Source organism: Nicotiana attenuata, unplaced genomic scaffold (genome assembly GCF_001879085.1).
Source record: "Nicotiana attenuata strain UT unplaced genomic scaffold, NIATTr2, whole genome shotgun sequence".
Classification (NCBI taxonomy): domain Eukaryota; kingdom Viridiplantae; phylum Streptophyta; class Magnoliopsida; order Solanales; family Solanaceae; genus Nicotiana; species Nicotiana attenuata.
In genome coordinates this window covers 7,502-79,398 of record NW_017674344.1, presented here as the reverse complement: position 1 = coordinate 79,398, position 71,897 = coordinate 7,502, and the positions used below count along the sequence as shown (strand labels likewise).

At 38.4% G+C, this 71,897-nt stretch overlaps 5 protein-coding genes across 6 annotated transcripts; 4 read left to right on the top strand and 1 right to left on the bottom strand.

Annotated features, from left to right (window-relative positions):
- Positions 1–6,652: 6,652 nt before the first annotated feature.
- Positions 6,653–8,468, top strand: LOC109218467 (berberine bridge enzyme-like 28). The gene has a single exon (XM_019382835.1). The coding sequence runs from the start codon at positions 6,669–6,671 to the stop codon at positions 8,244–8,246; it is 1,578 nt and encodes a 525-aa protein (XP_019238380.1). The 5' UTR covers positions 6,653–6,668; the 3' UTR covers positions 8,247–8,468.
- Positions 8,469–15,929: 7,461 nt separating this feature from the next.
- On the top strand, positions 15,930–17,731 carry LOC109218466. The gene is made up of 4 exons (XM_019382834.1): positions 15,930–16,065; positions 16,185–16,764; positions 16,863–16,941; positions 17,036–17,731. Exons 1-4 carry the CDS (start codon positions 15,930–15,932, stop codon positions 17,729–17,731), a joined length of 1,491 nt encoding a protein of 496 aa, XP_019238379.1.
- Positions 17,732–28,135: 10,404 nt separating this feature from the next.
- On the top strand, positions 28,136–36,614 carry LOC109218469. Of its 2 annotated transcripts, XM_019382837.1 has the most exons (14): positions 28,136–28,845; positions 30,004–30,156; positions 30,242–30,454; positions 30,537–30,626; positions 30,832–30,948; positions 31,565–31,834; positions 33,038–33,194; positions 33,616–33,693; positions 34,304–34,404; positions 34,672–34,842; positions 35,272–35,346; positions 35,447–35,554; positions 35,857–35,946; positions 36,031–36,614. In XM_019382837.1, exons 1-14 carry the CDS (start codon positions 28,453–28,455, stop codon positions 36,364–36,366), a joined length of 2,352 nt encoding a protein of 783 aa, XP_019238382.1. In that variant the 5' UTR covers positions 28,136–28,452; the 3' UTR covers positions 36,367–36,614. The 2 variants fall into 2 exon arrangements, with proteins under 2 accessions (XP_019238382.1, XP_019238383.1); XM_019382838.1 differs by lacking the exon at positions 35,857–35,946.
- Positions 36,615–36,849: 235 nt separating this feature from the next.
- Positions 36,850–41,569, bottom strand: LOC109218471 (protein LAZ1 homolog 2). The gene is made up of 9 exons (XM_019382839.1): positions 41,426–41,569; positions 39,467–39,672; positions 39,326–39,382; positions 38,990–39,098; positions 38,494–38,675; positions 38,325–38,413; positions 37,870–38,119; positions 37,499–37,726; positions 36,850–37,392 (listed from the first exon to the last, which is right to left on the bottom strand). The coding sequence occupies exons 2-9, from the start codon at positions 39,614–39,616 to the stop codon at positions 37,171–37,173; spliced, it is 1,287 nt and encodes a 428-aa protein (XP_019238384.1). The 5' UTR covers positions 39,617–39,672; positions 41,426–41,569; the 3' UTR covers positions 36,850–37,170.
- Positions 41,570–50,427: 8,858 nt separating this feature from the next.
- Positions 50,428–53,684, top strand: LOC109218468. The gene is made up of 6 exons (XM_019382836.1): positions 50,428–50,602; positions 50,697–50,769; positions 51,517–51,998; positions 52,588–52,756; positions 53,023–53,074; positions 53,266–53,684. The coding sequence occupies exons 1-5, from the start codon at positions 50,597–50,599 to the stop codon at positions 53,040–53,042; spliced, it is 750 nt and encodes a 249-aa protein (XP_019238381.1). The 5' UTR covers positions 50,428–50,596; the 3' UTR covers positions 53,043–53,074; positions 53,266–53,684.
- The last annotated feature ends 18,213 nt before the right edge of the window (positions 53,685–71,897 follow it).

Sequence of the window (71,897 nt, the reverse complement as noted above, 5' to 3'; positions counted from 1 at the left end):
AGAACTCTGTTGCTGCGACTGAGCACTTACTAACCTCAGACAAGCCCTCCAGATATGACCATACTCACCACACTCAAAACATCCATCTGAATATTGCGGTCGGGGAAACTGAGACTGACCCTGGCGGGTCGGCTGACCGCGATAATAACTTTGAAGAGGGGGTGCTCTGATAGGAGCTGGTGGTGCACTATGAGCTGGCTTCCCTGAAGGAGGTACATAGGGACCACGACTCCCTAAAGCTCCGTGAGATGTGTAGAGTGCTGAATGAAACTGCCTGGGATGATGGCCTCTACCAAAAGTACCTCGACCTCGAGATGAGGTCCCACTGAATCCACCAGAATGGCGTGGCCTCTTGCCAGACCCCTGACCACTACCCTGAGCTAGAACCATCTCGACTCGTAGGGCCATATTGGCCACATCTTGGAAGGAAATCTCACTCCATGTCTCCTTGGCCATCTGCAATCTGATAGGCTGAGCAAGTCCCTCAATAAACCTTCTCACCCTCTCTCTCTCTCTCAGTGGGGAGTATAAGGAGAGCATGACGGGCCAAGTCAATAAATCTGGTCTCGTACTGAGTGACGGTCATAGAACCCTACTGAGGTGCTCGAACTGCCTCCGATAGTCCTCTCTCTGAGTAATAGGGAGAAACTTCTCCAGAAATAGCTGAGAAAACTAATCACAAGTGAACCTGACAAGCGAAAAGCAGCAAAGTCGACCCCATTGGTCTCCACTACCCCCATATTCCGTAGAACCTCATGGCAACTGTCCAAATAGTCCTGGGGGTCCTCTGAAGATGTACCGCCATAGGTAGTAGTGAACAGCTTGGTGAACCTGTCAAACCTCCACAAAGCATCTGAGGACATAGCTGATCCATCACCGGTCTGTGCTACAATACCCGGCGGAACTACCCCAACTAGATGAGCTGCTAGAGTTTGAAATTGAGGAGCCATCTTCTCTGGAGTGTGAGTAGTGGGACTCTGTACTCCTCCCCCAGCCCGAAAAACGGCTGGGGCTACGGGAGGTATGCCTGCCTGAGTGACACTCTCCTTTAGGCCCACTAAACGGACCAGAGCATCCTGGAGTACCGGGGTAGCTATGAACCCCTCTGGGACATGGGGTGGTCCCGCTGGAATAGTCTAGGCCAGAACCTCATCATCAAACTCAACCTAAGGCTCCACCGCTGGTGCTGCTACTTTGGGCAGTGCCCTGCCCCTGCCTCGGCATCTAGCACGGCCTCGTCCTCTGTCCCTCGTAGGAGCTGCCACTGGGGGCTCGGGCTGCTGATCAGCTGATGAAGTGGTACGCGTTCTCGCCATCTGCAAAAGGACAGAGTAGAGAGTTCAATTAGCATTGAGAGATCCAACCGCACGATAGAGATGAATAGAAGTGAAACTGTTCCTAACTCTGTAGCCTCTAGGGGATAAGCACAGACGTCTCTGTACCGATCCCTCAGACTCTACCAAGTTTGTCTGTGAATTGTGAGACCTAAGCAACCTAGTGCTCTGATACCAACTTGTCACGACCCGAATTTCTCACCGTCGGGACCGTGATGGCGCCTAATATTGTACTCCCTAGGCAAGCCAACGTTACAAATTATCTCACATTTTCCTTTTATCTTTTAACAGTTTACAAGTTAACATAAGTAAATCAGCAGAATAAATACGAAAGAACAGAATTTAACAGATTATCTCAATATCACTACGAAACCATAATAAAACTCCACCCAGAACTGGTGTCACAATCTCAAAGACCGTCTACGAATACTACAAATAATAGTCTGAACAAAGAAATACACATCTATCTCAAAAATAAATAAAACAGAAAGGAAACAGGATAGAAGGGGACGCCAAGGCCTGCGGACGCCTGCAGGACTACCTCGGGTCTCCACTGGACTGAAGGCAGCAACCTCGAACTACGGTCCGTATGGTCCAGCACCGGGATCTGCACAAAAAGTGCAGAGTGTAGTATTAGTACAACCGACCCCATGTACTGGTACGTGTCGAGCCTAACCTCGACGAAGTAGTGACGAGGCTACGGCGGTTCATAACACTATATATATAACCTGCAACAATTTATAATAAACAGAAAAGAGGTACAAAATGACAAATAACCGGAACTTGCATTAAAGGAACACAGGACTCAGCCATTCTACTAGTATCCAGCTATAACCAATCCTTAGGGAGTTTTCAATATCTCAGCGATGTGCATCCCGATCCCACCATATAACAATAACAATATCAATATTCTCCCATATTCCTCCTTGTTGCGGTGTGCAACCCGATCCCACATGTCCTCCCTTATTACTCCTCAACACATATCACCCTTTTCCTCCTGTTGCGGCGCGCAACCCGATCCCACATGTCCACCCTTATTACTCCTTGTTGTCGCGTGCAACCGGATCCCACCAGATAATCATATTTCTCCCTTATTCCTCCTATTGCGGCGTGCAACCCGATCCCAACATATGTATATACCAACACCAATCATAAAGAATAAATACAAGGTGTTTCACAAGTTAACTCCATTTTCACATTTCTTATACTTCAATCCATACAATGGAATATCGCTACGATTATGAAACTTCACCCATGAAAACAATTCAGCGAGACCAACCAAGGTGCACCATAAGGCACCAATAAATCAATATAAGCCAACGGGGTAAAAAATAAAGCTACGAAACCAATAATACTTCAACGGGAACATCAACAATTAACATGAAGCAATTAAATAATTCCAATAAAGAACACAACAGTTAACAGGAAGCAATTAGACATGGAAACATTTATGATCAAGTAGCAATTAAGGCAGGAAAGCAAGATATAGGACACGGGGAAAGGAAACGGGCCAAACAAGAAATTTGGTGACGCATAGGTACTCGTCACCACACCTATACGCCACACACATGATATTTCACATAGCAAGCAAGTCAGGGATCCCTAGTCCCTCAAGTCAAGGTTAGACCGAACACTTACCTCAAGCCAACGGGTAATTCAACACTCAACCACCGCTTTACCTCTCGATTCCACCACCAATTCACTTGTATCTAGCCATAATTAATTTAATAACATCAATAAATGCTAATAAACCAATTCTAATGCATGAATATAAATTTCCCAATGTTTTCCCCAAAAAGTCAAAAATCGACCCCGTGCCCGCTTGGTCAAAACTCGAATTTCGAACCAAAACCCGATTACACATTCACCCACGAACTCAATTATGCAATTGGTTTTGAAATCCGACCTCAATTTGAGGTCCAAATCCCCAAAATTCAAAAATTCTAATTTCTACCCAAGCACACCCAATTTCCCATGAAAAACCCTAGATTTTGAAGTGAAATCAAATAAAAAGATGAATTAGATTGAAGAAGATGAGTTAGAAATTACTTACCTATGATTTGGAGAAGTTTGAGTCCTTGAAATATTGCCTAGGGATGTTTAGGGTTCGAAATTTTGAAGAATGAAGTTGAAATCCCATCCAAATGATGTTTTCTTCAGGTGCAGATGTCATAATTGTGACTGGAGCTTCGCAATTTGCGAAGCTCGCAATTGCAAACCTGCTGCATGTCTGCTCTTCTCGCAATTGCGAGCATTTTGTCGCAATTGCGATGACTGGCCCCTCCCTGTTGACTTCACAATTGCGAAGGGATGTTCGCAAATGTGAACCAATGCTGGCCTGGGCTTTTTCGCAACTGCGATAATGCCCTCGTAATTGCCAACCCTGTTGGGCTCACAATTGTGAAGCCTGACCTCGCAATTGCGAGATCAGAGCCTGCAACACATACCAGATGCAACAGCAATTTTCTCTATGTTCCAAAACACTCTGTGGCCTATCCAAAACTCACCCGAGCCCTCGGGGCTCCAAACCAAGCATGCACACAAGTCTGAAAACATCATACGGGCTTGCTTGTGCGATCAAATCGCCAAAATAACATTTTAAACAACGAATTTGACACCAAAACTCATGAAAGTCATAAAATAGTCCAAATCTCTAACTTTTCAACCAAAGGTCCGATTTATATCAAATCTCTTCTGTTTTTCACCAAATTTCACAGATATGACGTAAATATTATATTGAACCTATACCGGGCTCCGGAACCAAAATACGGTCCCGTTACCATCAAGATTACACACCATTTTATTTCCAAAAGTCCTTATATTTTCCAGCAAATAATTTTCTTTAAAAAATTTTTTCTCGGGCTAGGGACCTCGGAATTCAATTCCGGGCATACGCCCAAGTCCCATATTTTACTACGGATCCTCCGGGACCGTCGGAACACGGGTCCAGGTCCGTTTACCTAAAATGTTGACTGAAGTCAACTAATATCATACTTTTAAGCCAAAATCATTATTTCTTAAAAAATTTCACACAAAAGTTTTCCGGTATCGCGCCGAGACTGTGCACGCAAATCGAGGAGGGATACAAGGAGGTTTTCAAGGCCTTAGAACACGGAAACGGACTCTAAAACAAGAGAGGACCTTTTGGGTCTTCACACCTTAACTTCATGAATATTGTGTAAATATTAAGGACAAAGTGTCCTGTATTTGCACCTTCCGTTATTAAACGTTAGGACATCATATCCTTAACTTCATAGGTGCAGTGTAAATATTAAGGACATGGTGTGTTCTTAACTTCATGTGTGCAGTGTAAATGTTAAGGACATAATGTCCTTAACTTGTATTTACACTTTCTGTTGTTAAACTTTAGGACTTCATGTCCTTAACTTCATATGTGCAGTGTTAATGTTAAGGACATGGTGTCCTTAACTTCATGTGTGCAGTGTAAATCTTAAGGACATAGTGTCCTTAACTTTATGAGTGTTGTGTAAATATTAAGGACATGGTATCCTTAACTTCCTGAATGCTGTGTAAAATATTGAGGACAAAGTGTTATGTATTTGCACCTTCCGTTGTTAAACTTTAGGACATCGTGTCCTTAACTTCATATGTGTAGTGTAAATGTTAAGGATGTGACGTCCTTAATTCATGTGTGCAGTGTAAATGTTACGGACACTGTGTCCTTAATATTTACACAGCACTCATGAAGAAAGGGTAAAAATATCTTTTCTTATTAATTTTAATAAAGTAGTGGCTACTTTTGCTCAGCATTAAAAATACTAGGTAAAAATTAAATACCATGTTAAAAAGTGGCTATCCCACACCATTTCTACGCTGAAAGTTAAGATACATTAGTCAATGCAGACTTTTAGTCAAAAATAGCACGGGCTAACCAGTTTTCGGACTGGTAATAGAAAATAGCCTGTGTTTGGAAAGTCATTGAAAAATAGCCATTATTTTGCTGCAGCACAGAAAGTTCCAGGATAATATACTGGAGATTGGAGCACCTGTGTATGAAATTCCAGCATATTATGTTGGAACTCCAGCACACAGAAAGTTCCAGCATAATATACTGGAGATTGGAGCACCTGTGTATGTACTTCCAGCATATTATGTTAGAACTCCAGCACATTATGAAATTCCAGCATGTTATGCTGGAAGTTCATATGTAAATAATTCGAATTCCAGCATATTATGCTGGAATATTTTTCAGATTTTGAACAGTGTTTTTGTTCAGATTTATCTTTTACATGAAAATTGGCTAAATTTCGATACTTTTGAAACTGTGGCTATTTTTCAATTATCACTTGTAAATCTAGCTATTTTTGAATTTCTCCCGGACTTTATCATACAGATATGTAACCTAATATTTGGATTTTAGTCCGTGGATTACAAATTGAATGCTTTCTTAACTTGCTAATTAAGTTGGACTCTTTTTAGTGACTAAGGTTTTTATGCTACTAAAATTTAATTTATATCGTCCTTTACCCTTAACTCTATGTCCGTTAGGATAAAAAGTTACACTACAAAGATCATTAAATGTATACCAAAACATTTGTGATTTTTTCCTTCTTTGTGAATTCATTTAATAGGAAAACAAATATGAGCAAACTAGCAATATCTCCCCTCAAGTTGATGATGTACCATTTTCATATCTAATGGTACCAAAGTTGGATGCTTTGCAACAAATGCTATCTGCATCCAAATGGGAGGGGGTGAAAGATGTTCTAATATCTACATGAAACTCGGTCTAACTTTTGTTGGAAAAGCACTTTTACCTAATTGAAATCAAACCATGAGATTAAAGAATAGTTATTGGTAGTTTAGATTAAACCCAAAAAAAAATAAATGAATAAAATCCTAGCATATATTAAAATTGTTTGGACAAGCTATATCATAGAAAAAAGAGATTTGTGTAGTAATATACAATTTAAACTTGTTTTCGTACTCCTGTTTTTCTTTACAAATACGTAGTTTACATTTAAATCATCCCATCAATTGAAAATTTTCATTTTAAAAATATCATTTTCCTTTTGTTCTACATTTTGTTTCCTAACAATTTCAAAGATTTGAACAACCTTAATCTAGATGGTTGAATAAGTCCATTTATCGGATACAACTTGAAAGAAACAAAAAAAAAACAAAAAAAGTCAACCATAACATTACTCTTTCATGAGCCTAAAATTAAACAAAAACAAAGATTTGTTGCATTACTCTTTTATGAGCCTAAAATTAAACAAACAAAAAAAAGTGAACCATGACATTAGGTCCTACTAGCACTATAAATAGTAATTCTTGCAATATTTTTTCTCAAAGTAATTAACATCAAAGAAAATGACGATCTATTGGCTTTCCTGTCTTTCACTTCTTGTTTTATCGTCATCTTTATGCACAGCTTGTGCTGATACTCATGAAAAATTCCTTCAATGCTTATCTGTTGGTAATAACCAAAAGATCTCCTTTTACACTCGAAACAATAAATCTTACTCATCCATTTTGCAGTTCTCTATACAGAACCTAAGGTTCAATTTTACGAAAACCCCTAAACCTCGTTTAATTGTGACACCAGTAAGTAAACATGAAATCCAACAAGTCATTCTATGTGCTAAGAAAACTAGCATGCACGTTAGGGTTCGTAGTGGAGGACATGACCCTGAAGGCCTTTCTTATGTATCTAACGTTCCATTCGTCTTAATTGATCTCATCAAATTCCGAAAAATCACTATCAATGTTAAGGAAAAAAGTGCATGGGTTGACACGGGATCCAGTATTGGCGAACTATATTATAAAATCGCGAAAAAAAGTAAAACCTTAGGGTTTTCTGCAGCAGTCTATCCGATAGTTGGTGCAGGTGGTGCATTCAGTGGAGGTGGCACTGGGGTTATGATTAGAAAATATGGTCTCGCAGCAGATAATATTATAGATGCACGTTTAATGGACGTGAATGGAAAAATTCTTGATAGGAAGTCAATGGGGGAAGATCTCTTTTGGGCTATAAGAGGAGGTGGAGGCAATACCTTTGGAATTGTTCTTGCATGGAAAATCAAATTGGCAGATGTTCCTGAAAAGGTAATAGTCTTCACCATTGACAAAACCTTGAAACAAAATGCAACAAAACTTATTCATAAATGGCAATATGTCTCACCAAAGTTCCATCAAGATTTGTTCATTAGAGTTGTGATCCGCAAAAACAAACAAAATGCCCTTGTAGCTTCATTCTACTCAATATTCCTAGGTGGAAATGGGATTGACCAATTACTTGGTATAATGCATGAAAGCTTCCCTGAATTAGGGTTAAAAAGAGAAGATTGCATGGAGATGAGCTGGATTGAGTCTACTTTATATTTTGCAGGATACTCAAGAGGAGAATCCCTTGATGTTTTACTAAAAAGGGGTAAATCTTTTGGACATTACTTTAAGGTAAAATCAGACTTCGTACAAAAGCCAATCTCAAAAAGAGAACTAGAAGGGATATGGGACTTATTCAAAGAAGATGAAGATGCATTAAGACTAATGTTCCTAACTCCATATGGTGGAAAAATGGATGAAATTTCAGAGAATGAAATTCCATACCCACATAGAGCTGGAAATTTATATGAAATCCAATATGGTGTGAGTTGGTTTGACAAAGTAGAAGAAGAAGCAGAAAGGCACATAAATTGGATAAGAAAGCTTTATGAATATATGACTCCTTTAGTTTCGAAATCTCCAAGAGCTGCTTATGTGAATTATAGGGATCTTGATATTGGGGCCAACAACATGAACGAAAAGACAAGCTATGAACAAGCTAAAGCTTGGGGTTATAAGTATTTTAAAAATAATTTTGATAGATTGGTTCAAGTGAAGACTAAGGTGGATCCTTCAAACTTCTTTAGAAATGAACAAAGCATTCCACCCTTTGAAGAGAAGTGAATGAAGTTTTTGGTGGAAGGAAATATCAAATAAAAGACAATAGTCTTATTAAATAATTTGGTATTATTATACTGTTTTTACTTGGCATATTGTTTGTGGTATAAGTAAAAACAGTATAATATTTATGTTGCAATTTTCGGTGTTATGCATACCGGATTCAACATGCAATAATTTATAGGAGAATCATGTTTACAGAAATAAAATGTTTAAATTCCAAATTTACCTTGATTTCATCTTTTTATTTTTATTTTCATTGTGAAAACAAGGGTAAACTTACAAAATATTTATATTATACATCTATATCTCAATCTTTATGCAATAAACCTTCCACCTGCTAAAAAGATATTCTCCAAATCATAACATCTCCGAAAAATATATTCACCAAATATACTGACTATTATTCCTTATATTAGAATCTATGTTCTATAATCATTGCATAACTTTAGTTATGAGTTAAATGGTTAATGTATCCTTTTCCTGGTTATATGCATAATAAATGGCCACAAGATTATAGTCTTATAAATTAACTAGATGTCTCGTAGCTCGTAACATAGGCCCAACTATCTTTCTAAGCATTGTGTTGTCAATTTTTCCGTCTCAATTGCTTTGTCGGTAAAGATGATAATGCTCTAAAATAAAAATGAATGGTAACTTTTATAGTTGCGGTAGTGAAGGTTTAAACTTTCATTTCACAATAAGTTCTCTTTGTTAACTCATAAAGTGCGTAAAAGCAAACTTAAAAGTTAAAAACATACAATCCAATCATTGCTAAAGTAGAAAAAACTTTTCCTAGGTATGGAAGTTGTGTAACCAATTATAAATATGGCCGAGTACCCAATCAATGTAGGCGTTGTGATGTCGGCCAACATCTCAGTGTTCGCACAGCAGGATGAGTCACCCTACTCGTATCCCAACACTAGTACAGAATATCTTCTTGGTGCAAAGGTAGAGCCAAGGGATTATGACACAAAGGTGAAGCCGAAGAAGCCTTTTACTTGGTACTCACTGATGGATGCGAGCAACCCGAAGAAGAAAGTCCAGCCTCCTAGCACCACAGACCAGTCTGATGAGCCAGCAGTGGTAGCTCCTGAGACAGTTGATGTTCCATCCACTTCGGCTAAGCCTTCCTCCAGTGCCGCAGCTATGCCTCCGCCATCATCCACAGCCCCTACTACAGCTCATGCCACAGCCCCCACCACAGCTCTGAGGCTAATGCCCGTGCCCACTCACCCACTATCTGCACTACGAGTCTCCCAGACATTGGCAAGTCTCAACAATTGGATGCAGACAGCTACTGTAAAGCTGTCTGACTTGTCCAGTCTGTTGCAGCGTAGTCTACCTCACAGGCATCACAGGTTCCTTTTGACATTGAGAAGACGTTGAAGAAGATTCTGGAGAATCAGAAGACTATCATGAACACCTTGGTACAACCAAGTCGGTGATCAAAGTGGAAAGGAAGTGAAGAAGATGAGAAAGTCTCAGGTGAGCAAGAAATCAGTAGACAAGCTCTGGAGAGAGATGACCAGGATTGCTACAGCCGGAGATCTCCCCTTTGTATGTTGCTTGACCCACACCATTTCGCCCCAGATCCTTCAGCACCATCTGCACCGGTGGCACCAGCTGGCCAGTCTGACGAGCCAGACCTTGCTACTGACACTGCTGAGGCGACAGTGCATGAGATGTTCGCCAACCCAGACCCACCTAGAGTTGAGGATGATGAGATTCAGTTGGCTGATCCTTAGGGAGATGACATTGCTGGGGACATAGAGATGTCCAAGGAGCCATAGGGAGTTTTCTTCACCCTTTACCTCTTTTACTCTTATGTTGCTATGAATTGGGACAATGCTTCTTTTTATTTGGGGGGAGGGGGGGTGGAGTTTATTTGACACATGTGGTACTTTGATACATTTGACTTGTAATAATTTGATGAGATTCTCTCTTTTCTTATTTGTATGTATATATCTTCTCTCTCTCGTGTTATATATTCATTCTATCTTCAGTAGTTTGCTTATTAGCTTTTTCATTTTTGTTTCCATATTAGTTCTTGTTTTATTAAGTAGCTTCTTTTTATGTTTTAGTAGATAATAAGTCTTTGGTTATATTAACGCCACGGTTCTTTTCAATAATAGCTGTTGTGTGAACCGGATAACTCGTCCCAACGATAGATGGCATGACAACCTTCTTAAGGGAATGAGTTTGTTTTGTGTTAGGTAATAATATTAGTAGTAATGAATAAAAACACCTAATTAAATCATGCTCGAAAAGTCAATCATGCCTCAATTGGAACCAACACACTAAACTACGTGCTTATGGTTAGATTTCTATCTTTTTAATTTTATTTTCATTGTGAAAACAAGGGTAAGCTTAAAAAATATTTATATTATACATTTATATCTCAATCTTAATGCAACCAACCTTCCATCTGCTAAAAAAGATATTCTCCAAATCATAACATCTGCCAAAAATATTCACCAATAATATACTGACTTTTATATTAGAATCTGCGTGCTATAATCACTACATAATTTTATTTACGAGTTAAATGATTAATGTATCATTTTCCTAGTTATTATATGTATAATAAATGGCCACAAGATTATAGTCTTATATGTTAGCTTCTTTTTTTTTGGGTCAACGTCTTATATATTAGCTAGATGTGTCATAGCTCGTAACAGGGGCCCAACTTTCTTTCTAGGGCAAAGATCAATTTTAGCCCGTGATAGAAATTCTTTATATCCGATAGCCGTAAATTAAAAATGTATAAAATTTGTATACTTTTTGTATATGAAATATACATTTTTAGGTTATTATTTTGAGCAGAAAAAATAAGTCATTTTTTATTTTTTGCCATATATTCCCTGCTTTCTAAGCATTGTGTTGTCAATTTTCTTTTGAGCAACAAAAATAAGTCATTTTTCTATTGTCGGGGAGAAGCTAAAAATTATACTTCATCTGCTTTCTTGAGGAGGCAGAAAATTACTTCTTTCAAAACAAAAATATTCCGTCTTTAATATTTTCCAACACAAAATACCTGTGTTTTATTTAATTCCATAACCCTAGAAACGAATTAAGTTCCAAGTCTATTTTTTAATATATCTTTCAATCGTAAGTTTTACTCTCTTGTGAATCTTACTATGTACAACCACACAACAGATATGGTTCGTATGCTGTGTTTACATCAAATAAAATAAAATAGTTTAACCTTAAGTAACAGTTAAATATTATCATATAGTCAGAGGCGGATCCAGAATTTGATGGTTGCTGGTGTAACTGTATTTAATATAAACATATCAGTAGTCAAGGAGGTTGAATTTGGGTAAAATGCATGAAGGAATGTAAATATGAGAATAGATTTTGTGAAATTTTCTTTATATCATTATCTGTAGTAACATGTGTATTTATACAAGTATTTGTGTAAAGAAAAAAAAAGAAAAATAAGAAAATTAGAAAACTATCTATACAGCTGTCCACTCCTTATTTGCTATGTAATAACCAATTAACAGAATAATATTCCTCTCTATCTATTTACACGGTTCACATGTGTGGAGATTTAAAGTGGAATCCAAAGTTGTGCAGCTGTACATTTCTTCATCTGAACAGTCCTTATTTAATCCATCATAAATTTGATCAAGGGGCAGGATTAAGCCATGTGTCAATGTTGAGGATGAATTAGACTTTGTCCTACAGATGTCCGAAACATAGTCTAATATCCTTAAACCTAAAGTGTTNATCGATTGCCTTTCTTTCAGTTATTCTTTCCCCTTCCTAGTCTATTAATAACTAAAACGGATTTTTCCAATGTATAAATAAAATTCCAATGGCTTTGGCTACTCTAACCTTCCCGACCACGATTTTTCTTTTTTTTTTAGGTATTTCACTGCGAAATAATTAATATGAACTAGATAAAAACGAAAAATAATTAAAAGTATACTCAAATAAAAAAAAAATTGAGATCTAGAATAAGAACATAACCAAATACACTTCTATAATCTAAAAAAAAACTAATAAAAATGGGATTGTACATAGAGAGAAAATATAAAAATGAAGATAGAAGAAATTAAGAAAAAGAAAAGAAAAGAAAATAAGTTGGAAAGTGGAAAGAAGGAACAAAAAAAAAGTAAAATTTTCTCTACTATATATGAGTGAAAGAAGGATCGATCGGTATTAGGCTGGGCAAGAGCTATTGTGACCATGGCACATACAGATATCTTGTGACATGGGGTGCTGCCACTATTTAGCTATATATATACCTTTTTCACATGAAATACTAGTGAAATACTAGTGCATATACCCGAGCGACCGGGTGGCGTACCACCCCTTCTCCTCCATATAGATCCATCCCTGCAAATAACCATGTTAAATGAATAATGCCTATATGAAGAAAAAAAAACTACACCAGTGTCTCGCAGTTATTAGTTTGACGGAAACACTTGGTGCAAATAAGGTTTTACTGTACAAATATTATTACCAAGTAGCGAAAAAGATGTGCAAGTCAAGAGATTAAATTAAGAAAGCATTCCGTAGGAAAAAGCTAAACATAATATTAGAAGCATAAGTCGAAGATTATTTAAATACTAGATGTGGACGAGCTACGGCTTTGTGTTAAAACTTAAAATTATCTTAGAGATTAGAAGAAGTAAAGCTGTTAGCGTAATGCAATCCAACATCATCCTCCATTAAGGCTTAAACATGGAGTTTAAATTCTATAAATGCATTACAACATAAAATCATAATTTAGCATTTATTTAATTAATAAAATGTGTAGAAATCAAACACGACAATTTTCTTTATAGTTTGTTCTTTTGTTAATTTTTCTTTTAAATTTGTTACATGCAATAGCTTGACAAAACTGTAACTTAATATACTTCTGGGTGACTGGGTCTAATTCTCTTTTTCTTTTTTGTTTCCTTAAATTACTTTAGATGAATTATATTATTGATAAGTCACAATAATTAATAATTCAAATATTTAAAAGACATGAAAAAAAACTGCAATACAAAAGATTTATTTGACGATCACATAAATTGAAACAGAAGAAGTAGCATATAGCAATAATAATCCGCACATATTTATTTAGATTCATTGATATGCTTGAAAACACATCTGCAACAGCTTTGTGTTTTCGCAAATTAAAGCTGATTTTTTTTTTTAGTTAATGACGTTTGTCGAAGAAAAATTCGAAAAGTTACTTCAAATTTCAAAAAGCTAAAAAGAAGTTCGATAATTTTTTGACCTGTTTCTGAAAAAATCTAGTAGATATTTGGAAACTAATTTAAGAAACTAAAATTTAAAGTTATAGTTGAAAAAATTTATTCGAAAGTTGAACGTCAAATCTTATGTGCTGGCAGTGGGGTTTTTTTTTTATTATCTCAAAAGTCAAAACTCCCAAGTCCCAAGTCTGGTAATCTATTGTCTCAATTTATGTGATGGTGTTCAGATTAGATTCCGTGAGTTAAACAAGTTTCTTTTAATTGTAAATTTTATATGCCTTTAAATATTTTGAATTATAAATTAATGTGGCTTATATAAATTTTACGTAATTTTCAAATTATGTAAATTTTATTTCAAGAGATCTAATGATTCTATATCCGAATTTACGATCAAAATTAAAAAATTTAACTTCCGAAATCAGAAATATGACACATAAATTTGGACAGAAAGTGTATCTTTCAGGGAAATAATCCAGAGTTCTAATATGCTTTTATCAATGATTCAAATGATTATACAAGTAGGTTTAAGGAGAAACATGTGTGCAATGTGGATAAGATTTTGTTATAAAATAAGTCCATATGAGGAAATATAATTTCCCAATCTAACAAAACCACTTTATAATATAGGACTATCTGGACCAAAAAAGGAAAAAAGAGAAAGTCAATAGCTAGGTGTTAGCCTATAGTTTCAGTCTTGTATCTTTTCTCTTTTAATATATAAACCAATAATTGAATTCCTGACCAAACTTTCGTACTATTTTACCACTTTGAATTAAATACGAAGCTGAAATTAATGTGATGTGGGGCATTAAGAGATTGATTTGAGATTAGAGTCACATTACAGGTAAAACGAAAATGTTATTATTACTACTTAAGTTGAGTAAATTATTTTGCAAAAGGAGTTAATTATAATATGATTCATGCAGGAATATGCATAATTATTAATAAAGCTAAGGCAATTTTTCCCTTAACTCGCTATGTGATGTTTGTCATAAATATAATCAATGACATGTAACGTGCAATTTGTTTAAGAACAAATAGCTTTTCTTTTCTTTGTTGTTGCTTCTTAGTATCACTTTGCTCCTTCTCAATCTTCTTAATCTTGGTGCTATAATATGTTTTTTAGAAAATATACATAGTTAGTTACTAACAGAGGCGGAGGTAGGATTTGAACCTTATAGGTTCGAGATTATAATCCTTTTAAGTTACTGAGTTCTAAATCAATAATTTGTACATATTCGTTGAATTTCTTAATACAAATACAGGGTCTGAACAAAAGCTACTAGGTTCGGCCGAGCCTGCGAACAGCAGTGTGGCTCCGCCCCTGGTTACTAAGTATTTGTTTCATGACCAAGTTAACAATCAAAATATTACAATAAGTTCGATCCTTTTTCCTGGATTGTTTTGTGAGCAAGCTATGCTCAAAATCATAATTCGATTTTAAAGTTCTTGTCAATCCCAAAATTAAACTAATGGAAAATTTAGTAGTCATCTTAATTCTTAATTATAGAGTGGTTGATAAGTTACGTATCAAGTTGTACATGTATGGGGTCGAATTTGACCAACCACGTTCTACCGTCAACATGACCAACCACCGAATGTTTGCGAGCCGACACGAGAGAACGACCCCAGGGTGAGAGGAGGGACGACCTCGACCCGTTATCGGCTCCCCTATAAAGCACACTGACGTCGTCACTCTAAGGACTCAGCTCGAATCCCCCCATTATATAAAGGGGATCCGAACCTTGTAATAGGCAGACAACTTGTAATAGAAAAACTGATTCTCTCCCTAATTTTTATCTCCATATCACTCTCTCCTTCTCTCTCTCTATCTCTTTTCTTTACTGCTATTATTGTTCCGATTATTGAAACGATCCTGGGAATTATTATCTTCGACTACGATTTACCCCTTCATCTCTTTAATTGATTTGCTTAAAAAAAGGTTTAACTTCTTTTGAGTCAAACAATTTGGCGCCGTCTGTGGGGATTTCGGTAGTTGAAATCGTAGTTCTCACCTGGGATATCAAAATCAACGATCTCTATCCTTCGCACTCCATAGAAACCAGCGATGGCAGAGAAAGAAGCAAGGTTGAAGGCAATAGCAAATGTCTCAAACAACCTCTTAGACTCCCTCAACGAAGCTGGTAGAGAAGATATCGAGAATGTAACGCCAAGAGGTATACCGGAGGGAGAGATCTCACCCTCTATACTCGAGGATCCGATGATCTTGCGCGAAAGAGGAACTTCAACGTTCACGGTGAAAGAAACACCACCAGTAGTCCAAAATCTATTAGAGGAGTGGTTGACAAGCGCTCTAAACACCGTGCTTGAAAAACCCCCTCTAGGAAATACCTGAGATTCGCCGACGGTAGAAGTCGCTGCTGTTACCGACGAGCCGGGCACTGTACAAACAATCAACACTCGCACTACCACCGATGCAAGTGATGGTACACTCGCGATCATCCTAAAGAAAATGGAAGAAATGGAAAACGAGAACAAAATGCTTCGTGACCAAATGAAAGAACACCAGGAAAGGGTTGACAAAATACCCAGCGCCCCTAAGCTGCTGCCAAAACGCGATGTGGGAAGGTTTGTCGAGCAGCCGCACAGTGAGGAAGCTGCTCCCCACCCCATCCCGAAAACCTTTAAAATGCCACCAACTTGAAAATATACGACGGGACCACGGATCCAGAAGATCACCTGATTCATTACGTCACTGCGGTAAAAGGCAACGACTTGTCAAAAGAACAAGTGCCATCTGTGCTGTTGAAAAAGTTTTGTGAGACTTTGACAGGAGGAGCGTTAACCTGGTATTCTCAGCTACCAGCACGGTTGATATCGACGTTCGAGGAAATGGCGGATAAATTTGCTACCGCTCATACAGGAGCAAAGAAGGCTGAAGCCAGGGTCAATGACATCTTCGCTATCAGACAAACGGCGGGCGAAGGGCTCCGAGACTTTCTAGCCCGGTTCAACAGGGTAAGAATGGGACTGCCAAATATGTCGGAAGGAATGGCTGTCGCAGCCTTCCAAAACGGATTAAGCAGAAGCGGATCGAAGGCAACCAAGAAGTTACTCAACAGACTCATGAAGTACACTCCCACCACATGGGAGGAAATCCATAATGCCTACTGCACCGAAGTAAGAGCAGATGAAGACGATCTCAACGGTCCAACCCAGCGACTAGCGTCAGTACAGTCCGAGGTAAGGAGGGATCAACGTAGCGACGGACAAAGGGATCAACTCCCGCGCTTCAACAGAGAAAGGCATCAGCCCTATGTCAGAAATCCAAATCCGCCTCCCCCGAGGCATGCAGATGCCGTGTCGCGACATATCGCGCCCCTTCGAAACGAAAAAGGTATGCCTCCATTATTATCTGCTCACAACTTTTGTGTTTCACCTTCAGAAATAGTGTACGCACTAGAGAAACTGGGCACGAAGGTGCAGTGGCCACCAAAGATGAAATCGGACCCAAGCGCAAGAAGGTCAAATGTCCTCTGCGAATTCCATCAGGAAAGAGGACACAAGACCGAAGACTGCATAGGTTTATGACAGGAGGTGGTCAGAATGCTGAACCAGGGATACCTGAAAGAACTGCTCAGCGATAAGGGAAAGGCCAACTTCGCCAGAGGGCAAGACCCATCTCAAGGACCACCAAGGCCACCGTCGCCGGCACGTACCATACAAATGATTATCGGTGGTGGCGACGACTCGGTGATCAACCACGTAAAGTTCGCCACCATGCATAAGCTGAAACGTACAATCACTCACGAACGATATGATGGCTTCGAAGATAGTATCATCATCGAAAAGTCAAATACCGACGGTTTGTCTTTCCCTCATTACGATGCTTTAGTCATAACATTACGCATCGCTGATACAGATGTGAAGAGAATTATGGTAGACGATGGAAGCAGTGCATGTATTATCCACCCGAGAGTTCTCATGCGAATGAAGCTCGAGGATAAGATAATACCACGTTGCATAACACTAACGGGTTTTAATAATGCAGTAGAGCGGACATCTGGAGAAATAGCATTACCAGTCCTGGCTGGGGGAGTCACGCTGGAAACTACATTCCACGTCATGGACCAGGAAACCGCCTATAATGCCATCATAGGACGCCCATGGATACACGCCATGCGAGCCGTCCCATCAAGCTTCTATCAGGTAATCAAGTTTCCCACCCCGTGGGGAATTTTTAGTATTCGAGGCGAGTTGCGTACCGCCCAAGAATGCTACCAGATTGCCCAAGATTGCACGCATACCAAGTAGTTAAAAGGGGCAAGCGCGGAGGCATAGCAATCAGCCATGTCGGGAGCTAAAACCGACTCGCCAGCAGAAGTCATCATAGAGCCCGACGTTGTAGAAGCTTGCAAAGAAACTATTGAAGATCTCGATGCGGTACACCTGGACGATACCGACGATACAAAAAAGGCTTATATCAGACACAACCTCTCCGAGCCAGGTAAGTATCGTGAACTTTTGACTAACAATGCCGATCTATTTGCCTTTCACACTCAGATATGCCGGGATTCCAAAAGACATCACCACTCATAGGCTGAATGTCGATCCGCTCTATCCGCCCGTGCGGCAGATGAGGAGGAAATTCAGTGCCGCAATTAACGAGGCAGCCAGTGAAGAAGTGGACAAGTTACTGGCCAACGGCTCCATCAGAGAATCGAAATACCCCCAATGGGTCGCTAATGTTGTTATGGTCAAAAAGAAAAACGGCAAGTGGAGAATGTGCGTGGACTTCACCGATCTGAACAAGGCATGTCCAAAAGATTCCTTTCCCTTGCCCCATATCGACCAACTGATCGACGCAAACGCGGGACACGAACTGTTGAGTTTCTTGGACGCCTACTCCGGTTACAACCAAATCCTAATGGCTGAGGAGGATCAAGAGAAAACAACTTTCAACACCCACCAAGGGACTTACTGCTATAAGGTGATGCCATTCGGACTCAAGAATGCGGGGACCACATACCAGAGGTTAGTTACCAAGATGTTCAAGGAACAACTCGGCAAGACAATGGAGGTCTATATCGACGACATGCTGGTGAAATCGGCAAAGAAAGATGACCATATCGGTCATTTGAAAGAAGCCTTCGAGATATTGAAACAGTATGGGATGAAACTGAATCCGGAAAAATGCGCCTTCGGCGTGGCCTCAGGAAAATTTCTAGGTTTCCTTGTGTCACAACGAGGCATCGAGGTCAACCCGGATCAAATCAAGTCCATAGACACGATACCCGAGGTACTGAACAGCAAGAAACAGGTACAGAAGCTGACGGGACGAATAGCCTCCATATCAAGGTTCATTTCGCGATCTTCGGACAGGTGCCACAAGTTCTTCAATGTACTAAAAAAGGATCATGGACTACAATGGAACGAAGAGTGCATCGACGCCCTAAGGAAACTGAAAGCATCTGTCCTCACCACCACTACTCGTCAAGGCGGACCCAGGCGAGAGTCTGCTCGTATACCTAGTAGTATCCGAAGTTGCTGTCAGCGCAGTCCTGGTCCGCGAAAATAAAGTTACACAATCCCCCATTTACTATATCAGCAAGACCCTAATCGATGCCGAAACAAGGTACCCACACCTTGAAAAAACTGGTTATGGCACTAGTCGTAGCTTCACGAAAGCTTAGACTTTACTTTCAATGTCACCCCAGATGGGCCATAGAGCTCAGCGAGCACGACATAACGTATCACCCGCGAACTGCCATTAAGTCGCAGGTGCTCGCCGACTTTGTCACCGATTTCAATACAGAAATTCTGCCGGAAGCGGAACAAGAGGCCCTTCGTGCCTTCACTCTCACCGACATTTGGACCCTCTATACTGACGGATCCTCGAATGCCTCGGGATCGGGACTGGGACTCGTCCTCGAAGTCCCTACAGGCGAAGTAATTCGCCAGTCCATATGATGTCCCGAGATGACTAACAACGAGGCCGAGTACGAGGTTGTGGTTGCAGGTATGAAGTTAGCACTCAAGTACGGAGCCCAGCGACTCATCCTCCACTGCGACTCCCAACTCGTCGTAAATTAAGTCACCGGGACTTTCCAAATTAAAGAACAAAGACTACAAAAGTATCAATCAGAGATCCACAAGCTGATGCCAGAATTCGACGAATGCCGCCTCGAGCAGATACCTAGGGCACAAAACATTGAAGCAGATGGCCTAGCCAAGCTAGCCGCAGCCACCAAGAACATCAACAAAGGAAACGTGGTCACCCTCCTCCATTCAGCCATAGATCACGTCGAGGTATTTTCCTTGAAATTAACCTGGGACTGGCGCAACCGCTTTGTATCCTATCTGCAGAAGGAACACTCCCGCAAGACAAAAAAGAAGCCAAGAAACTCCGAGTGCAAGCTGCCCAATACAGCCTGGTAAATCATGACCTCTACAAAAGAACTTTCGGCGCCCCCCTCGCTAAATTCCTCGGACCCCACCAAACAAGACAAGTATTGGAGGAGGTGCACGAGGGCCATTGCGGCGCCCATACTGGGAATCGCGCCCTCGTCCGATGCCTCATCCGTGCCGGCTATTACTGGCCTACTATGAAAAAAGAAGCAGCAGACTACGTCCAGAGATGCGAGCAGTGCCAAAAATACGCCTCCGTGATACATCAAGCGGGAGAACTCCTCCATTCAGTCACTTCGCCATGGCCCCTCATAAAATGGGGGATGGACATAATCGGCCCCCTGCCGGCTGGGCGAGGAAAGGTACGTTTCCTTTTAGTTTTAACTGACTATTTCTCCAAATGGGTGGAAGCAGGTGCGTACGTGTCGATGCCCCCTTTTTCTCGCAAAATCGGGTTTATGACATTTGGGCGGACAACTCTTTTCCTTTTGGGAATTGGGTTTGCAATTTAGAAGAGTCGTCACCTAATGATTAAGTGCATTAGGACACTAAAAATGAATTTGATTTAGAAAACCAGAAGTTGGGTAAGGGCTTGAAATTATCTCGAGGGGAAGGTGTNAGAGGGAAAGGCACGGAACCGTCGACTACACCATTGATCGACTGGTTTTACCGTAAATATGCCTTTGCCGGATTTAGGGGGTGATAATATCGGAAGGGCGCAACCACTCATTATAAGCGTTGCTATGGTCTTTTGTTTGGCACGAGTGGAATATGATGTTGAATATGCAGTTACAATAATTAAACAAATTGTCATGTATTTGCACGTTCATAGAGTAATAATTACAACAGTTTATCATAATTTACAACAGTATTAAAGGAAAGCGATAAAGGAAAGCATTAAGAAAAGAAACAAAGAGCCAAGTTAGTTTCGTAGTAGAAGAAAGAATAAATACTTAAAGGCATTTAAACAAGTAAAGACATAAAGTCACAAATAGCACGAAATGGTAAAAGCCTTAAAGAACTCCCCAGCAGAGTCGACATGCTGTCGATGCCCCCTTTTTCTCGCGAAATCGGGTTTATGACATTTGGGCGGACAACTCTTTTCCTTTTGGGAATTGGGTTTGCAATTTAGAAGAGTCGCCACCTAATGCTTAAGTGCATTAGGACACTAAAAATGAATTTGATTTAGAAAACCAAAGGTTGGGTAAGGGCTTGAAATCTCGAGGGGGAGGTGTTAGGCACCCCTCAAGATCCACTAGTGTGGTTCCCGGCCATGCTACAATTGTGACTTTAAATACAAACAACAAGTAATCAAGCAAGCATTGTAAATACTAGGTAACTTTCACATAACGATTGCAAATAAAAGAAGTACAAGGGGTTTAAAGAGTGCTGAAATTTGGAAGAAGGTAGTTTTATAATTAAAGAAAGATACACAAGTAAAGGAAAAGGGGTCAAATAACTGATGCAAGTAATTCGAAAAAAAAGTGAAAGAGGCGGAAGTTTGGGGAGAAACAGTACTGAAAATCAGACAATTAAAAGAGAGATTTTTGCATAATAAGTACAAGTGATTGAAGTAAAAGAAGAAGTTAAAGAAACTGAAAACTAAACAGCTTTAAAATTCTGGAAAAAGGAAGTAAACAAGTAGAGAGGGAGGGGGAGTCTTAGGTTTATAAATAACACGGATCCCCCACACAACACCCGGTAACCATTTATACACGTGGTGTTATCGCGTGGTCATCATATCCATGTCTACCCTTATCCACCCCGTTAAGGTATTAAATCGCGGAATGGTCTCGTTACTTATTGCATGCTATTACCCGTCCCAATCTTATCAGCCCCGAAGGTATTAGGGACTACTAGTCCTAAAGGGGAGGGAAAATTGGCTTTTAGAGTTTAAAAAGGACAAAAGTCTAAGGCGACATTCAAAACATACATGACAAGTATGGGGGAGCACATGACAAACAAGGCACAAACAAACCTCCTTAAAACATAAAGAACATATAGTTTTAGCATGTCTTTCAGATACTGATTAGGTCTATAATTAAACTTAAATGCTAAGGCGTGGCTGATTTATCATATATTTTCTGATAAGAAGTCCAAATTAGGCCTGCCCGCTGGTTGTAATTATTAAAGACTGGTGTAGTTAATTAATTACCTAATGGCTTGCCTAGGTGAGACCTATGGGCATGATATCTAGCAATGCGAAGTATACCGATTTTAAAGAAAGCAAACATACACTCTGCAGATGTTGAGTATCGAAATTGTTGATTTTAGGCTTGATTCAGATTCAGTTGATTACCCTTATAGACATGCTTTCTAGGCGTGATTGATTTTAAAACGTTTATAGAAACGCGAGAGTCCTATAGGCATGGTATCTATAATGCGATTTTGTTATTTTAAACCTATAAACCGTTTGCCTAACGATAGATGCAAAATGCAGAATTTAAAAGATCCTATAGGCAGGTTATCTATACGATGCAAGAATGCAGAAGCCTATAGTCATGGTATCTATATGAGTGCAGAACCTCAAAGGCATGGTATTTATATATGCATAAGTGCAAAACTATAAGCAGGATTTCTATATGAAATGCATAAGTGCAGAACTATAGACATGATTTCTATATGACGTGCATAAGTGCAGAACTATAAGCATTTCTATGTGAAATGCATAAGTGCAGAACTTTAGACAGGATTTCTATATGACATGCATAAGTGAAGACCTATAAGAAGGATTTCTATATGATATGCATAGATGAAAAGCAGGATGAGATTGCAGGAATAAACACCTAAGAACATGATGTCTACCCACATGCATACATGAGTGACCCTCCCCTTTTCACTATATACCCCCATAAGTTATTACAAATTATTACAACCCAAAATGAATAAAGGAAAGTAAAATTATATCAGAAATTAAAGTACAACCAAGGAGAGCCTAATTTAGACTCCAAGTCTAAAACATGAAATAAATCAACTCCAAAGATCTGATTTCCAAAGCCTTTCTCATTTTTGGATGTGTCAGAGTTCCCATGAGCTTCATGAACTCCGGGCAGTGCTTACACCCAAATAAATTGCAGAATTGAATTAAAGTGCAGTGTGGAAGGGCCAGTCCTCAGATGTCCAAGTTCAGAAGGAACTCAAGGTCCCAAAGCAAGGCTCATAGGAGGGGGGGCAGAACTTAAAAACTAGGAATGAGTGTAAGTGCAATAGAGGGGATTCTGGGAAGGCCCTGGCAGGCTGGTGGTCATACCCAGCAATTAGGAGTGCTGGCACACCCCTGACCAACATGTTAGCCACATTTGTTTGGGAGTTAGGATCCATTAAGGATCGGATCCAAACATGAGCAGCAATTTGGATACTGCCATGCCTGAACCTTAACTCAAACACATAGAGGGAATAGGGGTATAGGGATTCACAGCAGAAAATAAGTGCAAAGAGAATAATATGCAGATGAATCAATGAGCATGGACAGTAAAGTAAACAGGATTGCAGAAGCTGTAAATAAACATATTGGTGTGATGGCTGAAACTAAATTAGGACATACCAGTTTCAGAAGTAAGCAGAGAAAAAGTAGTAGTAAAGCCCAAATTGCAAGCAAACAGCCAGAAGAAACTCAGATGAGAATGTGAAAGTATTGAAATTGAGAGTGTGAGGTGAGTAGTGTAAGCTGAAGGTGTGTAAAAGTATTGAATTCGAAGTTGTCTTAAAGAGTATTCAATCGTGTGTCCTTGAAAGTGCAGAAGGGTAGTCCCCTTTTATAGTGCAGAAGGCAAGTAAGAAAAGGTAAGAAAATAGTTTTACAATCAATCACATAAAGTCTCCCTTTAGTTAAGGGATTCTGATTTCAAATGGGTAGAAGACAGTTAAGGAAAAAATTTGACTGAAATCTTTTCCAAAGTAACACAAAGAGGGTAAATACATAGGAGTTTATTTAAGGAAAAGAAAGTCCAGTGGTACACGGTTTGTGAAAATAAGGAAAGGAAATCAATTAAACAGTTAGTAAAATCAAAATCGCAGGCTTTGTTCGAATGAACCAAGTCAGGAAAAGAGAGGAAAGGGTTTTACTTAAGGAAAATCAATAACAATCAATCAAACCTTACTAAAAGAAATTCGGAATCAATCATAATTGGCAAAACCTTTTTGAAAGAAAAATTTCTCATATATAAGGCACACAAATATCAAACAAGAAGGAGTTGTCATGCTGATTAGAAAAGACTATCACAGAAACAGTCATAAAAAAGGTTCAGGTCCAATTTATAGACTCAGAATGAGTCTGAGAGTTCAGGGTTTCAAAGTAGAACCCCAGTCCAAACACAAAATCGAACTTGCCAAAGAAACCCCCAAATTCTAGGGTTTTCACTTGAATCAGGCACAGAGATGAGAAGGCAAGCCATTGAAACAGACTCAGAGGTCTCTTTCAGAGACTCATAAGAGACCAACAAACATGATAGCAGGTTTGAAAGCATAAAGAACATGTTTGAGAAAAGCTTCGGAATTTAAGCAAGTTCAGCAGAGAGAGGAAGTGATGTAAACTTAAGAAACAATAAAGGAAGCATGCTTAGAACTCAAACAAATTCAGGTAAAGTAAACAAAATTTAAGAACTCAGTAGGAAACAAGTACAGTAGAAAAATACTGAAAATATAGCAAAGAACAGATAGAAGAACATAACAAAGATTAACATGCGAGCCTAGTCTAAAGGCACAGTAGAATACAAAGATATAGAAGAATCGTGTAGAGTAGGAAGAAAACAGAAGAACAACACATGGGTGGTAGAGAAGGAAAACACACGAGCATAATATAGACAAACACACATAAAGAAAAGAATCAGAAAGATGTTTCGAAAACCTTTCAGAAATCGTAAATCGAAGAGAAATAATTTTGAAAGAAAAGATTGGGGAAAACACTTTAAAAATCCAGTAGAACACAAATATATCACAGATCTAAGAAAACAAACAAAGAAAAACCTCGAATAGCTTAGGATTTCGGAGAAACCCTAGAAATGAGAAATGCTCGGAAGAAACTCCGATCTGGAGTCGGATGAGGTGAGAAATAGGCTCCTAATGCTTGAATACGCCTGAGCATGGCCGGAGAGGCCATAGAACCATAGATCTAAGAAGGTCTAAAAGAGAATCATCGAGGTCAGACCTCAAAGCTTTGAACACTCATGGTCTAATGGTGGAGGGGGGTGAGTACAGACCATCCATGGCCTGAGAAGCCATGGATTCCGGTGAAAGTACGGTGGAAAAGGGTCGTAACGGTTAGGGTTCTTTCGAGAGAATTTTGGGAGTGGAGAGTATTCAAGGGCGGCGGACTAAACGAAATGGGGGGATTAGGGTGGGGTTGGTGAATTAAAACGGAAAGGGGTGATCCTGGCCGTTGATCAAAATGATCAACGGCCTGGATTGAAAGAAAATCCGGGCGGGTTAAACAAATGGGTTAAGGGGTTGGGTAAAATTGAAATTGGGCCGGTCCAATTGGGGTTAGGATTGGGTCAATTTGAGGGCTAAAATTAAAATGTAAATAGGCTGTAATTGCAAAGAAATGAGGCTAAATGTTAAATAGCCAGTTTTCCTTTTTTTAAATAAAAATAGTAAAAATGATTTTAAAAGAAAATTAAAAGTACTGAGTCAGTTAATAACACATAAATATTAATTTAAAAATACTGGAACCAATTTTTATAATTAAAATGCTATTAAACTTAAAATAGGGTAGAATTGCAATTATATGCAATTTAGCTTTAAAATACCAAATAAATTTGTAAAAAATGTATAAAAAATTACCTTAACTATATTTTTGTATAAACATAGAAATGAAATAAATTATTCACCAAAATTGAGGATTTTGGGAATAATTACTGATTTTGTACTGCTAAAATCTTTAAAAAGTTTAGAAAAAATACTAAAATCCTTAGGCATGCTTATATATTTCATATATATGTTATTTTGAAAGTATTTTGTATATGTGAAAATATGCAGGGAAAAATTGGGTATCAACAACTGGCTCTGCCCCGACAACCATGTGAATTGCATGGTCTTGTGGCCTGGACGGTGGTAGCCCCTGTGGTTTTTGGTAAACATCTGCAAAAGAGTCCAGCAAGCAACTAAGTGCTGGACTGAGCGGCTCATTTTCAACTGGTGTAGGTGGTAACATTTGCAAGCAATAGTAAGAGGAAATGGCATCAGTAGCAGTACATCTCCAGAGACTATGTAACTGGATTGGTTGCGCACTTGAAGAAGCCAGCCCCTTCCAGCTAACAGTTGTACCCTGATGGAAAATTCAAATACTCGTTCCGCATAATCAGTAACCACTCGTCCTAATGTGGCGAGCCAAGCTGTCCCCAACACTACATCTGCCTCATGTAAAGGTAGCACATAAAGGTCCATCGGAAGATTACATCCTTGGATTGTGATCGGAACTTGTCGCACAACCCCCTCACACCTGAGTCGTTGGCTGCTTCCCACAACCACTGAAAATGTAGGTATAGTTTCGACTACCAACTGCAAGAAATCTGCCACTCTAGTCTAGATAAAATTGTGGTCGCTCCCTCCATCCACTAAAACTTGTATCGGAGAACCATTCACGTGGCCTAGAAAGCGAAGCGTGGAAGAGGAATTTCCACCAACTAGGGCGTGATAAGAGAAGGCTGAATGTTCCTGTACCTCCAAGCATTGCAATTCTTCTGCTAATATATCGTCCGAAACGAATGTTTTCGGTAAAGTTGGATCTATGCCAGATCCATCAGTGAGAAGAAGTAGGCGTGGAGGGTTCTTACATTTATGACCGGCTGTGTATGTTTCCTCACAATAGTAACATAGCCCACGATCACGGCGGTTCTGGAGTTCCGCATGAGTGAGGCACTTCAAAGGTGGTCGCGGTGCCGGAATGGAAGTGTTGGCAGTACCTGTCGATGAAGAAGGCTTGTGATAGAGAGAAGTTAAATTAGGGCTGGGTAAAAGCGGTGTCCCTCTATTAGCAAGGGCGGGTCGGAGTGGCCCCTTCTCAGCTTGGATCCGCCTCTCATGTATATGGGCCTGATTAAGGGCCTCATCAAACGTTTTGGGCTCATGACTCAAAACTGAATTCTTAATGTCTTCCCGGAGCCCAGAAATAAAGAGTCGGATCATGAGCTTCTCAGAGATCTCATCAGTCTCATTAGCGATGGTTTCAAATCGCCCCTGCAACTCCGAGACGGTGGTGACTTGCCGAAGTTTTTCCAATCTCCCCTCCGCCGACTCGAGACCTTTTTGCTTAAATCGGATCCTCACCTTAGCAGCAAAATGAGGCCAATCCACCAGTTGTTTGTTTCTGAATAACCATCTATACCATTCAAGTGCTTCACCATCAAGATAAAATGAAGCCATAGTGAGCCTCTGGTCCTCTTCGATTTTATAGAAATCGAAATATCGCCCCGCTTGAAATATCCACGCCTCCGGATTATCACCTCGAAATCGACCAAACTCCACTGATGCTGGCTTGTGACGGAGAGTGGTGGTCACTGGTGCATGGTCCTGACGAGTTACGTCCATGGCTGGGTGTCGATGGGGAAGTCCTGCCGGAGCTTTGGTTGATACCACATCCATCAGTATTTCGCGAAATTCAGCGAGGTCCTTGGTGACAGACTCTTTCATCTCCAGAATCGATTCTTCAACGAAGGTCTTGAGTGATTTTTGGTCCTCCATTAGAGACCTCTGGATGAAAGCCCCAATGTAACAACTGAATTGCTAACTCACAAGAATAGGAACTGGCAGATTGTATTGATTCAATCAGTGAATTACAATGAAGCCTTAAGGGAAAATTGCAATAAAACAGTAACCAAAAGTAAGAGAACAGAGAAGGAAGAAGGGATGGGAAACAGAGAAATTAGACTGGGATGAGAGAATAAAAGACTCAACATAACCAATTGCCCCTATTACATTCACTAATCCTTCTTTTATACTATCTGGTATTCTTCTTAAGTTGCGCACTACTGCTCCTCTTCACGCTATCATCACCCTTTCTCCACAATGAAATCAGTTAGTTTCTTGGATGGCACTCTCACGCGTTTACTCCTACGTAGAAAGTCACTCTCTTGCTGATTGTGTTTGTCCACGTCCTCCAAGTCAGCCATATGGGTCACAACATGAAATTTTGCTGGATTTGTTATTGTTATTGTTGGTATAAATCATTTTGGCATTTTCTTAAATGAACTCCCTATTAATTATGTGAAAAATATCTAAAGAAGAATAAGCCAACGCCCAACGGTAACATTGTGGGCCAACGAGGTCTGAATACAAAGTAAAACTCCAGCCTGGAGCCTTGTAACGGGCCGGCATTACTATTTTTATCATTTATTCACCAAAAAAAAAAAAGAAGAAAAAAAAAAACTGTATTAGGAAGAAAACGAAAATGGCGTCTCCTTTTTCGTGCGTATAAAACAGGTAAAGTGATACGTTAACGTGCTTCGCTTTCTTCAATACTCTGTTTATTTATACTAAAAGACAAATCTACCCTCATCAACGGTCGATCACTGTCGGAGAAATTATTTTTCCGATCTACTTATTTCCTACTTTATCTCTACTCCGGAACTATAAAATTCCTATTCTGCCCTTCTCCGCTGCCGAAACTTACATTCACGCATACGCATTCAATGGCGGAGGAATTTGTGAAAGCAGTTGAAGACGGTGTACATCTATCGAAAAGGATATATTTTGGGAAGGACAGGGCGGTGGCGCCGCCGAAGCCGATGACGGCGATGGAGAAGGCGTCACAGTCATACCTGCCGGAATCGCCTATGCTTTACGCTGTGATTAATGATCCTGCTATAGTTGATAATCCGGATATTCCGAGCTACCAGCCTCACGTGCACGGCAGGTGCGATCCTCCTGCTTTGATTCCTCTTCAAATGAACGGAATTTCACTTGAAGCTGATTGTTATTTGGATAATATGGCATTCATTACTGTCACTGGATCATGGCGTGTGCATTGCGTCATGGGTAGCCGTAGCTGCGACTGTCGTATCGCCATTCCCATGGGTGAACAGGTTATTCAACTGCTCCTATGTTTTTCCCTCCTATTTGCCCCCTAAAAGATATGTTCTCTCATTAATTTTCAGTACCTTTTCGTCTGAGTTAACTAGGGAGTATAAAGTTTCTCTTTTTCGAATGAATGTGATAAAATATCTAATGGTAACATGGATAATTGGAATTCTTGTCTAATTAGGCTTTTATGAGCTTTTAACTGCTTAAGAATATCTTTCAAGTGACACCGTCGCGCGTAAGCTGGCCGGACACCACGATTATTAGAAAAAAAGGTATCTTTCAAGTGTTCTCTCTTAGTAAGACAAAGATTACAGATATCAGAAGCTGGTGGTAATATGCTCCATTCTTTGTGAATAATTTATTTCCTTACAAACGATGGGATTTGTAATGTTACCCTCTAATGATGCTGATAAGATAGTTTCTTTTCTTTTTCTAATAATTTTTAAAAGTAGCTTCAGATTTTTGTTAAGGTTGTACTTATATGTTGTTTGTTCTTTCTCCTCATGTGTTCCTTTTTTGGGTTGAACGAGACCCTTTCTGCCTTTTCGTCCTTTTGTTGCAAGGAGATATGAACATTACTTAGTCAGTTTGATGCTTTTATGACATGAAGCAAAGAGGCGACGCAAACTAGTCAGAATTAAGGTTTTGCTTTGTAACACTTACATTAGGCCCGGAGTCAGGTAGAAATTAAGTTGTAAATATGTGTAAGAATAAGCATGAGATTTAGAGAATCTCTAGTGTTAGAGAGCTCCTACCTTGCCTTGAAAGTCGTTATTTGTACTGGAATGAAACGGACATGAGTAGAGCCTAATGGATGTAGACGATTCATATAGCTGACCCGACTAATTTGGGAAAAAGGAGCAGTTAATGATTGATTGGTGCTTGATGACATGGAAGTTGTCAGCATGACACAGATCTGATCAACTGTAGGCTCATTAAATAAGTTGTCAGCATCATATAGGCTCATTAAATAAGTTGTCAGCATCATATTGATCTCATTAACTGTTGTCTCATTAAATATTTTACTTCTTATTCGTTATCGAAAAATATATTTTGCTTCTCATGTTAGATTCTGAATCCTCACCTAATGTTTTTTGTTTCACAAAAGTGAAACACTGCTGATTTTTTTGTTCTCAAGTGATAAATTATTTGGCTAACAGGGTTCAATTCTAGGTGTCGAGGTTGAGTTACCCAGGAAAACTTACTGCACTAAAATAGTTGCCGTGGATGACGAAAGCGGAACAGAAAAGCTAGCCAAAATTGAAGATGGATGCTTTCTGACGCCCCAAATTTTTACCCTTACAATACCACAAGTAAGTTTCTCTCAGTGTCCTACTCCTATATAACCTGCTATCTTCTTCATTATTGTTCATTTTAATGATGGACTTACCTCTTCAGGTGGATGGTGGAACCAATATATCTGTCACGATTAGATGGTCTCAGAAGTTATTGTATAGCAATGGCCAGCTAACCTTGGACGTACCATTTAGTTTTCCAGACTTTGTCACTCCAGCTGGAAAGAAGATCTCTAAAAAAGAAAAGATACAGCTTAATGTTAACTCTGGTCCTGGAACAGAAGTTATGTGCAAGACCACTAGTCACCCTCTGAAGGTGCTGCCTGTTATATATTCAACTGACTTATAATTTAGTGGTTGATGAGCAACCGTGACATCATGGTTGTTTTGTTTTTTAGGAGCGGCAACGTCAAGCAGGAAAGTTGGGCTTCTTATACGAATCTGAAGTCCTTAATTGGTCAAGTTGTAACTTTGTTTTTTCTTACACGGTAGGCCCTACATGAATTTTTCGTGATTGTTATATAACATAGAGCTTGTGATTAGTTCTAAATTCCTGGAAAGTAAGGTCAATTAGCCACTAGGGTACTATGTTGCTATTTTTCAGCTCCAGCAATTTAAAGTGAAATTTTCGATAAATCTGTTTATAATTTGGTCTGTGAGAATCTGTTTCATCCATCATCACTCTGTTTTCAGGTTTCGTCGACTCATATTTCTGGCAGTGTACTTTTGCAATCGCCCCCACTACTTGACACCGACCAGAGAGAGATGTTTTGCTGCTCTCTTTTTCCGGGAGACCAGCAGTGTAGGAAGGTCGGTACTCCTTTTCTTTTGTTGACCTTTGCATTTACAAGTTTCTCTCCAAAAGTAACTTTTAAAAAGTTTTGAAGGTAACCAATGAAAATCTGTTTGTTACCAATGAAAATCTGTTTGTTATTCTTCTACACTCAGCATTCATTGAATCCTAGGATGTTCCATCTTTACTCCAGATTGCTAGTTGCTCTTCCAGGTCACAGATTAAATTATCTTTCTAAAACATAGTTTGACTGTGAGGTCGAGCTAAAAGATATTTACAGTTATTGGTCCATGATCATGCATATTCATGCCCGAGTCACCAGATTAGTTAAGAAGATTACTTGATGAGCGTTTAACTTTAGAAGTTGGAAAAATAAGATATAACAAGTGTTAACATTTGTTATTTTCCATATTTGGTTGGTTTTTTATACTATTTGTGAAGGAAAGATCAATCAATAACGTCTACACCTGGAAGTAGGAAAACTTGTATGACTATCTCGACTTGTTTTTCCATTATATGTTTTCAAAATCCCTCTTATTAATAAAGAAGGGCTGTTATATATGTGGAAGTGTCAATGCCCTTCTGTTACTTACTAAAGGAAATGTTGTCATTGTCACTTGAAATTTTCGACAGGTCTTCAGAAAGGAAGTGGTATTTGTTGTTGATATAAGTGGTAGCATGAAAGGAAAACCAATCGAGGATACCAAACAAGCGCTCTGTACGGCCTTGTCAAAGCTTGATTCTCAAGATCTGTTTAATATAATAGCTTTCAACAGTGAAAAGTACCTATTTTCTTCATCACTGGAATTGGCAACCAAGAAGGCTATTGAAAATGCAACTCAGTGGATTGGCACGAATTTTGTTGCTGGTGGCGGAACAAATATTTTGAATCCGTTGACTCAGGTCATACCCATTTTTGGGCTATTTTAGTTGCATGTCACATTTTTGTAACTAATTAATCATCCTGTCTTCTGAGGTAGTGTCAATCTTCTTCTTTTGATGAAAAGCATGAAGAATGGAAAAAGAAAAGATAAGAGTGTTATATAAGCAAGAAGGTTATATTTACGAACAGAAATATCTAGAGAGAATTTTTTTTTTTAAATCTAATAATAATTGCTATAAACTTACATGTTAATGAAATGCTTATGGTGCTCCAAACTTTTACATGGACTAGGACGTGGAGTCTGTCATATATATCATTTCCAAATTCTTTTTCTTTAATAATAGTGGTGTCGGGTCTGCTTGTGCGCACCTCGACTATTCTAACGGGTACCTGCTAACTTTCACTAGCACATGTACCGGGTAACTCTTACCCTCTACGTTTAGGAAGATTGGAAGAATTCACACCTATCTGGTTTTCACCTTCTTCATCGGCCACTGGCCCCCACCCCTTTGGGGTATCATTTCCAATGGCGAGTTTGTTGGTTTGTGTGGTCTCTTTAGTTGCCTCATGTGCATCTGTGGCTGCATCTTCAGCTAGATACTCGGCAAGGGGTGCAATTTAGGTATCATTCTATTCAAGCCTATACAACAACTACATTTCAGTCCAGACAAGTTGGGGTTGTCTATATGAATCTTCACTGCCATGCTTCTGCAATTAAATTAATCTCCATACCTTTTGGGTGTCATCCAGCATTTCTTGCTTGTGAGGTCTGACGGATTTGTTGTAAGCCTGGACAATCTGGCCTCTACTTATAAATATTTGCAATTTACCATCCCCCTTCGAATGTGTGAGATGCATATTTTATGATATTGAGCTTCATCCCTTAAATATCTTAGGACCCTAAGGGCCTAATTGTTAATTGGATATCATTTGGTAATGAGCTTTTTGAAAGGAGAAACTAATATCCTTTTATTTTTGAAGAGAAAAAACATGTGGTCAATCTCTAATAAGAAGCATCACTTACGCTTATTGCAACCTTGCATGCCGTACTAGTTGGCTGGATTTCCTGCAAGTCTATGGCATATTGAAGCTATATATTCTTTTTCACAGCTTACTGTTTCTAGAATTTTGAGTTCATTATTCATAATACTACTGAAATGATAGAACTTTATTGTTCCTGCATTTGTCTGACAAATCCAAGATAACACTTTTACCTTTATCAGGCCATGGAGATGTTTTCCTATAGCCAGCAACACATTCCTGTTATTTTCTTGGTCACTGACGGAGCTGTTGAAGATGAAAGACACATCTGTGATGTTCTGAAGAGTCATCTGATGCAAAACCAAATGATATGCCCGCGGCTTTGTACATTAGGCATAGGTATGTAAATGGAAGAAACATTGCCTCCGCCAAAGCTCCCCCAACCCAGATAACCCCCCCCCCCCCCCCGTAAAAAAAAAGGAAAGTGTTTTGGTAGAGGAGATGCATGACGTTCTCTGTTTTCTATCTTAGCCCAAATATATGCACAAAATCTTGCTAATCACAAAAATAATATTTTTCATTTCGTCGCATTTTTTAGATGCAACCAAGCTTGGTAAAAACTTGGTTTTGTAGGTTGTGAATGCTTTAAGGGATATAACCAGGTTACTGCGAAATGCATCACATTAGACACCTAAATCATGATAGTCTTAGGGAGTTTACATCTTTTCACCTATGTACTAGGCATCTGAATTGATTCATCTGTCCTTGGTGCAGTAGATTTGTGCTCTTTAATGACCAATCTTAACATGAATAATTTCAGGGTTGTTCTGTAACCACTATTTTTTGCGCATGCTTGCAATGATGAGTCATGGCCACTATGCCGCTGCTTATGATGTTGGTAAGTTGATTATTCTGCGGCATTTTTCTTGTTAAATCTTTTTCCCAAATGAAAGCTCTTGCAACATGATTGAAAGATAGCATCATACTTATTATTTTTTTATTCAATGATTATAATTCGTGTGATTTTCTTCAAGATAAATTACTTTTTGATTTGTACATGCTGAATAGGAGCCGCTTTTACAACTTCTAGATCATTTTTTCCATTGTCTAAAGGTATAAAATCTTAGCAGTGGTCCCTTTATATGCTCCGCTTAATGTCAAACGATTTTATATGAGCAACTGTGACAAGTCGAACTAAGACGCTAGGATGGAGATAATGCGGTAACCTATCATGACCACAAGGATGACATACACTTTTTATCTCAGTCCACTAAAAGTGATTTGCCTAGAGAATGATTGTGCCAGTTCCTATTTGTGTGACCATGATGACAACGCTGTGCAGTTTTAGCTTCCTTTTTTTTCCTTCCTGGGACCTGATATAATGTTATTGTTCATACTTATAACTTGAGACGATCTAGCATAGATTTCCTGCTTTCTTGTGACAAATTGTATGCAGTTGTGACCTGAAACTAATTGCCTTCTCCCTTATGTTTGGTGGTCTTGCACAGATTCTATTGAAGTTCGTATGGAGCAGCTCTTCTCCAGGGCATCATCCGTCATTCTTGCGAATATTTCCTTTGAGAACCTTGACGGTCTTGAAGAATTTGAGGTGCGCGTATGAGCATATATTATGTCTTTTAGTAATAGTTCTTGGATGGATTACAATTATGATAATTTTAAATATTTACCTTATAACAAATCTGATCAGTTACAAAAGGCCTACAAATAATTTTTGAAGAATTGGATACCATACTACGTGTAATACGGAGAAAACTTTAGTATTATCTACATGCTTAATGGTACGCAGTTGAAGTTTGCTGATCCTCCTATATGAACACATGCATCCTAAGGAAACTCCACTTACATTTTTCAATAGGTGCTTCCCACTTCAACTCCAGACCTTTCATCTGAGGGTCCATTAGTGTTGTCAGGCAGATACCGTGGAGTATTCCCCGAGATGCTTAAAGCTAAAGGAGTCCTTGCAGACTTGAGTAACTTCTCTGTGGATCTGAAAGTTGTACAGGCAAAGGACATACCTCTTGATAAGGTAACAACTAACACGTCTTTAGATATATATGAATCGCAAACAGTAAGACTTTTACCTCGTGAATCTGCATATTTTCTCCCATGAGAAGAGCATATACAAAGAAAAGAATTATCTAAATGTCACTTGAGTAGCTGACTGTCCTTGAATGCCTGATGAGCATTCATGAACCTTTGACGAGACTAGAATACTATTAATACTACTGGCATAAAAAGGAATACACTCAACTACCTACTAACCATCTATCCTAATTCTCGACCTCCACACCTTCCTATCAAGGGTGCGGAGGTCGAGAATTTCCTTAATTTGGCTGCTGAGAATTTTTTCTGGCTTTTCCGCTGCCTACTGAACTCTATGTTTGTAACTTCCAGGTGAGAATACTGGATTTAAGAGGATACATTGATTCAATTGCTTTGTATGTTGAATGTGCAGGTGTTGGCGAGGCAACAGGTTGAACTGATTACTGCTCAGGCCTGGTTGACTGAAAATAAGGACCTTGAACAGAAGGTTGCTACCTCCTACTATTAACTGGAACGCCTAGTTCGATTGTTTGGCTTAGTCTTTTTGGAGTTCCTACCGACTAATCCTTCTTCTCCTATCTTGGCAGATAGCACAAACGAGTATACAACATGCAGTAATTTCCGAATATACACGCATGATATTGATGGAGACCGATAGAGGCAAATTAGTCACTGAGTCAACCTCCAAGCGGAAGGTAGGGAACTTACTGATCAGAAGGAATTTAGTGTTTATACTAGATCTAACAGTTCCAATAAAAAAATATACTAGATCTAACAGCTCCAATAAAAAAAATATACTAGATCTAACAGCTCAGTTCCGTGTACTCAATTCTAACTTGAGTATCTGGAAATACATAACGATAAAACATGATCATCTCTATATTTTTGGCCAGTGAACTCCAGTTACTCTGTTGGCAGAGGCTGCATGGAGTCGAAAAACTAGTTCAAATGGCTATAATCTTATTTTATTTGGCACATTTAATATGTGTTTTGCCAGGGATTTAATTGTAGTCACACCAACACCGAATTACAGAAACGACCTGAGTTGTGCCATATACTGTGTAACAATGAGTTTGCCACAATAGATGTAAGAATTTGGAATAGTGTATGTGATTTGAAAGATTAGCACACCCTGTCGTATTCTTTCTTTAACCAAAGTTGAATGAAGCAGGTCTCCACTGCTGCTGCTAAGATTGAAGAACCTAAATTGGAGAAGAAAATACTGCTACAGAATCTTGCTGTTGGTTTTGGTAACTACAGCGCTACAGTTGAAAATATTCCTCCTGGAGCCTCTGAGACAAAACCCGAAACAGCAGAGATTTTAGCAAAGGCAGCATCTAACTGCTGCGGAAAGATGTGTGACATATGCTGTTGTATGTGCTGTATTCGGACGTGTTCAAAGATGAACGATCAGTGTGCAATTGTGCTGACGCAGTTTCTGGGTTCCTTGGCATGCTTAGGTTGCTTCGCTTGCTGTGAATTATGCTGTTCTGGAAATGATGGATGAGATTTATAAAATAGTTTCCTCAGCAATCTTGTTGTATATTGTGTCAAATATGACAGATTTATACGATTGTATTTAGCTTTCATGAGCATACTGTCAGTGTAGTCATTTAGTGTTTTACAGATCTTTGTGAATAGTTATGTATTTATTTATCTAAGCAATTGGACAGAAGTTTTGCCAATTGCTATACTGTAATGATGTTGAAATAAGAGCAAGTTTGTTAATCGGAGAAGAAATGCGATTGAATTAGACATGATCAGCAAAAATAAAACAAGATACCGAGACACCACAAAATATTTTCTGCACATGTTTAATCGAAACACACCCTCGGAGGTGGTTCTTCCCACGTGCTTTTACGTTGGTTTGATCAGCTTTTAAGCCAATCCAAACGCCCTCTTGAGCAAGTTTTAGTGCTTAGAGGGTTCAATAACGCAGTTACCCTCGAACTCTATGCAATGTTTCTATGTTAGTATTTGACAGCAGATGGAGTTTTACTATTTTCCGCCGATGATATAAAATGTTTTTACAGAAGTAAATCACCTAAAAGTAATTACAGGTGACTCATTATAGAAGTCGTACAACTTAAAAGGAATTGCATCTCAGGAACAAACAGGTGCAGTCTATATAAAGGGTCCCCTAAAGGAAGGAAATCCATGTATTACCAATAACAAAAATAAAATAATCAACTAAAAGAAGTCCTAATAAGCAAGAAGATTATCAAATCCTACTAAGAACATGGTTTGAATACCTCAATGACAATCTTTTGTCTTTCAACTCCCTTTGTCTCAAGATATATACTATACCAGTTCAAGTTTTACGCCTTTCATCTCGCGATATAAGCACCTGAGAATAAGATCTGTCATCTCCTGTTAAATTCTGTTCGTGTTCCTCAATCTTAATTTCCGTCTCTTGTTTTTCTTCTTTCTCGTCATTGACTGATATTTGGTGGAAAGTTTCTTGGATCTTTGTCATACCTTTCTCTACCGGTTCCATTGCCTGGTTTATGGTCAAAACTACATCCTTCACAACCTGTTTTATTGGTTCAGAAAATGTTGCAATTAGATATACTACTTCAAGAATAAACGATCAAGCGTTGTTCAAATACAACATAATGTAAGTGCTGAAAAGGTCTTACTTTTTGGCCTCCTTCAACGACAATGTCCTGAACGCTTTCAGTGACGCTTGTCCCAGGTAGCTCAACCTTAGCTTCTATCTTTTCAACAACAGCTGGTTTCTCTCTATCTTCTGATTTTAAAGTTGTTTCTGCTTTTTGGGCAGTAATCTCTTCATACACGGATGTTGGAACGAAATGATAAGGTTTCGCGGAGAAGACAAAAACATGCGCAATAGCAGCAATAGCCATCTGTAGAAATGAGAGTTAGCTAAATAGCAAGAAGGAAATGAGATGCCTTATCCATATCTCAGGAAGGTCTTAGGGCGATACGTAACATTTGTTAGATAGAACTAAAAAACAATTCGATGGAATAAAAAACTGAGAATACTTACCTCTATGCAGATGAGAAAATCTTGCAACCCGGTCTGGAACTTCCCTTCCTTCGGGAGCACCCCTAAATAACATAACAAGGCGATCCCCACCCCTTGCCACCATGTTGCGAAAACAATGGCCTTGAAACTAATAAATTTTGCTAGCGGTTTTATTGACTGGAGTTTATGGTGAGTCGCATTATAAAATTGGACGAGACAAAAAAGTGCCCACATTTGGCTGAAGTTTAGTACCACAGTGATATAAGGGTATCTGCAAGAAGCAGTAAGCAGACGAGTGACAAATCTGAGTCGAAAAACAGTGCAAAATATAGCTACCAGAAAAAATCGCTGCTACAATAATGTAGTAATGACGCTAATGGTATTTAATTACACAGCTATATGTTGTGCTTAATATGTCTAATTTTTTCTCATACTTTACAATTTTATACAATAAGCTAAATGGAGAAATGATGTACCCATAGTGCCACTTGAACTCTCCATCACCATATACACCAAAGATCTCCAAAATGAGAGCTAGGAACGCACAGGTTGTCTTCAAAATCATCTGTGGAACACAACAGTATTAGTATGAAGATAATGAGTACATCAACGTACTTATGGAAACTTTGTTCCCTTTTGACATACATATTGTACAAGACCAAATTTTTCTATGGTAAACAAGTTCTTCCCCACGACACATGGGTGGAAAATGAAGTTATACAACGTTCTTTTTTGTGTCACAGCTTTCCCCTCTCCTCCTAGCAATGACTGACTGATTTGTTTCCTCCTTTCATCTTCGAGCAGTTCAACGACCTCTCGCTCACCCCCTGCCACACATCCATTTTCCAGTAAATCAACTAAATATTAATAGCTTGTATCATGCAAGTTATATTCTAACTTTTTTAAAAAAATTGTAGACATGCATGTATGAGAAGTAGACCCCACAAAATTAAACGGTCAATTAACATGCTAAGTGAAACTCTTCGTCGTCGAAGGTAACAAGGGAAACCTTGACTAACACCACAGCAAAAATATCAAACATTTCAAATCTTGGTTCAATGTTTATTTAAAAGACAGGTAGAAGTTCTTGAGCTATTTTGCGTGTTTTTACTACACCAGTGAAAATAAAGATCACGCTTACCAAGGCAAGCGATCAAGTAACTTCCAAAAGAATAGAGTGCAAATGCTTCATAACAGTTCCTCAATATGTCGCAGGCAAGGGACAATTTTGGGTTCCACAAGGATAAAATCTGGAAAAGATGAAGAAACCAATTCGTTTAATTCTCATGGGAATTTGAAGTTACTGATTAGATACTTTCCGACAACTTTAAGTTTGAATAATGAAAGGAGCATTATTTTACTCAATTGCTTTAATCAATCATTTTAAACATGTATATAGCAGAGAAACATAGTGTGCATTTCCTTGATACGTATCTCAATTAGAAATCAGAGTGCATTTCGCTGGTTATTTTCTTACTGATTCAGTTGCATAGACAGGAACCATGAAAAGTACCCCCACGATCCATTTTTGTTCCTGATAAGCAAAGCAAAATTTAGATCTGCCGATTCTAGGAAATAAGAATTAATTCTCCATGTATACTCCTAAATGAGTACTCACCGCTGGATTGGTATAGTATCTGAGATGCTGAAATATTGACAAAAGAGAGAGAATTAATGCGACCAAGACGAAGCATCCAGCAATTACGAGAGCAGGTTCGTGGAGATCTCTATACATGTTCACATAGAGAGAGATGTAAAATGATGCCATGCCACATGATCTCAGTTACAATGCTCTCTAAAACTTTTAAAAAGCACGAATCAAACCTGAAAACAATAGCGCAATTAGCTTGAAATTGTTAGAGGGAAGTCTGGTAATCTTGTTATCAGTTGATGATCAAATATTAGCTACTCGAAAGTAGAATGCTAGAAGCCAGTCTAAGGTTTGCATTACAACAACAACAACAACAAAAAACCCAGTGTAATCCCACAAGTGGAGTCTGGAGAGGCTATTTCTGATAGACCCTCGGCTCAAGCAGTGGCGAAGCCAGGAATTTACGTATGGGTGTTCAAACTTGAAAGAACTGAAAAATATTCTCCGAGAAAGAGTGTTCAATATATGTTATATACCTCTAAAATCTAATATTCCTATATACGCAGTGTAATTTTCCGACGAACGGTGGTCAGTTGACCACTCTTAATAACATGTAGCTTCGCCCATGGGCTCAAGTGAAGCATAGAAAGGTTTGCATTATTAGCATAATTTTCAGGTGTTACCAAGTCCATATATTTTTTTAGTTTCAGGTCATTAAACGCACATAAGACCAGAAGGGAATGGACAGTATACGTAGAGAGGTCACCGACACCCGGAAACTTCGACAAAACTCCATGTATACTTGTAAATGTCTTCAAGAAATAGTCAGATATTAGCATAGGCTCCCGTACCAATCTTTAAGAACAGTGATAAATTTATATTGAATGTCATGGTGCCCCCGCTATCGCCGAATCCTGAGTCTGCCTCTGCATAAGACCCTATTACTTTCACTTCTTTTCCCCTGCTTTCCGGCCCTTTCTCTGTCCTTACATGACACTCTATTAGTTTGCCCAAAGCAGGAGGTAGAGGTTGAAGAAATGCGAAACACAGCTGATCGTAAACAAGCTCAATAGTCCATGTGAACATCTTGTAGGGACAATGAGAGGTGGAGCCAGAATTCTAACCAGGGGAGACAAAAGGAAATGCAAAAATGCCTTAATGAGATTCAGACTTGCAACCTAAAGCAACTTTTTTAGCCAACTATACCACCACACTAGAAGCTTTCCTTATGTCGACAGAATTCAACAATGTACATACATACAAAAAAGAACTGTTTTTATCCTGATTGCAATTATAAATTCTGATAAAGGGATTCATTTGAACCCCTTCGAATCATGTAATTTCCTCAAGAGTGTTCAAACTTGAAAGAAGTGAAAAAAATTCCCCGACAAAAGATGTTCGGTATATGTTATATACCTCTAAAAAACCTAATATTTTACCTATATACACAATGTCAGTTTTCAACAAAGGGAGGTCAATTGACCACCCTTTAAGACATGTAGCTTCGCCCCTGGCTTCGCCCTTGTGAGCAATGAACTGCTGACAAGTGCATCTTGAAATACATTGCATATATCTTAAAGGGTGATATGCCTACTTTTCGCCATGAATTAATCTACATTTACAACGCTAACAGAAGACTAAACTGGTACTATTAATTATATACAACAACAACAACAACAACAACAACCCAGTATAGTCCCACAAGTGGGATCTGGGGAGGGTAGTGTGTACGCAGATCTTACCTCTACCCCGATGGGGTAGAGAGGCCGTTTTTAATAGACCCTCGACTCAAGAAGAAAACCGGTACTATTATATACAACAACAGGTACTATTAATTATATATAACTATAAATTTCACAATTCAGATTTCAGACCAGCTTTCAGTTTACCCCCATATAAATGGGAAGACCAATATAAAGATCTAAACTTGGAAAGCCTAATTGAACTTTGCAATAATAAGGTAGACAAAGAGAGTTTAAGTTCTACGTGTGCGGGGTCCGAGAAAGGGCCAGACCACAAGGGTCTATTGAGTCTATTGTACGTAGCCTTATCCTGCATGGCTATTTCCGCGGCTCAAACCCGTGACCTCTTGATCACATGACAACAACTTTACCAGTTACGTCAAGGCTCCCGCTCTAATTGATAACCTAGAATAAATAGTAAATACCCTGTTATAACATGTGAAAGTACACTTGATGGTATAAAAACAATATCAGTATATATAACTTAAATCCGAAGAAGAAACCAGATATGAAAATGGAGAAACATTCAACTAATAACTACTTACTACGTACTACTTCTTTGCATGCAACTGATCAACAAATTCTTATAACAAACGCCAGAAAAAAAACACAACACACTTATAGACACGACATATACAAAGGAAAAAAGAGAAAGATCCTAAGATTCATAATCATGCCTGTAAAATGAGAGTTTCTGCTTTTGCAAGAGATCCGTCTTGTAAATTTCAGTAGATAAAATCCAATTAAAAATCCAACATTTCTTCTAAATTATGGCAGCCAGAAATTAAACTACATAGTACAGTATTAGATTGTGTTTTTTTTTTTTAAGGATATGTACATCAACTTTACATGGAGCGGCTACATAACCATTTTTTGTTTGTTTACTTCAAATTTGGACACGTTGCAGTTAGTTTTACAATGTAGGAGGTGACTAGTCTAGGAAATGCTAAATGGGCCACTGGGCCTAATAAATATAGAACAATAAAAGAATTAACTCAAATAGCCGTTTATTCAATCAGTTAAATTAAAAATAGCCCATGAAAGTATAATATATGTATAATTTAAGTATTATATGTCTATAATTACGTATAATTAATGTATAATCTATATATATGGGTAGAAAAAGTAAACAATAAATATTGAGTAATCTCTTCGGTAGTTGGGCCACATTGAGAGTAATCTCTCCGATAGTCGGGCCACATTGTGTAAATATCCCATTAATATATTGGGCCTAGAGATCTTTTGTTTCCTCATTTGAATTGGACTGCAGCAATTTCTCTCTTGACGAGCTTGGGCCTTTTAGCAGTTTTCTTCATGGGCCTTTTAGCTTCTAATGATGTGTTATTTGCATTAGGTGGTCACTTTTGTGGCCTTATATTGAAAAGTTGGTCACTATTTTGTTAAAAGAAGAATTAACCTAAAAAGTCCAACACCAAATCGGTTAAATTAAAAATAGTCAATGGATGTATAAATATGTATTATCAATGTGTAATATGTATATAATCATATATAATCGATGTATATTATATTTATACCGGCTAGGAAAAATAAACAGTGAATCCGACCGACTATCTATGTAAAAGTTTCTTTTTACTATCAGATTAGTGGTCTGGACTCTGAAGTCCCTTCTCCAAACCCCGCGCATAACGAGAACTAAATGCACCATACTGCCCCTTAAACTTCAGAGTTCAGACCAGTGACCATTATCGAACTTTATACCACTTATCTAATTTTAAGAAAAGGACAAACTTCAAATTAGTGGTTGTGGGTTTAGGTTAAGAATAACTTTGCATTTAAATGACTCCTTCCACATTTGAGTCATTTGGAAATGAGCACATTATAAAATCCAATAATTTCAAGTACACAAACAACCATTCTTAGGGCTCCTATTTAGTGATTAATTAGTATTCCCTCTGTTTCATATTAAATGAGGTACTTTCCTTTTTAGTATGTTCCAAAATAAATGACACATTTCTAAATTTGGAAATAATTCAACTTTAAACTCTTCATTTTACCCTTTTTGCCCTTAATGAGAAGCTTTTATAGCCACACAAATGGAATGGCCCCACAAACCTTTTACCCCTTAAGCTTTTAAGACCACAACTTTCAAAAGTCTTCTTCTTTTTTCTTAAACTCCGTGCCGAGTCAAACTACCTCAAACAATATGAAAGGGAGGGAGTAGTTATTTTGTCCTGAAAATTTGAACTTAAAATTTTAATTTCAAGATAATTCGGGATATTTCTGTCCGAAAATATTAAATTAAAAAACCGAAATTCAGACTACATTAGGTAAATTATAAATAGCAGCCATTTAAAGTGACTATTTGATGTTATTTCTACGAAGATACATACCAACAAAATCCTTAAATAAAGGTAGGCAAGCTTTCATACTTGGTTTTCATTCCAAGGACAATATTATAATGCTCGAGCAATTAAATTACAACCAATGGATTATTGAGGTTTAACATTAATATTGATTGGAAGACAACTCTTCTTGAAATCCTAAATTGTCTCACTATTGAAGGTGTCTACTCTCCAATGTATGACTGAGTTGTGGAACTTTCCTTTTTGGGAAAGTCATGTGTAGGGTTTCCATATATAGTGATGAATCCCTTATAGTTCCTAGACTAATAGCTGTCGTACAGTGAAGAAACCTTATGCAGATTCCTATGCTAAAATTACGTTATGAACATTCTCTCATGTTTAAAGTTTGTTCACCATACTGGAGACCCTACTTCTTTGCCATTTGACTAAATCACCAAAAAATTCACTAAAAAATTCTATCACGTGGTTATAGTCTTATATGTACCGATGGTGTAAAATTTCTTTTTCATTATATTTTAACATGTTATAGTAGATAATCCGCCTGTTTAACTTATGGATTGACTGTTAATTATAAATATTTACACTAATTTAGTTTACCATTACATTATGTGCGACTACAACAACAACAACAACAAAAGGCCCAGTGTAATCCCACAAGTCGGGTCTAAGGAGGGTAGTGTGTACGCAATTTTAGTCCTACCTTATGAAGGTAGAGAGGTTATTTCTAATAGTACGACTAGATAATACAACAACAACAACAAATTCAGTATAATCCCACAAGTGGGGTCTGAGAAGGGTGTGTACGCAGACCTTACCCCTATCTTGAAGGTAGAGAGGCTGTTTTCGAAAGACCCCCGGCTCAAGAAAAAATAAAAAGAAAGCAATAGCAACAAGCAGTAACAACAACGAGAACGACTAGATAATACAAATATATTTTATCTTGTCAAATTATAAAACTCGAACTCTTAACTTATATACATGGCATTAAACTAAATTTTACTCTATCAAGTGTATTTCATCTAGTTTCAGGTTAAGAATTTCACTTTTTTATGAAACTTTTGTTGACTAAGTCAATAGTCAGAGAATAGGGTCGAGGAATTTACTAATTTGTTGTGAATTTTCTTGTATGTAGATGGTTACTAACTACAAACTCTTCGATACTTGTAATTATGTGATATATATGACTTGAAAAATCTATTATTCTTGTCTGATTACTTCTAAGTATGCTAATTTAACCACATTTGAGGATTATATTATGTGTCATTTCAGCATTGCACGAGAATGTTCATGGACCACAAACTATACATGGTTTGTTATGTAAATTACTAGAAAGCTAAACTTATTATATACTAATAATTAATTACTTGTTAAGTGCAATATAGGACCACTAACTGAATAGGCCATGCAAGAGTAACATTTGCTGCAGAATATATGATTGGAGCTCTAAGCATATTTATGTAACGTCATTAGTCTCTAGTTTAGTTGATGATCATTAAATTTAAACTCCAAATAATTAAATTCTCTATATTATCAGTGTAAAAATTATTTAAACTGAAATCTTATAGTAGATATGAGCTGTTCATTGGAGTAAGGATACGGATTAAGTTAAGCGAGAAACATTTGCATAAAAGGAATAAGTGGAAAAGTAAGCAAGTTGTCACATTTTAAACTGAGATTATAAAAAGTTATGAATGTTAATTAATATATACCAATGATTTTATTTGTACTGATACCATGGAACCTAAACATAGAAAAGAGAGTCTCTTGATCTTTAAGTATTGACTCCTTTTGACATTTCACACGTGTTATTTGGATAATGTTACGATCAAAATTCATCAAATTTGTGTTCTTTGACACGTAGGGTTGAGTTCTCAAATATAATTCTCTCTGTAAAAATGGCAATGACCCATGTGGTATGGACAACTTCACGTGTTTGGGTGACTTTTTTGGGGAGTCCCTAGTAAAAATTGGCAATCCTTTGTGAGATTTTTGACAAAATTATGCTAGAATTGATGAAGGGAAAGGAAGTGGAAGATAAAAGATGGAAGGGTATAACTAAGGGTATCGAGTGTGCGAACAAAGTTTTATATTAGAAGCTGATTAAAAGTTAAAAAAAACTACATAAAATATGTAGGATACTCATAATAGTATAAGAATTTTCGGGAAAAAAAATGTACGGTTTTAACATGTACAAAATCGATAATATCATAACATTAAGAGTATTTCTGGACTGATTTTAGCCCGACAAGGGTGTGGTTGTAATATATAGGGATGGTAGAAGAGGTAAAAGTCAAGAAAATGGTGTTTTGAAATATGTGCAGGATTATACATATGAAGAGCTATCGATGTCACATTGTCCAAATTTTCTTACCATAATTGGTTTTTCTATCTCATGAAGGAAAGGACAACATATTTAACATTTATTGAGTTTTTTTTTTTTCCTAGAGGGAAAATATAATTCTTCCATATTTGGCTAGTCCCTTTTCTTGTAGGAAAAGGTTTGGAGTTCTTGTCTCTTTTGGTATATTTCTCTTCACTTTATCGTAATTCAAGGTTTGCTTTGCCAGTTTGCACACGACACTTGATTTTCCGGTCATAACAGTTTCCTTGATTCGGAGAAGGATTATCTAGAGAGCTATTTGTCATCTGACGAACTTCTTGTAAGGCTATGGCCCCGTTTGGTCATGAGTTTTGTCAAAATAAATTTGGGATTTATTTTCAAAACTCATGTTTGGCCATAAATTTTGCCCATATTTTGGCCAAATCCCAAATCTCAAATTTCAAATCCCAAAATCAGCTATTGAGCTGATTTTGGGCCAAAATCCCAAAACTTGGGAATTATATACATGTTTTACCAAAATAAAGTTAGAAAATATGTTTTGAAAACGTATGTCCAAACACATTTTCATTTTCTAACCAAACTTCATCCAAATCAGATTTTTCAAAACAAATTTGTGATCTATTGCCAAACGCTAGCTATATATATGATGTTCTCCAAAACTTTATGTTATACACTAGTTCTGTAGATAATCTCTGGTATGAAACAGTAACACCATATCGAGATCTTAATATGACTTGTTGAAATGTGTTTAACTAAATAAAAATGTGTTTTCTCTAACAACTTAAGTTTATAGATGAAATGACTACACACTTTAACATAGTATAAGAGTAAAGACAAGTCCGAAATTCGAGTCTCACCTCCAACCCACTGTCAAAAAAAAATTTCACTGTGTTAAGATCATAAAAAAGAATCAGGCATACACGTGAGCGGCATACTTCTCGAACATTCCCAAGGTGACCTTCCAATCAAAAGTTTGAGCAATCAATATTTTGTTCATCTCAATTCTAAACTACTCTAGCATTATCGGTTAAAAAACCGGCCAAAAAACGATCAAAGTTGGTTGGTTTTTCAAAATATTTTATTTTTTACTTTTTTTTTACGAAACTGATCAACTTTGGTCGATTTTCTTTGGCGCAAAAATGCGGAAAACTGTTTTTGAGTCCCGCAAAATTTATTTTTCAAGAAACCGACCAACTTTGATCGGTTTTACAATTAAAATAAATAAAAATTAATATTAAAAAATGACCAAAATTGGTCGGTTAATTCGGCCGGTCATTTTTAAAAATCCGACCAACTTTGGTATTTTCGTGCGAAAATTCAATAAAAGAGTATAAATCAAATAAAAGACAGTCTTAAAACAAAATGCACCAATAGTCTAGTGGTAGAATAGTATCTTGTCACAGTACAGACCCCGGTTCGATTCCCGGATGGTGAACCTTTTGATTACATAATTAAAATATCGACCAACTTTGGTCGATTTTTTTTTTTGCAATATTTTCTTTTTGAATTAATTGACCGACCAAAGTTGGTCGGTAATTTCCGACCAACTTTGGTCGGTATGCCTTTCCTACCTCTAAAATACCGTCCACATGTAAATGGTCGCGTTTTGGATAGTTATTGGCCATTACCGATCAATGTTGGTCGGTTTTTTTGGTTGGTTTTTTACCAGATTTCTAGTAGTGTAGTAGCATCATTTGCTTGTACTCTCTCTTTTTCAAAAAGATTGGTAGTATTTCCTTAATAATCTATTCCAAAAAGATTGACACCTTTCAATATTTTCTTAATAGGAAACATTTATAGCTACACAAATGCTATGACATATTTCAGATCACAAGTTTCAAAAGTTTTACGGTCACACAAATGTTATGACTTATTTAAAACCATATATCTTAAATGTTTCGCCTTGTTATTAAAGTTTGTGTAAAGTCAAACTAAGATAATCTTTTTAAAACAAAGCGAATATGAGAACGAGGTTCAGAAAAATTATTTTAGGGAACTATTGATGATATTAGAGTATGTGTCATTCCTATCGTGTCTCTGCATGTCAAGTCAAATTGTTTAGGTGGTGAAGAAATTCTGGAAAAAAGCAGGAGGTTCGGTTAGTGAGGGACATCCCCACGAGGACATGGCCTGCATTTTTCAACTAAACCTAATTTCTTCCCATACTACTTTTAGGTTGGTTTTTATGTGCTTTCTATTTCCAAAATACTGTATAGGCATGTCTACTTTATTTTGCCCATGAATCACTTTTTCCTTTCTAGAATTCTATAGATTATTATCCATCTTAGGACAGAAAAATGCTGAATTTGACACACGTGAAATCTACTTGTAGGCATGACACAATCATGTCTTATACTAACTACACTTGTAGTGTAGTGGCGGAGGTAAAATTTTCAGTAAGAGTGTTATAATATAGAGAAATAAACACACAAAAAAGTCAAGGGGATTCAACATATATTATATATACATAGAAAGAATCATCAGTTTGAAAGTACAAGGGGGGGTGGGGGGGGGGGGTTTGTAAGTTTTTCGTTTTCGTTTTTCAAGGTAGTCGACTAATTTGCGTTCTAGTCGACTGGGCTTTTCAAAATCTGAATATAGAAACTAAATTGCAGAAAGTAAATGACACATAATATTTTATACTGGTTCGGATTCAGAGTGAATCCTACGTCCAGTCCGGTTGGGTTGCAAGGGTGATCTTTTTCAAGTATGAAGTAGCTTAGTAGTACAGATGGGTTGATGTTGTTATACACCAACAACTTTTGTCACTTTGTTCTTCTCTCTATAATTGGTACAATGCCTCACCGGTATTCTTTTCTCTCTCTCTCTCTCTCTCTTCTTTTCTTTGTTACACAAGAAATCTAAAACAGACGACAATGTTTGTTTGAAGTAGAACAAAGAGAATGAAATTGGTTTGATCAAAGTATGTCTTTCCAAGGCTGGTACAGTAGGTATTTATACTTCATGAGGCCTTCACGTCTTGTACGTCTTTTTGAGAGATATCAAACTCAAGGGAGTTGTTCTCAAAAGGAATCGTAGATTGATTAAGATTAATTCTTCTGTTGATTTGCCTTGACTCGTGGGCTTGATTTATTTTTTCCTTTAATGAGAGAATATTCCCATTGTCAAATCCCTTGATTGATTGACGTCTTTATGTGGAAGAATCTTCAGGGGACGATTTCGTGATCTTGACCTCCTTTGATTGAGATCCTTCCTATAATCCTTGTTGATTGATTTTGCCAGCTCCCTTGATTGATTTTTCGCTCCTCTTTCCTTTTTCGTTTTGATTCATTTATGCCTCTATTCTATTTCTCAAAAACTGTTCCTGCACATAAAGAGTAATTGATTATTTTGCATCATTAAAATCAACTTAGATCTATCACAGTTACATACTGTAATTTTTCGATAAAGAGGTGTCGAGTGACTCCACTTGAGTAAAGATGGCTCCGCCACAGGCTAGTATAGAGAAGAGTAAGGATTTATCTTGAAGCAACAAACTAAGATTAAATCCAATTTTTTTTTTTCGTCTTAGACATTATAACTACAAACTAATGCCACCTACCTGTCAAATTTAGTTCATGAATCTGCTACTTCTTATATTTAATTTCTTTGAACTGATTTACTTGCTATAGTGAGTGCTTGAGACTTGAGATTTAAATGTCCAAATATTGTGACACTACATTTTGGGACAGAGGCCAACTAAATTGCAGAGTAGTATTAGAGACTGAACCTTGACATATTCCTTTCTAACAATATTTTTTAGCAATAGACAGAATGGGTAGAACTAATTATAATATGCTATTCGGACAGACCCTTTTGGGGTACGGTTCTTCTCTGAACCCCGTATGAACATAGGATGCTTCGTGTATTGAACTGTCCTTTTTTTTTTTATTCGGGCAGACCCAGAGACGTATCCAAGTTGTGGAATATGGGTTCACGTGAACCCATACTCCTCTCCCTAAACCATGTATAACAATGTTATATTTCTTCAAAATTACTTAAATATATGTGCGTGAACCCATGCTCAACAACTATTATGGTGCAATTATTATTGGTTGCACCTCTACAAGTAAAATTGTCAGTTCCAATCCTATTCTGAACGGTTTTGTTTTAGGTACAGAGTATAGACACATATATGAAAATTACTAAAATTTCAAAAAAATTTAATTTTGAACGTATAATTTTAGAAGTGTAATAGGTTATGGTAAGAGACTAAAGTTAAATCAGTCAAATATAAATTATAAATCCACCTCTTCACGTGCCCATTCTCTTAAAATTCTGGATCCGCCTTTAACCGCGGTCTTCAGACCCTTCAACTAGCTCTTTTATAAGCACTATTTACATTAACAATAGTGCCTGAGGTTTCAAATTGGACGATGGTCGAAATGGAAAATGACACATGTAAAGGACACTAAAATATGCGGCTGCATGGGAACTTGAACCAATACTAGCACTGCTTAGGTTAACAGCTGTAGAAATACATAGTGCTCTCGCCCTGAGGCTGATTTATAACAAATTTTATAGATTCAACTGAACTCGTAATTTTTTGGTTCGAACTAAATATATAAAATAATTAAAAAAATTAGAATGTAGATAACTCCACCTCTATTTAAAAGAGCCAGAAGCTCAACTTCCTTTGGCTTAACAGACTTGTGCTTAAACACAATTCTCAAGCCCACCTTGATCATATTTTTACCTCTGTAGTTAGATTAAAGGGTTCTCAAATTTCAAGTATATCTTTTCCCTCAAGATGAAGGTAAGTTGGACAGGCTTGTCATCTTTGCATATATTTGAAGTATGATCATTATATTCTTTAGATGGTAACTTTTTGCTTTATATGCTGATAATAGATCTTTAATTGGATTCAAAACAAGATTAATGGAAAGCAAAGCACCTCCAAGCCCAACCCAGTAACCGTCACTCGTAAGTATTATTGATTTTTTATTTTTATTTGCTTTGTTCTGGAGGGAAACCGTAGAGCAACGGTAAAGTTGCTTCTATGTGACCTACAGTTCTCGGGTTCGAGCCGTGGAATCAACCACTGACCTTTGTGTCAAGAGTAGGCTGCTCTGTATGACCTACAGTTCACTGGTTCGAGCTGTGGAATCCGCCACTGAACTTTGTGTCAGGGTAGGCTGCTCCTGCTCTGTGTGACCTACAGTTCATTGGTTCGAGCTGTGGAATCAGCCACTGACCTTTGTGTCAAGAGTAGGCTGCTCTGTATGACCTACAGTTCACTGGTTCGAGCTGTGGAATCAGCCACTGAACTTTGTGTCAGGGTAGGTTGCTCCTGCTCTATGTGACCTACAATTCATTGGTTCGAGCAGTGGAATCAGCCACTGACCTTTGTGTCAAGGGTAGGCTGCTCTGTATGACCTACAGTTCACTAGTTCGAGCTGTAGAATCAGCCACTGAACTTTGTGTCATGGTAGGTTGCTCTGTGTGACCTACAGTTCACTGGTTCGAGCTGTGGAATCAGCCACTGAACTTTGTGTCATGGTAGGCTACTATGTATGACCTACAGTTCATTGGTTCGAACTGTGAAATCAGCCACTGTACTTTGTGTCAGGGTAGGCTGGCTATCCTTCCCCCGACCCTGCGTAAACGCGAAATATTTCATGCACCGGATTAGCGCTTTGTACTCATATGATTTCTCCTTAAAATTGATAGATCAAAAGGTGCATCAACCATGCAAAGAAGAATTCAGTGACTGGCCTAATGAACTGCTTGCTATTGGGACATTTGGCAAAAACAGTATTCCAAAAAATACTGGGAATTTGAATCAACCAGATGAAAAACTTACACCTGAAGAAGTTGGACAGCTTAACAAAGAACTAAAACATCTAATTCCTCAGTCAGCCAAGGGATCAAATAAAGATCTTGACAAATTCTTTGACTGTCTCCAGAAATTAGAAGCTGAAAATTCAGAAAATAAAGAGAGCAATTTCAAGCGGAGTAACAGTCTTGTTTGTGGTAGAGGACAAGAATCTGCTCAACTGGAAAACACAAACAATGGTATTAGCAGAAAATCTGTGTCTTATCTTCTCAAGAAGACATTTCTCTGCAGTGATGGATTCACACCCCCTCCCCCTTACCCTTTGAGAGATCCAGTACTTCCACAGTCAAAATTTGAGAAATCAAGAATGGAAAAGGTTTGCAATAATATACTCCCTCCCTCTGTTTCATTTTATATGTCGCTCTCTCTACTTTTTTAGTATTTTTCAAAAAGAATGATAGCATTCTATATTAATTTTTTATTTATTTAAAAGTCATGTGCATCTAGAAGGGTAATCTTGGCGTAACTGGTAAAGTTGCTTTCATGCGGGTTCGAGACGTGGAAACAACCTCTTGCAGAAATGCAGAGTAAGGCTGTGCGCAATAGATCCTTGTGGTCCGACCCTTTCCCGGATTCTGCGCATAGCGGACTGCCCTTTTTATGGAGACAAGTGCACAAATAGCCATTTTAAGAGATGCTATCTAGAGATTAACCAGTACTTATTTTGTCCTGAAATTTTAAACTAAAAATCCTAACTTCAAGACAATTCAGGTCATTTTTGTCCGAAAAAATTGAACTTAAAAACCGAAATTCAAGACGCATTGACTAATTTCTAAATAGCAACCCTTTAGAGTGGCTACCTAGTGTCATTTCTACCTTTTTTATGTGCATATACTAGTGTTTTATAGATGTATTTAGTTTGCAATTTTTCTTTTCAGATTGTTTAAGTAATCTTTTATTTTCAGATTTTGAGGGCCATACTACACAAAAAGATATATCCTCAAGCAACTAGTCCAAGGGGTACCACAAGAAAGAGATACCTAGACAATAGATGTGAGCTTGAGAGTGATAGTGAAGATGAAATATTTGATACTGTGAAGAATGGAAGTAAATGGGACAAATCAGATTCTGATTGTAAGTTTTCAAAAACTTCACATGTGCATTAATGATTGGATTTAACTTAATGTATAAAGAAATTTTACGTTATCAGTGTATTTTAACCTACTATAGCAGGTAACTTACCTTATTTTTACGTCATTGATTTCACTTTTTATGGGCTGTTATTTGCACTACATAGAAGTTAAATCTTGATGAATATACCATTTTTCGCTTGAAAGCATTTTGTTTTTCTATGGCCAACAAATTTTTATATGTTAATTATGTTCATTTTGGTGTTGCAGTCATTGTACTAGAGATTTGATTGGCCTCTTAGCCAGTTCTTGAAAAGATGAGGTATGATTACCTTTGAAACGCTCGATCATATAAATGATAAAGAAAATATATTATAATATAATATGAAAAAATTGGTTCCAAAGAAATTTTGATCGTTATAATAAAGTGACGGTATAAAGGATGATGTTGTAAAGAGATCTGACTATATTTCCATCCAAGTGTCTCACCCTTTGTATTTTTTTCTTTTGCAGAATTATTTCTGTGAAATACCAATTCAGATTCTTCTTAAGGTTTTTTTGGAAGAGATGAAAGAAACAAACTTTTCCATCTGCTGGTGCTGTGTTATCACAAGGAGTGCATAATATTTCACTTGATTTTTGCCATGGCTACATAAGAATTTCTGTTTTTTGTCATGGTTGGAAGAGAAATATTTTGTCAATGTTGAAATCTATGTTGTGCAGACTTTCCAAAATGATATTGCGTCCGTGTCGGATCCTCCGAAAATATAATACTTTTGATAGGACCCGGCATGTACCTAACGATATTTTCGGAAAGTACGAATACATAGGTTGAAATCATAGCAAGAGTGAGTGAGGGTTTGCAAAATTGGAATTGCTTCTTTTAATGATACATAAATAGCACTATACCTTTTGTCTTTTCTGGTGTTATACATTCACAAGTTTCACTAATAAAAAGAGAATGCCTTTTCTTTAGTACATATGAAATCCTATTTGGTGAAATCCATTGTCTAATTTTATGTACAAATATTAATTTGTAATCTTGAATAAAGGAAAGCAATCTTATATAACTGATTGTGTTTCGTACCTAAGAGCCCTTTCTACATTTTTTTCCGATTACATTGCGAACTAATAAAATGAGTTCGTACAGGTATTTTAGATGCTACTTGTGAAATAGCCCTTGTCGCTATATTTTTTATTACTCCGTCCATTTCATAAAGTATTTTGATCTTTTTGGCACAACTTAATTAATTTACCCATTTTGTTCTGATGCAAGACTAAACACTTTTCAACTTATGGATTAATACAATAATTATGGGACAGAACAATGTCATATATGTTGGGTATTATTAGATTGATGTCCCTTTAATCAATTAATTATTATGTGCAATCGGCTTAAATGAAATTAAGAAAACTTAGATTTGTAAAACATAAAGATTCTCAAATCTCAAAATCTAGCTTATATGGTATTAAATAATTAAAACAACATATGTCAGATCACAAGAGATATGGTAGCAAAGAGCCATCATCTCAATCAAATCATCCACTATCTATGCTAGTAATAATTTTGCATGGCTTTTAGCAATGGTGATCTCCCAAAGATTTTGTTGAATCTAAATTTTTGCATGGATCTGAAATAATGATGACCTTTTTTTTTGTTATAAAATAATAAAAGAAGAAGAAGAATATTGTAGAGAAAAGTAGGAAGAGAAAATTCTTATCGTTTTGGGATTATTTATAATGGAATAGAACCCCTTTATTTATAGGGAAAAAGTGATTTTGCCACAAAGTAACAAACGCTAAAATATCTCTAAAACATAGACATTCATCTTAAATAGAATTCTATTTATAACATCTCCCTTGAATGTCAGATAATGTATCTCGTTGAAACTTTAACTAAAATAAAATCTAGTGGGAAAAATTTTTAGTGAAGGAAAAAGAGTACACATATCTAACAATACGCCTTTTGGTTGCCTCGTTAAAAACCTTGCAAGGAAAATCCAGTGGGACAAAACCTTGTAAGGGAAAAAGAGTACAACGCGTATTAACTCCACTTAATGAGAGCATCAATTCACATCCTTGAGCCTTCGCATTCCAATGTTGTGCATCATATTCAAAATATCGTTGGTAGGGATTTGACAAATAAATCAACCATAAAACTTGAATGAATAGGTTGCACTTTGAAATCATCATTCTTGATAGATATATAATGTCTTCATATAATATCGTGGAATGGCCTTTTCAATATCTCCATAGAGGTATTCTCGCTATCACAGTATCATTCTTATAGTTATAGCAAGATACATATGTGCACAAATTGCACTTAGGATATGGTACTTTAGGACCAAGAATAGTATATGCTTTAAACGATTTAAATCCTCCATGGATTGTCATATAAGTTAAGTCATATAAATGGACTTTAGATGATGCATATCAAGTTTTTATGTCATGCCAGACATATAAGATATATGAAAGTGATTGCACACAACGTTGACTTTATATTTTAGAGTGTTCGAACTAAATATCCAAAACTACATGTCTTTTATGAAAATAATTCTACTTGAATTGTTTCTCCAGGATTAAGATATATATACATATATCATAGATGTAGTCGACGAACATTTTATATAGGTTTCATCCTCCTTTTTTTTTCATAAAGATATATCATAGAGATTTCTTCATTCATATATCCAGGTACCTGAATCATTCCTGAGATATTGTGAAGTGTTATGTCATATGATCTTCTAGATCACTTGCCTTCTTATTATGATCATTTGCTAATCTTCTTTATCAAGAATTTTATTTGAGACCGATTTATCTATACACTTTAAGCGTATCATAAATATTTTCCTTCTAGGACTTATTCTAATAGGAGCATTTATAGGAGAATATAGTTACTTTTTTGGGTCAGCAAATCCGTTTGGAATGCTTTGCAATATATTGCAGATGAATTATCTCTTTAAGAACTTCAAGTTCATACTATCTTATTCGAGGATCTAGATGTACAAATGATAATTCATTCCTCGTAACTTTTTCTCAATTGTTTATTCTGTCTCCCCCTCATACTAGAAAACTAACTTGCTTTCTCAATTTTGGAAACCCACCTTTGTGCGTTATGGTGTTAATCAAAATATACACCTCACATAAATAATAATAAGATGGAATTATTTGGTTCCTGACCTGAACCACTTGTGAGGGAAAAATGTAATATACTTTTGTATATAACCTATATCAAACTAATATAGATAACTTTATTCTTATAAGCAATAGTTTAGCTATTAAGTGGAGGCACTCAATAAACTATTTTGCTAAACCAACTGTGGTGTAAACCAACCAACTTATTAAGATGAACTGTCTTGAATAGAAAATCTGGAAATATGCTCTAAATTAAATTATTGAGCAAGTTACCACGCAAACACCAGGTTGCGGGTTAATAATAATCGCACATGTAATCATCTCATAGATGCTTCTTATGTGATATACATGACAGGTGAATGAGCTCATATTCACCTTTGATTTTTCCAGCATCCATAGGATTCAATCCCAATTTTAGTTGGCCTATTAATTAATAAAAACAAGTAACATAAAATAATTCGTAAAGAACTTTCTAGTTTTTTAATATTTACCCATGTGAATTCTCTTTTATTTTTGCACGTCGTACTTAAATTAACATGGCTAGAGCGATTATGCCAACTGAATAAATTATCAATATTGATAAACTTCAGGAGTACACCATGACGTGTACAATTATCAATAAACTGCAAGTTTACTATGATATGAGTTTTTATATCAATAAACTTCTACTTTATTGTGGCATTATTTTATTTGTATAGTACAAACTGGAGAATAAAGCGGGTAACTTTTCTCATACATATTACGGCGCTACAAGTTGTTGTAGTAATAGAAGATATTAAATCTTTCCTTTATTTATAGTCTCAATATAGCCAACCGCTTTCGCGAATACTTTATTAGAAACTCAATAAGTTTCATTGAGACTTACTATGACACAATACCTTATTGATAATCAATTTTAATTCTCCAAAATAGTATAATTGGCTCCTCCAGAGCTCTCAGTTAATTTTGTACTACCACATATTTATCAACATACATATGGTGAATATCTCTCTCAAGGAGAAAGTTATACTATTATGGTCATGGTCAAAATTATATGCAAGATCTTTTTCTTGCATTACTATTGTCCTTTAATTATCACATTGCTAAAATATTTTGGCGTGCAATAGCTACGTGACCAATGATCATTCATGCCATAATAATGATATTATTTTCTTATTTCCTCTCAAACCTCCTTCTAGGGGTGAGTGTGGTATATTCACTACCACTAGCACGTTTATATTATTTCAAGAATGAATATGTATTCACAAATCACATGTTTGTCATATGCACATCACGAATGGACCAAAATTATCTATATATGCTTTGAAAAATCTCATGTCAAATAATACTTTCATAGAGTGGAGGATTATTTTGAGAATCCTTACTGTTCTCATGTAACGATCCGACCGGTCGTTTTGAGCTTTTGCACTTCACTCGCCAGTTCTCGGGTATGACTAGCCCCGTGTGATGTATTAGACTTGTGTAAATCATCGGTTTTGGTTTTCAGGGTAATCGGAATGGTTTTGGAAGGACAGTTCTCAGTTTGAAGCTTAAAATTTGAAAGGTTTGACCAAGTTTTGACTTGTTAGTAAATGATCTCGGATTGAAATTTTTATGATTTAGTTAGCTCCGTTAGGTGATTTGGGACTTAGGAGTGTGATCGGAATGTGTTTTGGAGGTTCGGAGTAGCTTTAGGCTTGAATTAGCAAAAATTGATTTTTGCCGTTTTCCGGTTGATAGGTGAGATTTTGATATAGGGGTCGGATTGGAATTCTGGTAGTTGTAGTAGGTCCGTTGTGTCATTTGGGATGTGTGTGCAAAATTTCAGGTCATTCGGACGTGGTTTGATAGACTTTTGATCAAAAGCGGAATTCGGAAGATTTTTGGAACCTTAGGCTTCAATCCGATGTGATTTGGTTGATTCGATGTTGTTTGAGGTGTTTTGAAGATTGGTATAAGTTTGGATAGTGGTATATGACTTGTTTGTGCTTTTGGTTGAGGTCCCGGGGGCCTCGGGGTGATTTCGGATGGTTGGCGGAAGATTTTGAGTTGGGTTTGGCAGCTGAAGTCTTTCTATTGCTGTCATAACCGCACCTGCGGCTAGGGAACCGCAGGTGCGGACTCGCAGAAGCGGATTTTGGAGCCGCAGAAGCGGCCAGGAGAGGGGCAGGCTGGGACCGCAGAAGCGAGGTCCTGGTCGCACCTGCGATTGCGCATGTGCGGATTTCTTTGCGCAAATGCGGCCTTAGAGTTTTAAGTGAATTTCGCAGGTGCGCACCTGGGACCGCAGGTGCGGGTCCGCAGGTGCGACCATTTAACCGCAAGTGCGATTTTGCTGGGTCAGAATATGTTTATTTCACCCTTCGCGATTTTGAGTGGTTTTTCATAACATTTCAAATGGGAAGAAGCTTTGGAGAGCTAATTGAAGGGAGAATTCAAGAGGGCTTCCTAGAGGTAAGGTCCTTGGTCCCTAAACTCGTTTTTATGATGATTTTTAAGGTTGTAAGCTTGAATTATATGGAAAAATTAGTAGCAAATTGGAAGTTAGTGCTTGGAAATTGGAGACCTAAATCTAGGGATTTGAGGGGTCGTTTGTGGTCGGATTTTGATGTATTTGATATGTATGAACTCGTGAGAGTGTAAGGATTCTAGTTTTGTGATTTGTATCGGATTTTGAGACGTGGTCCCGGGGGCCGGGTTTGGCCAATTTCGAGATTTTTGGTATAAATTGGATATTTTAGAGTGGGCTTTGTTCCCTTAGCATATTTTGATGATATAAATCTATTTTTGGATAGATTTGGAGCATCCGAAAGCCGATTCGAGAGGCAAAGGCATCACAAGCTAGAGTTTGGACCGGATTGAGGTAAGTAATGATTGTAAATACTGTTCTGAGGGTATGAAACCCCAGATTTCACATCGTTGTGCTACTTTGAGGTGACGCACATGCTAGATGACGAGCGTGGGGTCGTGCACCGTTGGGGATCGTGACTTGGTCCATCCCGTATGACTATTAAGTCACGTATTTTACTTGAAAACTATTTGATATTGTTATATTTTGGAAAGTATTATTATGTTTGGGGCTGAATGCCGTGTCTAGGCCTTGTGTCGATTGTTTGGACCCTTAGGGGCTTTTACTACTATTTTTTCTCACTATTCTGGTTTAATGTTTACACTCAGTCATGCTATGTTCTTACTGTTTTCATAACTCAGTTTTATTCACTCCTTTTGATTTCATAAATGATTTTGAGCCGAGTACTTGTTTTACTGTCATCCCGAGGGGCTTGATTGAGATCTGACTGAGTGAGGCCGAGGGCCTGTGTTGTGAGGATATCATGGGATCGGGCTGTGCGCCGCAGCATGTGGTACTGATTTGTGATATATGAGAGGCCGAGGGCCTGATTTATTATGCCACGAGGTGGCTTGTGATTGATATGAGGCCGAGAGCCTGTTTGATTATGCAACGAGATGACTTGTTATTGTGCTTGGGCCGTAAGGGGCCCCTCCCGGAGTCTGTACACCCCAAGTGAGCGCGGGTACCTAGTGTGAGTGATGTGTTGTAGCCCGATGGGCTGTTGTTGTTTCATATTGAGGTCTGAGGGGATGTTCTTGATCTATGTTGCCCGAGAGGCGGTTCTTGATTCATGTTATGCCCGAGGGGCTGATTATGAGTGATTGTGAGGTATCCCGGGGGGCTGGTTCTGTTGATATTGTGCCCGAGGGACGCTTTATGGTACATGTTTTGCCCGAGGGGCTGTTTACGTTTCTATCATTTTTACTCACTGTTTTATCACTCGTTTGAAACCATTGGAAGATGTTTTAAAAAGGAAAGGGTTTTTTACTGAAACTGAGTTTGATTTATGAAATAAATGATTTCTGTACTATTTTGGAAATGTACTGTATTTGCTGTAGCGTTATGACGTGACTCACGTGTTTTATTACTGGTTAGCTTTCATTTACTTTTATTACTTACTGAGTTGGCGTACTCACATTACTCCCTGCACCTTGTGTGTAGATTCAGGTATTTCTGAACTCGATAGTGGGTGTTGATTGCTCGGTGGCAGAGTCATTGGAGTTAGCAAGGTAGTTGCCCGACGTTCGCAGCACTGCTTTTCTCCCTCTTGTCTTCCTTAGACTGTATTTAGTACATTTTTAGACTCATAGTTGTATTCAGACCTTAGTAGATGCTCGTGACTTGTGACACCCCGATGTCGGGCTTGTGTATTTTTTCCGCACTGTTCATTTAGACTTACATTATGAGATTATCTGATTAATTAAAGGCTTAAAATGATTGTTATTGATTAAAGGGTTAAATTCGGGAGTTGTGTCGGTTGGCCTAGTTTCACGATAGGCACCATCACGACTGGGTTGGTTTTAGGGTCGTGACAAGTTGGTATCAGAGCCTAGGTTACATAGGTCTCATGAGTCATGAGCAGGTTTAGTAGAGTCTCGCGGATCGGTACGGAGACGTCTGTATTTATCCTCGGGAGGCTGCAAAATCTTTAGGAAATCCCACACTCTTGAAATCTTATCGTGCGACATTGATTCAGCTTGAAATGTAACTCTTTGAACTCCTTCCACGCGTTCGTATGCGCACATGAGCGCTCGGTATCAGCTGTGCATCGACGGCTTGTGATTGCCCGATCAAGGGGTGTGTGTGTTGATGTTGGGCCAGTCTAGAAGACCTGAGGCCGGATTTTGCCTATAGTTGTTGATTGCGCGAGTGCGTGTTTCTGGATCTATATGTTCGATTGTGCCCCTATTAAGGGAAGTGATGACTGGATAGTTACGTGATGAGTGTGATGTGACTGCGATATGTGTTCATATGAATTGAAGGAGACGAGAAGGGTCTGCTTTGGGGCAGCAAGAACTATTTGGTGTTTGATTCCCATCATGATTTGATATGTATCCCCGAGTTATGGGTGTATTGAAGGATCTTTTCGTGTTGTCTAGTTGTGGAATGAAGTAAACTCCACGTCGTGGGGTAAGTTCAGATTTAGGAAGGGTAAGTGATTTAGTAATAGTATGATTATGGGGGAGTATGAAGAGATGTTAGTTTGAAGCAAAGCATGTGGGTTATCTCCTGCGGAGTGTTCTGAAGTTTGTGTGATCCTTTTTGCTGTTTGTTGGAAGACCTCTTGTAGCAGTGAAATATACGTGTTGCAATTTGAATTTGGATCGCTTAAAAGAGTGGGTTTAACTGTTACGAGGGTGAATGCGAGATTTGCAGAAGATTTGAAGTACTAGATGGTTTGTGTTGCACGAGCTTATTAAGGATTTAGTTTAATCTCACCACGGTATTATGGCAGTAATAGAGTATATGCATTATGAGTTATTGTGTGTTTTGATCTATGGCTTTGAGCCAAGTGGGGGAGTCTGCTATCGATTAGTTGATTGCACAGTTATGTGCTATGTTGGTTCCAGTTTGAGGCGTACTGGTGAATTAGTTATGGCTTACAGAGGTTGAGACCGAGGATGGCTCGAGTAAAGGAAATCTCAATAAAGGTTATGTTATGCTTTATGGGTGTATGAGAATCACGGAATGACTTGAGTTGTTATTGGTAAAGGATGTGCGGTGCATAGAACACGAAGTTGCTTGGTTGCATTAAGGTGAGGGTACATTCTGCGGTGTCAGAGAGCTTTTGGAGCACAGGTCGTCCGGTCCGTTTGATCGGTCTAATTGTGGTTTGAGTAGAGTGGATGACTCTCGAGAATGATTCTAATGGGTTCAAGATTTTACATGTACTAATTTGAGATTTTCGAGTTGTATATTTGGCTAGAAACTGAGGTTTGCATTGGAGGGTGTCAAGACTCGTGATATTTCTATATCATTATGGGATCCTATATATTAGTATCAGGAAGGTAAAGGTAATGGCTTTGGATTTGCAGGAAGTCCCTTCAGGGTAGGTGATCACGCCCAACTATGCCTTATAAAAAGGACTCTGCGGACGTTGCAAATATAACCCGAGTATTACGCCCAGGGTCGAATCCACAGAGAGTTAACCTATCAACCACTATCTTCAGACCCACTAATTCTTCAGAACCAGCTTCCCAAATATTCAAATCTCAGTTGAATGTTCTTTAACAACTACGCTTGCAAGTAACTAAATAGCTGTAAACTAAACTAATAAGGTTGTAAACAATTATGATAAAAAGCTAAGGCAATGATTTCCCCTATTGATGGAATCCCTTCTGTTTATGCTCATACAAATTTACCAACACATCTCTATCAATCATGAACACTAATCTTACCGTAAATCTCTCCCGAGTAATCACAGTAATTTACTATTGCACTCTCCCGAGATACACTAGCTTACTTTATTTAGCACGATTCACTTTAGATTACACCCAAGGCTTCGTTATCCCTAATCCCGCCTTTAAACCCGCAATTATAGATTCCTCTAATAATCTAGGAGTGGTGTTGTTCAACAATACCCTAAATATGCACTCTTTTCCAAGTTATGCACACTAAATAGGCACAACTAATTGAGGATCCTGTCAATTAACTACAACAAACACGAAGTTGAACAAATAGAGATTAAACTAGCAATTTGTATTCACATAAACAAGAAGTTCATCACCCAATAGGTTCCATCAAAACCTTAGACAAGGAATTTAGCTACTCATGGCTATGGGAAAATAAACTAAGATAGAATTCATCATAAAAATCAAAAGTAAAGAAGAAAGATGTTTGGAGTATTCTCTCACAATGGTTTTCCTTGCTAAGAAACCCTAAAAATCAATGATCATTCTCTTGGGAGAAGTCTAATGTTTTAAATAGGGTTTAGGTCTAAAAATCCCGTATTTGACACTTTGACCCCTGAACTTTTCTGCGCCTGCCGCGGTTCTGCCGCGGTCGCGGTAGAACCGCGGCCAATCACCCTCTCTGAATCTCTAAAGTTCTGAAGCTGCCTTCCACCGCGGTTCTGCCGCGATCGCGGTAGAACCGCGGCCAAACCATTTTTCTGAATCCTAAGGGCTGGCAGGGCGTAGCTTCATTGGGAATTTACACATTTGGCCTCTTTTCTCCAATTTTTGACTCCAAAACTGCTCCTTAGCCTTCCTTATACATATATCACCTGCAAATCATGAAAAGCACTAATAAGAGCATTTTGTTATCACTTTTAGCATTAAAACTACACAAGAAGGTGATTATTTAAGGTGTGATTATAGTCAAATTCACCTATTATCAACACCCCACACTTAAACCTTTGCTCGTCCTCGAGCAAACTAAACCACACTTCTAGGCCTAACTATTCAATGCATTGCCCCAATTTATGTCACACCTGCTATTATCAATGATCGACCTAAGCAGTGCACAATCATATCTCAAATGCAGACTCTCATGCCAAGACACACTTGTGCTCACTCTAATTACTCTAACAGAAGTGAAGACTCACTTTTTCTTCCTGAGTCACATGCCCTCACCATAANACATCCATTGCACTCGGTCCTCAGTCAGATTATCAAAGAGTTCGACCCATTCTCTAGCATTCTTCGGTTGGCGAACATGTTGGGCATGTAATTCATTCGCTTCGGGTGATGAAAGGCGATATGATCGTCCCAGTCTCTACGATGGATTTCCTGTCGGTATTCACCCTTTTGGAGGTGTTCCATGAGCCATAGTTGAAGTAGCAGATTACAACCCTCGAAATGCTTGGCTCCCTGTTGACACCTTTCTAGGGCTCGGTATATTTCTGCAATGATCATTGGCACGAGACTGAATGGTTGTCCGTCAATTCCTTCCATTAGAGTTTTGGTGACCATGGCTAGCCTGGTATGGATTCTTGCTTTCTTCATTGGAAACACTATCATCCCCAAGAAACAGAACATGAAGACAAAGACCCTTCGATGGATATGCCCCAATGATGTAAGGGCGAACTCGTCAGGATAAGTACGGTAAGATTTGCTGTGACCATACCTTTCGTACAGATAGTCAAAGGGAATGTACGACTCCTTCAAACATGTCAAATCAGGATTCTTCTTTAGACCCATCATTTTGAGAAAACCTCTACCTTTGCGGTTTTCCGGCATCAACAAACCCGGAGTTTCCCACGGTATTCCAGCCAGTCCTCCTATCTCCTCAAGCAAAGGTGTTATCTCAATGTCTCCGAAGCGGAATACCGATCATCACAGTCCTAGAATAGAGTGGCAGCTTCTATGATTTTGTTGTCGGGTTGAATTTCTAGGAGAGAAGGTAGGTTTCCTAGATATTTTCGGACAAGAGCTTGATCACTGGAATGAAGATCTTCCCACCATCTTAACAATCTGGGGTGAATGTTGGTGACCATGCTGAATCTGGGGACCTCCTGCCTCATTTCTGCAAGACAAAAGTGTTAGACCCTTACCCCCACCAGACTCGACCATTTAACAATTAGCATAAGAAGCATTTAGTTCTCCAAATGAATGCACAGAACGTGGTAGTGTCCGTTTGGGTTTCAAGGAAACCCAGTGGACTTTGGACAAGGCTATATTAAAGAGTCATTATGCGGAAAACATAACTGACTCGGCTAGGTTTGACAATGATGCATGCACAATTAAACAGAGCAGGGTTTCTATGGAGTATTAGACTTGTACCCTTGAGCGGACAACTCAAGAGGGAAAGGCACGGAACCGTCGACTACACCGTTGATCGACTGGTTTTACCGCAAATATGCCTTTGCCGGATTTAGGGGATGATAATATCGGAAGGGCGCAAGCACTCATTATAAGTGTTGCTATGGTCTTTTGTTTGGCACGAGTAGAATATGATGTTGAATATGGAGTTACAATAATTAAACAAATTATCATGTATTTGCACGTTCATAGAGTAATAATTACAACAGTTTCTCATAATTTACAACGGTATTAAAGGAAAGCGATAAAGGAACACATTAAGAAAAGAACCAAAGAGCCAAGTTAGTTTCGTAGTAGAAGAAAGAATAAACACTTAAAGGCATTTAAACAAGTAAAGACATGTAAAGAAACATAAAGTCACAAGTAGAATGAAATGGTAAAAGCCTTAAAGAATTCCCCAGCAGCGCCATGCTGTCGATGCCCCCTTTTTCTCGCGAAATCGGGTTTATGACATTTGGACGGACAACTCTTTTCCTTTTGGGAATTGGGTTTGCAATTTAGAAGAGTCGCCACATAATGATTAAGTGCATTAGGACACTAAAAATGAATTTGATTTAGAAAACCAGAGGTTGGGTAAGGTCTTGAAATTATCTCGAGGGAGGCACCCCTCAAGATCCACTAGTGGGGTTTCCGGCCATGCTATAATTGTGACTTTAAATACAAACAACAAGTAATCAAGCAAGCATTGTAAATACTAGGTAACTTTCACATAACGGTTGCAAATAAAAGAAGTACAAGAGGTTTAAAGAGTACTGAATTTTGGAAGAAGGTAGTTTTATAATTAAAGAAAGATACACAAGTAAAGGAAAAGGGGTCAATAACTGATGCAAGTAATTCGAAAAAAAAAAAAGAAAGTGAAAGAGGCGGAAGTTTGCGGAGAAACAGTACTGAAAATCAGACAATTAAAAGAGAGATTTTTGCATAATAAGTACAAGTGATTGAAGTAAAAGAAGAAGTTAACGAAACTGAAAACTAAACAGCTTTAAAATTCTGGAAAAAGGAAGTAAACAAGTAAAGAGGGAGGGGGGGTCCTAGGTTTATAAATAACACGGATCACCCCACACAACACCCGGTAACCATTTATACACGTGGTGTTATCGCGTGGTCATCATATCCATGTCTACCCTTACCCACCCCGTTAAGGTATTAAATCACGGAATGGTCTCGTTACTTATTGCATGCTATTACCCGTTCCAATCCTATCAGCCCCGGAGGTATTAGGGACTACTAGTCCTAAAGGGGAGGGAAAATTGGCTTTTAGAGTTTAAAAAGGACAAAAGTCTAAGGCGACATTCAAAACATACATGACAAGTATGGGGGAGCACATAACAGACAAGGCTCAAACAAACCTCCTTAAAACATAAAGAACATATAGTTTTAGCATGTCTTTCAGATACTGATTAGGTCTTTAATTAAACTTAAACGCTAAGGCGTGGCTGATTTATCACATATTTTCAGATAAGAAGTCCAAATTAGTCCTGCCCGCTGGTTGTAATTATTAAAGACTGGTGTAGTTAATTAATTACCTAATGGCTTGCCTAGGTGAGACCTATGGGCATGATATCTAGCAATGCGAAGTATACTGATTTTAAAGAAAGCAAACATACACTCTGCAGATGTTGAGTATCGAAATTGTTGATTTTAGGCTTGATTCAGATTCAGTTGATTACCCTTATAGACATGCTTTCTAGGCGTGATTGATTTTAAAATGGTTATAGAAACGCGAGAGTCCTATAGGCATGGTATCTAACCGTTTGCCTAACGATAGATGCAAAATGCAGAATTTAAAAGATCCTATAGGCAGGTTATCTATACGATGCAAGAATGCAGAAGCCTATTGTCATGGTATCTATATGAGTGCAGAACCTCAAAGGCATGGTATTTATATATGCATAAGTGCAAAACTATAAGCATGATTTCTATATGAAATGCATAAGTGCAGAACTATAGATAGGATTTCTGTATGACGTGCATAAGTGCAGAACTATAAGCAGGATTTCTATGTGAAATGCATAAGTGCATACCTAAGAACATGATGTCTACCCACATGAATACATGAGTTACCCTCCCCTTTTCACTATATACCCCCATAAGTTATTACAAACCCAAAATGAATAAAGTAAAGTAAAATTACATCAGAAATTAAATTACAACCAAGGAGAGCCTAATTTAGACTCCAAGTCTGAAACATGAAATAAACCAACTCCAAAGATCTTATTTCCAAAGCCTTTCTCATTTTTGGGTGTGTCAGAGTTCCCAGGAGCTTCATGAACTCCGAGCAGTGCTTACACCCAAATAAATTGCAGAATTGAATTAAAGTGCAGTGTGGAAGGGCCAGCCCTCAGATGTCCAAGTTCAGAGGAAACTCAAGGTCCCAAAGCAAGGCTCATAGGAGGGGGGCAGAACATAGAAACTAGGAATGAGTGTAAGTGCAATAGAGGGGATTCTGGGAAGGCCCTGGCAGGCTGGTGGTCACACCCAGCAATTAGGAGTGCTAGCACACCCCTGACCGGCCTGTTAGCCACATTTGTTTGGGAGTTAGGATCCATTAAGGATCGGGTCCAAACATGAGCAGCAATTTGGATACTGACATGCCTGAACCTTAACTCAAACACATAGAGGGAATAGGGGTATAGGGATTCACAGCAGAAAATAAGTGCAAAGAGAATAATATGCAGATGAATCAATGAGCATGGACAGTAAAGTAAACAGGATTGCAGAAGCTGTAAATAAACATATTGGTGTGATGGCTGAAACTAAATTAGGACATACCAGTTTCAGAAGTAAGCAGAGAAAAAGTAGTAGTAAAGCCCAAATTGCAAGCAAACAGCCAGAAGAAACTCAGATGAGAATGTGAAAGTATTGTAATTGAGAGTGTGAGGTGAGTAGTGTAAGCTGAAGGTGTGTAAAAGTATTGAATTCGAAGTTGTCTTAAAGAGTATTCAATCTTGTGTCCTTGAAAGTGCAGAAGGGCAGTCCCCTTTTATAGTGTAGAAGGCAAGTAAGAAAAGATAAGAAAATAGTTTTACAATCAATCACATAAAGTCTCCCTTTAGTTAACGGATTCTGATTTCAAACGGGTAGGAGACAGTTAAGGAAAGAATTTGACTGAAATCTTTTCCGAAGTAACACAAAGAGGGTAAAAACATAGGAGTTTATTTAAGGAAAAAAAAGTCCAGTGGTACACGGTTTGTGAAAATAATGAAAGGGGTGATCCTGGCCGTTGATCAAAATGATCAACGGCCTGGATTGAAAGAAAATCCGGGCGGGTTAAACAAATGGGTTAAGGGGTTGGGTAAAATTGGAATTGGGCCGGTCCAATTGGGGTTAGGATTGGGTCAATTTGAGGGCTAAAATTGAAATGTAAATAGGCTGTAATTGCAAAGAAATGAGGCTAAATGTTCAATAGCCAGTTTTCCCTTTTTTTTATAAAAATAGTAAAAATAATTTTAAAAGCAAATTAAAAGTACTGAGTCAGTTAATAACACATAAATATTAATTTAAAAATACTGGAACCAATTTTTATAATTAAAATGCTATTAAACTTAAAATAGGCTAGAATTGCAATATATGCAATTCGACTTTAAAATACCAAATAAATTTGTAAAAAATGTATAAAAAATTACCTTAACTATATTTTTGTATAAACATGAGAATAAAATAAATTATTCACCAAAATTGAGGATTTTGGGAATAATTACTGATTTTATACTGCTAAAATGGACAATAAATTGATTTTAAAAATCTTTAAAAAGTTGGGAAAAAATACTAAAATCCTTAGGCATACTTATATATGCATATATATGTTATTTTGAAAGTATTTTGTATATGTGAAAATATGTAGGGAAAAATTGGGTATCAACAGTACGCCCAAATACGCGAACAGGAGGTCATCGCTTTTATATGGAAAAAATGTTATGTCGTTTCGGCATCCCCAAAGAAATCAGCTGCGATAATGGGCCTCAGTTCATCGGAAAGAAAACGACCGAGTTCTTCGACAAATGGCACATCAAGCGGATACTCTCCACTCCGTACCACCCAGCCGCCAACGGTCAAGCCGAGTCTTCTAACAAAGTAATATTGAACATATTGAAAAAGAAGCTCGAGGAAGCTAAAGGGTTATGGCCCGAATTACTGTCCGAAGTACTATGGGCATACCGAACAACGCCAAAGTCCAGCACGGGAGAAACGCCTTATTCACTAGTCTATGGAACCGATGCAGTCATACTCGTCAAGATCAGGGAGCCAAGCCTGAGATACTCTCATGACAGCGGGGCGGGTAACGATGAAAATAGGTTACAACACCTAGATGAAGTCGAAGAACGGAGAGACATGGCCCATATAAGAATGATAACCCAAAAACAGCAGGTAGAAAGATACTACAACAGAAAAGCCAAAGTAAGATCACTCAAAGTTGGTGATTACATCCTCAAGGCCAAAACGCTGGTATCAAAAGACCCAAACGAGGGAAAGTTGGGAGCCAACTGGGACGGACCGTATAAAATCACAGCAGCCGCAAATAAGGGAGCATTCCAACTGGAACCTATGGAGGGAAAACCACTCCAAAACAACTGGAACGTCGCTCACCTCAAGTACTTCCACTTCTAAGAGACGTCTCCTAAGTCGTACTCTTTTTCCATCACCTGAGTTTTATCCCAATTAGTTTTTCTCGGGGAGGTTTTTAACGAGGCGGCGAAGGGGATGCCCCGTGGATCAAAAGCGCAATTCATCACCTCGGTCCATCAACACGGTCTTTAGACCGAAGTAATGAAGGGACTACCCCAGTCAATCTCCATTATATATGCAAAAGTCGATCTCTATTGTATGAATAGAAGTCAATCTCCATCCAGTCAATCTCCATTATATATGCAGAAGTCGATCTCCATTGTATGAATAGAAATCAATCTCCTATAAACAAAAATCTCCATTACGTGAACAAAAGTGTCGATCTCCATTGTGTGAACAGAAATCTCCGCGATATGAACAGAAGTCGAATCTTCATCGAAGCAACATCTTAACGGATAAGGCCATCGACATTGTTTGACTTTGATTCGGACCACGACGGATGTTACTTCGACGACAGTCGAAACATCTTAACGGCTAAGGCCATCGACATTGTTCGACTTTGATTCGGACCACGAGGGATGTTACTTCAACGATAGTCGAAACATCTTAACGGCTAAGGCCATCGACATTGTTCGACTTCGATTCGGACCACGAGTCTGAGTCAAGACGATCGACACCTCGGAAGCAACATCCTCCCCATCGGGAGAGTCGGGGTAATACCCACACGATTCACGAGCCGTGCGTGCTTCATTTCGCACCACCTGAACCTCCACCTCCGTTGCTCGACCCTCTGCGTATAAAGCTCTGTATATATCAAGTCGTGCCTCTGCATAGACCCACATCTCATGGGCGCTACGATGCGGGCCCTGACCAGATGGGGGACGAGACGAGGAGGGCCGAGAATGGCATTCTGCTTCCTCAGACCTCGGAGGGGCGACTTGCCTCTGCCACACGGTCAATTTGTCAGCAATAGCACTCAGCTCGCCCTTAAGTCTGTCGATTTCCGCCATTCTAACACCAAGCTCGGCGGTCAGACTGGCTACCCTTTACTGCAAGTCGGCATTCTCCGCAGCCACCCCTCGATTCAATTCGAGTTCATCATCCTTCGCCCCGAGGAGAGCCTCCAGCTCACTATTACGAGCAACGGCCCTCACTAGCTCCCCATCCGTCTCCTCCAGTTCTGCCCCCCTACGTTCCAATTGGGCCTCCCTCTCCTTAAGCCCCTCGAGGAACACTTGGAACTCGGGGTCCTGTCGGTAGAGATCAGCCACCGCTCGATGCTTAGCACGGCATTTTCGATACTTCCTCAACATCTTCTTATAGAGGTCTGTCCTCTTCCACTCACGACGGTCCCTCTCCACCTCCAGGACGAGGGTATGGAAAGAAAGAACACAGGAGTAAGCATATTTCCATACCCATCCTACAATAAGCAAAGAGAAAAGTAGTAGGGTGATGAAACCTACCTGTAAAGCCATGCCGGCAATCTTCTGAGACAGCTCCATATCGTTCATCGCCCTGAGCATCCCACTCTCGGGGGCGGCGCACAACAGGGTAAGCGACGATGCGACCTGCTCGCTATTCAGCAGCAAGTTGCAATCCCTAGGAATTGTTATATGACGGTTAGATCCATCCGTCGCCGCCTCCACACAGGTGTGACAACCCAAAAACTCATTTATGTCCTCAGGGGCAACATCGGAACCCGACTCATTGGCTTCCACGACAGGCACACCGACGTTAGTCGACGAACCCCCCTCTGCGGGGCGTACCGAACTAACCCCTAGGCTGACTTTTTCCTCACGTGCCGACCTCCCCAATCGGATAGCATCGGCCATAAACACGGGCGCCGAGGCCACCCGAGATGTTCCACCGTCATCAGCTTCAACAGCCACCCCCTTCCCCAGCTCTAGTCTTCTCCTTTTCCTTTCCGGCGGCTCCTCAGCATGAGGAGATTCGTCGGCGGGTTGTGGAGCCGGTGTCAACAAAGTCGGCTCCTCTATGGCCACAGCCGCGGAAGTAGCTCTCGGATGGGGTATAAGAGAATGACCCTCGCGAATAGACTCGCATAGAATATCTTGAGCGTCCGCGGCGGTAATAGGGTGCACGAAAGCAGGGGCTGTCGCCTTCTTCCTAGAAGCTCCTCGACCTATTACCACAAAATCGCGGTTAGGCAAGGTCGTCTAACCAACAAAGCAAAATCGGAAGTTTACCTGTAGAAACTTGAGGGCCATAGCGTTGCATGAAGGCATGCCAAGTCCGGGTTTCCTCCGCGTAAGACAGCAGGCCGGCGACCCATCTCCTTAGCTCAACAACGGGTTGGAGCGGACGAGCCATGGCTGTAATATGAAAGTTAGAACTACGATAACAATGTGCAACAAAGAACTCTATGAGCTACGACACTTACGTGTTTTGTTCCATATATTCAATCCTTGACAACAGAGACTAATAATGTAATACCCACGTACGAGAAAATCCAAAGATAAAAACAAACGCATAAAAATGAAAAAATAAAAAAGCTTTCCACATGCAACTTACATCCCATGTACATTGGATGTGAAGTTTGAGCCATTACTAGCAGGCACTGTTCCTTTAAGCTTGTTTCTGTCCAGCCGAAGTTCTTGAAGGTATTTCAGATTACCAAGCTCATAGGGCAATTTACCTGTTAATCCGTTGGATTGAAGGTTTCTGCAGAGGCATAAGCAAATTTGAGGAGATAAATGAGCTTAACGGAAGTCAAAAAGGAACTCCACATTTGACAAGAAATACTCAAACTGCACCAACATTTTCATAATATTTGACAAGTTGCCAAGCTCGAGAGGAATTGGTCCTGTAAGNCCCGGCCTGTGAACGTCGAC

Excerpts from the sequence above, each read along its gene's own strand:
- LOC109218469 (XM_019382837.1), top strand. The coding sequence starts at position 28,453 with ATGGCGGAGGAATTTGTGAAAGCAGTTGAAGACGGTGTACATCTATCG. Across the intron at positions 33,195-33,615 it reads GCTTTGTACATTAGGCATAG|GGTTGTTCTGTAACCACTAT; the intron begins GTATGTAAATGG and ends GAATAATTTCAG. Across the intron at positions 33,694-34,303 it reads TGCCGCTGCTTATGATGTTG|ATTCTATTGAAGTTCGTATG; the intron begins GTAAGTTGATTA and ends GGTCTTGCACAG.
- LOC109218468 (XM_019382836.1), top strand. Across the intron at positions 50,770-51,516 it reads CAACCCAGTAACCGTCACTC|ATCAAAAGGTGCATCAACCA; the intron begins GTAAGTATTATT and ends TAAAATTGATAG. Across the intron at positions 51,999-52,587 it reads AGAAATCAAGAATGGAAAAG|ATTTTGAGGGCCATACTACA; the intron begins GTTTGCAATAAT and ends TTTTATTTTCAG.
- LOC109218471 (XM_019382839.1), bottom strand. The coding sequence starts at position 39,616 with ATGGCATCATTTTACATCTCTCTCTATGTGAACATGTATAGAGATCTC. Across the intron at positions 39,383-39,466 it reads GATACTATACCAATCCAGCG|GAACAAAAATGGATCGTGGG; the intron begins GTGAGTACTCAT and ends TTTGCTTATCAG. Across the intron at positions 39,099-39,325 it reads CTGTCTATGCAACTGAATCA|ATTTTATCCTTGTGGAACCC; the intron begins GTAAGAAAATAA and ends CATCTTTTCCAG.
- LOC109218467 (XM_019382835.1), top strand. The coding sequence starts at position 6,669 with ATGACGATCTATTGGCTTTCCTGTCTTTCACTTCTTGTTTTATCGTCA.
- LOC109218466 (XM_019382834.1), top strand. The coding sequence starts at position 15,930 with ATGGAAGAAATGGAAAACGAGAACAAAATGCTTCGTGACCAAATGAAA. Across the intron at positions 16,765-16,862 it reads CCAAATCCGCCTCCCCCGAG|AAATAGTGTACGCACTAGAG; the intron begins GCATGCAGATGC and ends TTTCACCTTCAG. Across the intron at positions 16,942-17,035 it reads TCGGACCCAAGCGCAAGAAG|GGATACCTGAAAGAACTGCT; the intron begins GTCAAATGTCCT and ends ATGCTGAACCAG.